Below are 72,089 nucleotides of genomic sequence, written 5' to 3' on the forward strand. Positions count from 1 at the left end.
TGTGAGTAAGGGATCTTTTGTGGATTGAACTTCTCCTTTTCTCCATATCACACCTTCCTATTCAAGGGGAAGTCCTTGAAAATATGTCCCACCTTATGGCATCGTTTGCAATGGAACGGGACCCCTTCGTAATCCAGGGTTTGTTGTTGAGAGAAAAATCTCCATTGTAATGTGATATACTCCTGGAGGCCTCCCCTTATGTCTAGATGTACCAAAACCCTAGCATAAGCCATCATTCCAGTAGCTAAATACGATATGTCGTGCTCAAGATATGTGCTAAAGGTGTTTCCGATGCATTGAAATATGTCCTCTGACCAGAATTGGAGGGGAAATCTTGGAAGTCGAACCCAAATTGGCCTGACTCCTATTTGTTATTTTTTTGGATCAAACAGAGGGTTCCAACGGCATAGGAGGATAGGAGCATGTTCAAAGTGCCAGAAGGAGGACATGAACCAATTCGTGTGCTCGGCTCTGGCAAAACAGAGAGTGAACCAACCCCTAACAAAAGTTTGTACAAATGGAAGGTCGGCTAGGTGTTGCCACTTGGGGCTGTCATGTAGCTACGCGATGGAGGTGCCGCTGTTGATGTTGCTTGAGGATTCCCTTGTACTAGGGTCGAGGGATTACTAGGAGTAGTGTTAAGTGAGTTGGAAAATGGGGGGGTGGGAGGGTAATGCGAAGATTCAGCTGTGGGATTAGGGCAAATGTAGTTAGACGCAAAGTTTAATGTGGAGTGAGACTAGGGAGGGGAGGATGGTACCGGCCATATCGAAGGAGGATCAGAGAAGGTCATGGTGTAGCTGGAGGGTCCCGAGATTGAGGGCAGGCCAGCAATGGTGGCTATTATATCACAACAGAAGGGGAGTAGGTCTTCCGAGGCAGAGCGTGGAGTTGTCCAGATGTTAACGTCCTCCAACGGGTCCTCCGAGTAATCCACTATGTCCAACTCCATGACTGTTCCGAGGAGATCTCTGCCAGCTGCCTCCAAGACTATCGTAACCATTGCCACGATGCAATGTCAAGTGGTAGGCAGGTATGTAGTAAAAACACAACAAAGATGGGGTTACAAGGCCATTACAGTGAGCCAACGTGTGTTATGGGAATCGCCACGGTGAAGGTGTCCAGACATAACCACATGACGATAGGTAATCTGCAGGTGAGGAGCAGTTGACTGCAGAAACCCTAACCCTTTTCAGACTGTCGCTACTCCATCTCTCCTCCCCGCCGAAAATATTGTGATACTATTCGAAAATATGGATTTCCTCTTGAATTTCTCATATATATATATTGTTTTTGTTTTTTTTGTTTATTTTTTGTTTTGTTTTTGTTTTTTGTTTTTTGTTTTGTTTTTTTTTTTGTTTTTTTTTTTTGTTTTTAAGTTAAATAAATAAACAAAATGATTTTTTTATTATTAAAAATGCATTTTAAGTTTCGAACAAATTTGGTCAGAAATATACCCAAAAAAATTTCAAAACAGAAAACAATTAAACTATAGAACTCCAATTAATAAATAAATTAGGAACTTTAAATTGACATAATGAATATGGTTGCTCATGGTGAACCTATATTAAATCAAATAAGAATTTTTATTTGGAACAATCCCAGTTAAAAGTTCATGTAATACAGTTAATAAAGGAAAAATAAGACCAAGGTCATGGGACACGCATTCCAAGATGAATGTTATATCTTCAGGGGAAATTAACAAAGGCAATGGAAAAGGCTTTGAAAAGTAAAAAAGACATTATTGGTATTTTATTTATGAAAATAAAGGAAAATAGGAGAAAAGGGAGGTGAAAGGTCATAGGTTGCATGTGAGGAGGAAATTGAAGGAAAATTAAGGAAAATGAAAAAATTAGAGGCATCAATAATAAAAAGACATCAGAGCATCAATTTGGATATTTTTTCCAATTTTGTTTGGAATTGGTCTCAGAGAGGAGAAGTAAAGAAAACAAGTAAAGGAAGGTCAAGGAAAGTAAAGGAAGGAAAAGAAAAACAAATGAAAGCAAGAATAAAGCAAGGAAGAGTTGGATCAAGAAACTTTAGTGGGGATATTTTTAGGTAACAAATTGCATGTATGATTGCCTAGTAGCTTTTGGCATGCATGGTATGTGCATGTGTGTATTTGGTTCGTTTGATGTGATTGACATAGGTTTTGCTGGGTTTCGATAGTGGTTTAAGCCTTTCCTTTCCATTTCCAGATAACCATGGTGTGATGGGATTCATTCTTGGTTGAGCTTTGGATTGCTGGAAGGTTTTGGATCTAGGTGAGGTGGTCTCAGGAAAATCCCAAGGGTTGTGGGTGGAGATGGTTTTCTTCGGGAATCCCTCAATAGGAGGGTGGAGACAGGAAAATTCCTCAATAGATGCTGAAGGAATTATGAGGAATCCAAGTTTGGTTTGGTCTTGTGATCTTGGGACCCATTTAGGTGAGATCATGGTATGGTGAGGGTGGAGGTTCTAGATTCCCTTGGTTTTTTATGGATTGTTTTATCCCATGAGATCCCACATTCATGCTTGGAATATGACATGGGGGTGATTGGTTGAAATAAGGATTTGGTTCATCCCAATCTATGGTCGGGTGGTATGTAGAAGTCCCTGACTTGGTTAGCTTTTGCATATGGATAATAAGAGCTAAGTTTCTCTTGTCTTTTATGAGTAAATGTACTTTTCATTATGTGGCTTTAATGTTTGTTCTATCATTGTTATCTATCTGATTATATGCTTGTTATAAGCATGGTTATATAACAAATTTATGTATGACTCTTATCACATTTTAATTAATGAATGCATGAACTAATTGGTGTTATGTTAGCTATTGTGAGAAGGCATTAGTCCTTCTTTTTAAATCTCAGATAAGTTTAATATCCCTATGTTCAGATATGCATTCATGACCTGTAGGTTGCAAGTTTATCATGTGTTTGACGGAATTCCTGTCCTAGTTGGGAGAGGTATGGTCAAGTCCTTGTTAAATTTTTTTGTTTAGAAGCTCTATTCTATGTTATTCATCACTTCTAGATGTTGCATTGAGTTCTGGGTAGAGGCCTGAGTCCTAGCCCTGAAAAAGTGGCTCAAAATTTAAGGTCGCTGGCATAAGATTGACTAGAAAAGTCCATAGTCGCTAGGAAACAGGCCTATGGGAGAAATTGGAGGTTTATAGTCACTTGGAGGCCTTTTCAACAGAGCGATTGAGAGCCCAAGTCAATGAAAAAGAGAGTTAGCTTAGGAGTTGGACACCTGGAGGGGTTGGATAGCTCTTGGAGGTCCTGTAACACCTTAGGGAGTCAGTAAGGTATTAAGTTGTCGAATCCATTTCATTAAGGTCATATAAGAGGTTGAGTCTTATCATAGTGACTCTCAACTCATGTTTACCCCGAGAAAATCGGTGAAAGTGGGTAAATGTGGGAGGAGGCAGTTACAAGGTGGCATCTGTAATGAAAACTTGAAGGTGATGGGAAAATTTGCAAATAAAATTTTATTACTTTTAGGTGATGGATTATTTTGAAAAAGTACATAAAATAATGGTTTTAAAACTTAGTTAACAACATAAAAAAAGAGACAAATATACCATATCAGAAACACAAGAAATCAAAATGATAAAGGATTTCACCCTTCACCTGGACTACATCTCTTGGTCCAACTTCCAATGTTGGGCCTATTTCATTAAGTGCTAAAATTTTGTGATTACATGGATTTAAAATGCTCAGAATGTAAAAATTATGTCTCCAATGGCTCCAAAACAGTAAAAAACACCATGATGGGTTCTTGTTGGGCTCAATTTGGCCAAAAACTGAAGAAGTTATGCTCTAAAGAAGTTTTTCTGCTAATTGCTCTACAAACTGCACTTTCCTACTAATTGTCCTACAAATTGCGCTTTCTCTAGAGCCACCAAGCACCATTTTCACCCAACGTCGGTGAGTTCTTGCCAATTCGAGTGTATTTTGTCGGAAATTTTAAATGCCCAAAGACCCTTAGGAGGAAAATTCTGGCCACACGGGGCCATGTGCTGAGCAGCTGTGGCTAACTGCCTGACTCCATCATAGCCCCCTCCATCCGTCGACATGTGGTTACATGACGTCATATAACCCGGGGTGGGTCCCCAAATTTTAGCACTCGTCTACCGAGCTCCATCTTGCTTGCGCCCACAGTCTTATGTGACCCCATATGCCCTAGGGACAGGCTTAGCCTTAGTGCACATGTCTGTCATGCCAACCTTAACACCTTCTGCCGTGGTCATGTGGTTGACATACGACCCTGGGGCTGACCCTCTCACCTTAGCACCTGTCACCTAATGATCTACTCTAACTTCCTCTGGTCGTATGGTATATCCCATGACCTCGGGCTGGGTCTAAGCCTGAGCCCATAGCCCTTTTACTGTGGTTTCATGGGTGTAGGGTGGGTAGGGACCAGGGATTAGCCCTGGTCCTATCCCCCAACACTTCAACACTGAAAATTTAATTATATTTTCACTGCGATGTATGTTAAGTTCCACCCGTAGTGCGGTTGGTAAAGCACCACAATTTTTGTTTAGGGGTCTCGTGTTTGATTCCTATGGAGCTTAGTTCGGCCATGAACCAAAATTTTACACCATCCCTAGGGTGCCATGTGGTAGCCCATGACTGGGCCATGTGGCACCCATTCATTGGTCCACTTAACAATTGCAACCACCAATCAAAAATTGCCAACTCAGACCAATCAGGTGAGGCCACTTACCAACCTGCCATTGGCCTACAAGGTACATTCATCTTGCCCAGTCACCCTATCCAGTTAGCGTATGGACTGCCTAGTCAACCATCTTGCATCCAACCTGTGAAATTTTTCCCTGTTTGGGAAAACAATGAAACGTGATATCAGGAGCATACGATATCGGTTTTGAGCGATTCAAGTTGCATTGGATTAAGGTTGGAAATCTCTATTCTTTGGAACCAATTTAAAGAACTTTTGAAAACTTTGAATTTTGAGCACTTTACTGATCCCCTAGATCACTGATCCCAATTAGAAGATTTTGAACCTCTAAAAGGCTAATTTTAGTCAACAAACAGATGAGGGTATAATTACCTCACCCTTCCAATATCAATCCATTTATCTTTGCTCAGATTTTTATCTTTGAGCCCCATACGAAGGTACTTCCCGTTCCTTCTTCTTGAAGTTCTTTTTTTTTTTCTGTCAAGGATAGGATCTTGCTGCAATTCTTCAATATATTTAGGAGATAAAAATTCTGTTAAAAGAATCTGAACATTATTTCCTTGATCTTAAATCAAAGGAGGCTCACCCAATTTCAAGTTCTCTTCATCTTAAAGATTTTCTTTGCCAATGCAAAGCCTTACTTCATCTCCAACCTTAAAATTGTGGTCAACATGATGTTTAACATGTCCAGCCTTATAATTGGCTTGAATCTTCACCAAATGTGAACACCATCACCATGCACCATCCTTATTCAAAGAAAAAACATTAGGATACACACAAGAAGATGTATTATAACTAATGTTCCATTTTTCAAGTATCTCTTGCATCTACTTCTTGATCCCTAAATTCTCTAACACTGACATCTTGTTCATACCAATGTTCAAAAGTGATGCATCATGATGTAGTTGAGATTCATGTTGTTTTCCTCTTTTAAAAGGTAACATGTCAAACTCCTAAAACATCTTATCACGTGTTAACAAACTTAACTAAATCCAATTTTAATCTTGCATCACATTCTTGGAAGGCTTCATATTCCTCAACATATTTGTGTTTAATCATTAACAATGCAAATTTATGACTAGCATTTACAAACCTCTTCATTTGTCTAGCATTCACAAGAGACAAACTCAACTTCCTGTGATGTGCTCTAATAATATACTCAATGCCATTTTTAAACAAATGATATTTGTCCTCATGGAAATGAAAGATGGCTTTCCTATCCTATAAATATGGGCTTCCCAAAAAATCCCGCATATGTCAAGTGGTACTACATCAAGTTCTACCTCATCAATAAAGTTTACAGTGATGGAAAATTTAAGTATGCATTTTCTTGTCACTTTCAATTTGGCATTTTCACATACCTAACCCAAAGGATAAGGTTTAGCATGAGGAATGGTTTCCAAATTTAGTTTCTTGACAATGTCTTTTGAAATAAGGTTTGCTTGTGGTCCATTATCAAACAAAGTATTTAATTTGTTATGTTTTGTGACAACTATATTATTGAAAATCTCTATTCTTTCTTTTTCATTTTGAGTTTCAAGGGGTTTTCTAGAAGAACTAGTACTTGCAATAGAATCCTCATCTTTCAATCCCATGGCTATGATTTTTGTTTCATCTCTGGAATAAGATCTTAGATATTGTTGTGTAGTTACGAAAATCTTTTATTTCTCCTTGTTATTGAAATTTTTGGGTCTCATCTCAGGATGAAGTTTCCAATAGTTCTTCATCATGCATTTCTTTTGAACAATGTTTACATGTGAATTTTTCTCCCTCCTTGACTAAAGAATTCCTTTTATCCTTGCCTTTGAACTTCCCTTTTCCTTTGTTTCCTAAATTAAATGAATTCTCACTAGTTTCTTCAAAAACATTATTCCCTATGCTTCTAAATGAGTTGTCTGTATACAAACTTCATATAGTTTTGTAGGGTTAAACATGAGAATTGCGTGTCTCAAATAACTATGTAATCCTCCAATGTATTTCAGTAGAGTGTCTTGAGAGGATAAATCTATATCCAAAATGAAATCTATTTTCCTAAATTCTTGAGTATAGCTTTTCACATTGACCCTTAGCGTGCCTAAAGTTTTTCCAACCCATTACAACTTTTTTCATGTACGCTAATGGATAAAATTGTCTTCTTATTGCGATAAAAACCCCATGATGGGCTCTTGTTGGGCTCAATTTGGCCAAAAGATGAAGAATTTGTGCTCTAGAGAAGTTTTTCTACTAGTTTCTCTAGAAACTATACTCTCCTGCTAATTGTCCTACGAAGTGCACTCTTTTTGGAACTGCGAAGCACCATTTTCACCCGGCAACAATGAGATTCCCACTGGTTTAGGTGAATTTTTTTGGACGTTTTAAATGCCCAATTATTGGTTTAAAGGGGCTTGACCCTAGTTAAGAGTGTACTGTGTGCCAACAAAACCCTCAACCATTTGCCCTTTCAGTAACGACCTGCAAGCAGATCGCAGTCTCACCCGAAGTAGTTATGGGAGGTTGTAGAACCAAGTTTCTATAGCTAGAGGGATATCCACACTGTGGTGCCCATGTATTCACTTATGTATTATATCTAGATACAACTTTGCATAGATGAATAGCTTCGCGTTGATGATTAACTTCACAGATTGGTACTTAATGCATAAACATAGTAGAGAACAATATAACATATATTCTTTTGTGTAATTCAATAAAAAACATGCATAATGATATCAATAACAACATATAATGAACACACAAAGATACACAATACTTTGCCAAAACTTCTTCTTTATTAATAAGGATCTTCAATACATGTACTTCTCTGACCTATGCACTAAGCTGCAGACTCTTCAAGGCCTCTGCGCACTCAGCTGTAGAGCCTTTCCCAAAACACAGACTCAGAAAATATGATGAATTATGAATTCTATCTGTGCTTATCTTGTTATGTTAGAAAAAGTATTACATCTTCTTGATATAGGATTCCTTACTACAAGACCATGGTCCACATACCATGGATCCGACAAAACAATGGACTAATACCCGATACTTGTTACAAAATAAGGGACTTTTGACCCACCCCAAATTCCTTAAACACTGCACGATGAATATAACTTCGCCAGCTCCACATGCTCCACTTCTCAAAATGTGAAGTCTTTGACCAAAACTTGGACCAAGTTGGGCTATGCCCAACAGGCCCCCAACGCTCACCCGTGACTCATCCTGAGTCACTCAACTGTGGTTCCCTTGATTTTTACTGCAATTCCGTTGTAGACTGCATTATACTACTAGACTATCTCTGCCATTTGTTTCTCCTCCTGGCACACCTCCTACAACAATGCCTCTGTGGTTGGGCCAAGAACATTCTATAGTATTTCTGCCTCCCTTTCCTTCAATTCTTTGTGCCTTTCATCCACAGTTTGAGAAAGTTTGAGGTTATCATCCTGCCATGGTTGAGTCCTTGTTTGTAAAATTTTCTCCTTCCTCTGAAGATCATTTATCTACTTTTGGAGGGTTTTTCCTTCAGTAATGCTGGCGAGCTTCTGCAATACTGGTATGGACTTTACAACTACCAAGATCTTGTCATGTTGCTTCTTCTTCATGTGTAATTCCTTATTAATCTTTTGGATATTTGGATCCTCCTACAGTGAGGTCCAAATCTGCATCATGTCATCCAGTAATTTCCCATAGTCCGCTACTGTGTTGGAGATGCCTTTCAATGCTGCCTTTAAGTCTTTCTGCCTCTTCTCCCTCACTTCTAATGGCATGGTTGGTTGTAACCTTATTTGTAGCTCTGATATCTTCACTTCATACTCAAATTTTATGTTTTCCAATGTATTCTTTGATTCCTTTATCGTGAGGGGGAGATTCATGACCTTCTCTGCTGGTGGTTCCTCCTCACCAAACTTCACATCTGAGACTGTGCTTTAAGTCTCTTTGATGGCTTTTTCCAACTTCTATTGTTGCTAACATGCATCTTCTCTTTGCTTAGCCACTTGCTCTAGCTCCTTCTTCAACGCAACTTTCTCCTTTTCCACCTGCATCGTCAACACTGAGGTTCACTATTCTTTCTCATGTAGCTCGGTTGTTAAAATTTGATGGAATTCATGCAACACCTGAATGGGAAACACGAAAATATTTATGTTGATGGTTTTCCATGCTTTAGCTCTTTATTTTTCCTTATTTTTTCTCACAAATTCCTCTACGGGGTCTTTTCCCTGATGAGGCAATGTTGTGATTCTTCTAATTAACATCTCATTGATCGGGATCTTCGTACCTAGCCAGATGCATCCATCATGTACCAGTATGAGGACATATCACACACATATCATACTGGATTTGCTTCGGTTGAAGTGTGGCACATTCATCATATTCAAGAAGCCCACTCTCTGTAATCCTGCAACCCACTGGTACGACTCTAGCCTCGTGACTCCACTCTTTGGGTACTGAACCTGCTTCAGATATCTACTTGGTTCAAATTTCAGGTATTTGCTTTGATTGTTAAAGTCCTAGTCTTCCATCTTTAACTGGGGGATCTTGCCCAATACTTCACCATCAAATGACACTTCCTCCAACAAAAATGGAGTGTACATGGCCAACTTCCCCTCCTTTGCTTCCTTAACCAACTTGGCATATGATTTTCTTGGTGGCATGTAACATGGAAGCACATCGGGAATCTCTTCATCCTCTGTCTCCATGCGGTGAAATTTAGCCTCCTATTCACTATCATTGATCTGTTGAGGCGCCTTCGTTTGCATCATATTCTTTCCTTTCTACGCAGGCTTCTTCCCCTTATCTTATTTGTTCTTTGAGTGGACTTCCTTATGTGTTTTGTTCCTTAGAGATGTTCTGAGTTCCACCCTAGAGACCTCAGCTGGTCTCTTCTACTGCTTCTTCTGTGGTTGTGGTTTTGTGGGTACCTACTTTCTTAGCGTCCTTTGGTGCCTTAGGGACATGGGTGATGCTTGTGCCTCCATAATACCTGCTAATCCTCTTTCTACAAATATTTTAACAAGTTCCTCAAAAATCTCCTTAGACATAGCTCTCTTCTCTTCACACTTAGATGAAATTTCTCAAATTCTCCAGACAACAAAGTGTCAAATGTGGCATGGGATATGGTTTTTATAACAAATTTGAATTCCCAGCCCCATGATTGGTTTAATATTTTCTCATTTAATGCAGGTATGGGGCTAGATATGGCCAACTGTTATTCATAAATGCTCCTCTCCCTCACCTCTTAATGAAAATTTCCTTTTAATGGTAGTTTTTTTCTTCCAACGGTCATATTTTCGGCCAACTCCAATGAACCTTCCTTCATAGCACTGTCACCTTTTCTTTGTCATAGTTCCTTTAGACTTCGTCATACTCCTGAGTATCGTGTAGTAATCTTCCTTCGACGAAGTCCCTTTTTGTAGAGTAGTTTATAGTCCCACGCCCACTTTCAACTGCAAGTGGCACTAAGACTTTCTTCCCTTCATTTTTCAGTGTGAAGCTCTAGGGACAAAGTCATCCCTTTATATCTTCAACCTGCTACCATTCACTCGTCCCGGAATTAGCTGACCATTCAACTTTACGAGTTGAATTGCACTACCATCAGAGATGTGCTTGATGATATATGGTCCCGACCAATGTGTTTAAAATTTTCCTGGGAACTTCATGAATTTGCTGTCATATAATAATACATGATCTCCTTCTTGGAATGTCTTCGTCTTGATATTCCTATCATGCCAGGATTTTTCCCTTGCTTTATGCACTTGTTGATGGAACCCTGCTATGAACCTATTTTCTTCTAGAGTTGGTACCTATGCTATTCTTTCCTTTATAATGTCAGGGTCTGCCATATCTGTGAAAACTACAATTCTCAAACTTGGCACAATGTATTCCATAGGCATAACTGCCTCTTATCCATATACCAACCTAAACGGTGTCTTCCCTATCAATTTCTTGCATGTTGTTCTATATGCCCATAACACTGCTGGAATCCTTAAATCCTAATCATCTTTGTTCACATTGCATACCTTGGTCAATGCATTCTCTATAATATTATTGAAATATTCCACTGTTCCATTTTCCTGAGGATGATAAGGAGTGCTCTTCTGGTGGTAAACCTGAAATTCCTTAGTTAGTGCTTCAATGGTCTTGTTCAAGAAATGTGTGCCTTGGTCACTCATCAAGATCTTCGGATAGCCAAACCTAGACAGTATATATTCAAAGATGAAATTTGCAGTAGTTTCTGCACTATAATCCTTCACTAGTTGTGCCTCGACCCATCTTGTCAAATAATCAATGGCAGTGATGATATACCTCGCACCAATATTCTTTCTTGATGGTCTAATAGGTCCAACAAAGTCAATATCCCATTTGTCAAAAGCCTGCAAAGTTACTTGTGGTACTGGAAACTTTCTCATCTCTTCTAGATGGCTTTCCTGTTCTTTAACATATATCACATGCTTGGAATAATTATTTTTCATGCTTATGTACTGTGGGCCACCATAGCCCAACTCTCAAGATTTTCTGCACAATGGATTTTCTTGCATAGTGCCCACCTGTGACTCCTCCATGAGCTTCTATTAGAATATTCTGTCATTCATGTTTAGGGATGCATCTGCACATTACTTCATCCGGTCCCATTTTATATGAGTGTCCAACAATCCACGAGAAATCAGCCGCTCGAATCACCAAATCATTCTTTTGCTTAATGGTGTACTCCACGTGTGCCATTCTTGTGGCCAAAAACTGAATAATATTCGCGAAGTGATCATCTACGACTCTAATTGTGAATAATTGTGCAACGGGCATGTTATCTTCGATATTTGTGTTTTCTTCTCCTATATCTATGCTTGATAGATGATCAGGCTAAACGTTTAATTTCCTTGGCTTCAATATAACCTCGAAGTCATACTCTTGGAATAATAACAACCATTGACAAATATTTCTTCCTAAAATAGGTTTGTTCACCAAATATTTCAACATGGAGTGATCAGTGAACATTTTGAAATGCGCTCCCAAAAAGTAGTGCCTGAACTTCTGTAATGCATATACCATAGCTAATCCCTCTCTTTTTATCGTGCTATAGTTCTTTTCCGTGTTGGACAATTTCCTACTTGCAAATGCTATGGGATGATCAATTTCTCCTGCTCCTGGTTGCACTAGTACTACACCCAATGCTATGCAAGATGCATCAACATGTACATGGAACTCCTTCTTCCAGTATGGGAAAACTAGAATAGGCACAGTTACCATATTCTCTTTCAAGACATCCAAGCTCTTCTCGCACTCTTCAATCCATTGAAAAATCACATATTTCTTTAGCAATTTCTCCATCGACGCAGTTATCTATACATACCCTTTTATAAACTTTCTATAGTATCCATTGTGTCGCAGTGTCGTGCACAAATGTCTCACTATTTTTGGTGGTAGCTGGTTCACAATAACTGTGATCTTCGTAGGATCCACCATTAATCCCTGTTTACAAACTACATGTCCCAATAGTATACCAAATGGTGCGCAAAATATGCACTTCTTCAAGTTCAATGAGATCTGGTATTTCCTACACGTATCAAGCATCAACCTTAAGCTCTCCACATTCTTTTTTAATAGCCTAAAGACTGTCCAATTGTCAAAGTATACTTCCAAAAACTTGTGTATATATTCTTTAAACCCCACAACTACAACTCTGGAAAATATAACAAGTGCATTCTTTAATCCAAAAGGCATCACCGTGTACTGATAAGAGCTCCACTCTATCGCAAAGGTTGTTTTATGTGTATCCTCTGGTGCAATTTTGATCTAATGGTATCCTGAAAAGCCATTTGTGAAAGAATAGGCCTCCTACCCTCCTACATTGTCCAATACTTCATCTGTAAATGGTGTAGGGAAGGGGTCATGTAGGCATGCATCATTCAATTTCCTTAAGTCAACACAAATTCTAATTTCAGCTTTTGCCTTCTTTTCCTGAACCACCATGGGACTTACCCATTCAGACTCTTCGATAGGTTTGATTGTCCAAGATGCTAATATTTTGAATAATTATTCTTTCACCTTCTCCTTGTATTTTGGATTTAGTCTATAAGGTCTCTACTTGATAGGCTTCACATCAGGCTTTAGAGGAATCCTCATAACTCCCAAATCTCCTACTATGCCCTTCATATCTAAAAAATTAGTGGGAACAACTCCTAATATTCATGCAAGAGATCTGTTGTCTTGCTGATTGTGTTTTTATCCCTGTAATCTCCTATTGTTGTGTACTTTGGTTTAGCCTTTGACCCTATATTCACCTTCTTCGTCTTCAATGGCTTCATTATATTAGGCATCTCTATCTCAGGTCCATTTACTTCGCGATGACCTTCTGATTCTTTGATGGAAATATTGCGAGGATCTTCATCTTATTTCATAGTGAGATTGTAGCATTCCATTACATTACATATCTGCACAACCCAATTAGGTTGCTAGATAACTAGAACTTCATTCTCAAAAATATTCTTCTTAACTATATTAAGAGCTGCATCTATATGTGGACAATCATCTTCAAATTTGAATGTCATTATAAATCCATCAACCATTTCTTCCCAGCTAACAGTACCATGTCAAATCTCGGTTTCCAAATACTAATTTTGAGGAATTATCTCCAAGGTATGGATGAAACCATGCACCCATTCTTCTCACATAATTTATCCCCAAGCTGCCATACAGAGCTATATGTGGTCTCTAGGGTAATTCTGGCCATCATACCTATCTACGAGCTTTGCTTCTACTTGACCAGACCTTACCCACATCAATCTTATACATTGTTGCTAGTCTCCTATATTATTCTTATGGGTACCCCACCATCTAGAAGGAGTACCCTCAATGCTTGATCTAGAGTTAACAACCTCTGACATTTTAGCATTCATGTTTCATAATCTCTAAAGAAGTATTTATATTACCCAAACCATCATACAAAAGTAAATCACATACCTCAGCTATCATACAATGCACTACTTTATTGATCCTTTAACATCGCCTTGTAGACTGTTGGGCGCGGGATCCCCCAAGGGAAGTTTTGGGGCTAAAATCCCAGATGTTGGCTAAAAAGTGTAAATCCAATGTAAAGACTCTGCATGTTGTGGGTACAAAGTGCGAAGTTTTAAATGAGTCATAGGGTTGTCTGCCCTTAATTTTGTAATGTAATGTCAGCTTTAGAGATCTACCCATGGTCCGCGGACCATGGGATTGTATAAATAGAGTGAGGCTCTAAGTAGTTGAGAATCACATAAATAAAACAGAAGAATGATCATGGAATAGAAGGATAGTAGAAGAGATAAGTGTAGAGTCTAGTCTTTGGGTGATAGAGTAGGAGAAGGCTCTACAAATGAGTGCGCACAAGCCTAGTAGTCCACAGTTGAGTGCATGGACCCCTGTAGCTGAGTGCGCAGGGCAGGTTGAGTCTGTAACCGTTGAAACATTAATAAAGAGAAGTTTTATACCATTCCTGTGTATTCAGTTACTATTTTCTGCATTTAATGTATTGGGTATAAATTACATTTTTGCTATTTATATGAAGTGCGGACATATATGATTGTGTTGATTAATTAAATGTGAGATAAAGTATTTGTTTACACGAAGTTAGCTAACATATGTAAGAAGATAAGTAAGATACACAGTGTAATTTTGGGAAATAGAGAAAATTGCTGCCATAGCAGCATGAAAGCCTCTCATCTCCTGGTTAGGGCTGTGAACAGGTGATTATAATAAATCACGAAGGTCTCGCAGGTCAAAAAAGTGCGCAGAGTAACTTGCATGAAGGTAGGCACAGTTGGACTAAATCGACCACTTGGACATCTCTAGGGTGCAAAAACTTGGTTCCAGCATCCCCTCATACTGCTTCGGGTGAGACTTCAGTCTGTGCACTCCGAGTTGATGTCGAAAGGGCCAGTAGTGTATGGATTTGTTTGGCTAAATAACTCCGAACTTGGGTCAGGCCCCATCAAGCCAAAAAATGGTTCCGTTGTCAAGACTGGAAACTGCATAGAGATGTATGATGTCGTATCATTGGAATCCAACTAAGAAGGAAATTGAAGGTTGTTTGGACAAGAGGATTCACGAGTTTGCGGTACAGGAGAATAGGAATCCACAACTGACAAAAGAAGAGTGGTTAGACTACTACCTGTACACAAAAATCCACGAGATCTTTTTTCGCATCTTTCACTACTAAGTTGTATGAGTGGATCACGAAGCTAGCAAATAACCAAGGAAGGTGGAAGATTGATGGTCCTATTGTGTGGACCCCAGAGTTGGTGCGCATACTAGAAGCATTGAAGGATCAGATCATGCACGTTGTTGTTCACTGGCTCGATTAGATTATAGGAGGGTTCATTACTGTGTTTGCGGTAGTACTTCACCCAGCCATATTGAGGTAGAGCGACACTTTCTCAAGGGACTACGAGGTAAGTACGCAAAGTCCCTGAATACTTGGATTAAAATGATATTGTGTGAAAAGAGGGTTATGCAATTACCTTGATGTCTGGGGCTACGGGAAGTGGAAAAATTTACAGGAACAAAGGAAATAAGGGACTAGAAACTAGCCCCTTGATTTCACCTCCACGAGGGGACGAGGAAGAACTCGCGAAGGTCTCACCATGAAGTGTGATCCATTTGATAAGGCAAAGAATTCCATGAATACCACCCCCACCCACACCACCACCAGCTTCACCGCCTTCACCTCCATCTTCACCCGTACCACCTTTGCCAGCACCATGAGTCAATATGGAAAGCACGATAAAGTTGCCTATGTTCAAGGGATTGGGAAATGAGGATCCAGACCAATTTTGGTTTGTGGTAAGATCCATATGGGAAGTGCAGGGAGTTACAGAAGATAATATAAAGAAATCGAAACTAGTTAGCGCCCTACAGGACTGCGTGCTGACTTGGTATATTAAGCACTCCAATGATAATCCAAATGTGGGAATTGCGGATATCCAAGTAGTGCTAAACAGAGAGTTTAGTAGACCGAAGTCTGAAGCACAGTCGATCATTGGGTTCAAAGAAATCATGATGCTACCAGGAAAAACTCCTTGGGAGTTAGATAAGAGGTTGAAGTGTACGATTCATGAAGCTAATATGAATTTGACAGATGGACAACATCGCGAATGGTTTGTAGCATCATTAACACCACATTTAAGGAGCGTACTATCACAACAAAAGTTAACGACTCAAGAAGAGGCCTTAGAGATCGCGATGAGGCTACATGAGACTTTGATGTAGGATCCTAACTTGGGAGTTCAACAGATTCATGCGCAGTTGAAAAACTTATGCCTTGAGATACAAAGTTTGAAACAAGACAAGACAACTCGCTCAGAAGTACGCGAAGAGGTGTGGTGCGTAAAGTGCAAGGGTTAGGGTAATGATAAGGACCATTTCTTGGTGTTTGAAAATTACCTCGTGGGAGGAGGACCGATGTCGTTAAGGATAGAAGCACAAGTAGGACTTAGCGCGATGCCTGCTTTGTGGTGCACGATTTGTCAAAAAGGAGGGGAATACGCTATGGACAACTGCCATTTGTTATAAAATTATACACAAAATTCGCAGCAATTGTTCTGTAACTTTTGTAGGTCAGTGGGACACGATGAGAACAATTGTAGAAGCTATGAGTTAATGATGGATAGAACTCCCACCTACAGAGTTCAGGCCAAAATTCTACCCCTAGACTAGAATGCAGGAGTGGCGCGAATAGGATTTCATGGGCGCGGATGAGGCTGAGGTGGAGGAGGACCTGGAAGAGGTCGTAGACAGTTGATATGCTACAATTGTGGAGGACCAGGACATTATGCCTGTGATTGTACGAACCCAACGCATTCATCATGTCTATATTATACTTTGTTTGATCATGAGATGGAAGATTGTCCTACACTAATAGCTAGGATACACGACAAAGGAGCACTACCGCCTCCCCCAACTCAGAATCTGCAAATGATGAGGTCTGAGCCATGCAAGGAAGATCCAAATGTGAACATTTTGCTCCGAATCAAAATGGGAGATGATAAAGGAAAATAGCCCAAATATAGTACTTAGGTTCACAAAGCTCTGACGAAAGAAGCAGAGTTTGATTTGGAGCGCGCTCGAGAAACCTTTATGGAAGCTAAGAAGAGCTTCACTGATGCCTAAAATTTAGGAAGAAAAGATAGACTGGAGTTGGAAATGGACCCATCTATGCTTAAAACATTCGTAGAAACATGTATGAAGTTACTATGCGACAGTAAAGTGATAAAAGGATTACAGGAACTCATTAACATATGCGCTAGGATTGTGCCAGGAGAACAACGTGTAGCCCAGAAGATTGGAAAGCATAAGACGAGGATGGGAAGAGAAATGAGGTTAACCGAACAGATTGGAGAATATGAGATGGACCAAGTAATTCTGGATTTAGGATCAGACGCAAATGTTCTGCTAAAGCAGAAATGGGAGTGCATGGGGAGGCTTACGCTATAGTGGTCCCCTATTCAGCTGCGAATGGAGAACTAGCAGAAAATAATATGCATGGGGCGATTGTAGGGAATCACTATGGATATTGAGGGAGTGACCACGCTAGCAGACTTTGAAGTAATAGAGACTGTTTATGACAATAGTCCCTATCCCGTGCTCTTAGGAATTGATTGGGCCATTGACATGAATGTGGTGATTAATTTGAAGAAGCACAAGACGATTTTTAAAAAGAAGTCACTACCCGTAGTTGTACCTCTGGACTCTGCTGAAGGATCACGCTATACAGAGCTAGTGCACAACTATGAAAGTGATGATGATTTGGACTGCATCTATAAGATAACAACGTGAAACTAGGACTGGATGAATCCCACTGCAGATGGATGACTTGCATGGGAGTGCAAGAGCTCCTGTACTTCGGATTCGGATGAGGAAATAGATTGATGGTAGAATAGGTTACATGACGTTACTACACTGAATTATAATATGATGACAAGGTCGCTACGCTATGTATCGACAAAAGTAATGGACCTACCTACTTATGATGGGTTAAGTGAGGTAGATACCTTCTTGGACAAATTTGAAAGGGAGGTTCCGGAAAAGCAACACTTCTAGGCCTTGAATTGGGTACTGTGTGCTACACCCACGAGAATGTGGGGTACGTACAAAGGGAGCTTTGAGGACTAGCACGAATGCAGGAGAATGATGCACACACTGTTTGGGAAGCCTAGAGTGCAATTGACAGATAAATACAATGGGTAGGATAATCCACACGCACATCTAGCCAGGTGGATGCCGACATATGGAAAACAACCTACGCGGATGCGCATGAACTCCGCATTGAGACATATGGTCAATAAGCTTGTGTTGGGGGGATAGATGTGCAGTTGGCTCTTAAGGTTGGATAGATAGTATGTGGGAAGAAAAATCCTGTAGAAGGTTATCCACGTGAAAGCATTTGACAAGGTGTGCAATGCATTGAACAAGGTATGCAATGCGCAGCAAAGTGGTTGGGACCTGTGTGTACTCGGATAGATGCCTTTTTATTTGGTTGATAGAGTAGAGGCCGCAATACCTATGAAGTCTATCATGTCTAGTCCACACATAGTCGCACTCGCAGGGGTAAGAGACCGTGGAGCCTTGGAAGAAAGGTTTGCACCCTTGGAAGAGCTCAAAGACAAATGCTTGGGATTCGATGAGGAGATCCAGCAGGGTGATATTAGGCTTCAAGAACTTATGAATGACAGAGTTCAGTTGAGGGAGAAAAGCACCATGGCGGAAGTGAAAGTCAAGAAGCTTGAGGAAGGAATAAAGAAGGACTTTCTTGATAGAAAGGCCGTAGTGATAAAGCATGACGAGCTCGATTACATTGACAGACTTGGGGGCCATCATCGAGAGTTTCTCAGTTTTCTGCATGGAATGGGACCATATTTTATTAAGGAAATCACAGATGGTGGTGCGGTGTAGTTGGTAAAGTTAACTATAGAACTCTTCCCAGGAAAAGTAAATGGTAGTCGATTGAAACCTTACACAGGTGGCCCACCCATCTGACTAGCCATGGGAAGCACAGTCTCAACGTTCTAGGTAGCTGAAAGGAGGCACGGGACTATAAACTACTCTGCCTGAGAGATGCACAATGTTAGGACTGCGTGCAATAGTGAGGTGTCATAGGGTCCATGACAGTGCAAGGGTAGCTGCACTACCACGTGGGTTGGCTGGAATGTGACCGTTATAGTTACTATTCATGATGTGATGCTCGTTTTGAGACCAAATGGAGCGGGCAATATGCATTTAAGGCAAACTTTATGGGCTAGATTTGGGAAAATCTGCCGCGAAGGGAGCATTAATGGACAGGATTTGGGGGGAATGGTCGAATTCAAATTCAAAAGGTGCTATAAATTTCAAAGGGCTTCCCAGCAAATAACACTTGGCCATTTGAGAATTGAGCTATTGTGCGCCTAGAGATTCATGAAACCTGATTTGTTCGATCTTTTGAAGTCGAAGGCATTGTTTGAGCATATAACTAAGCTGTTAAGATATTTGTGGAACAATAATATGGCAGCATCTGAAGAAGCCATGGATATCAGAGAGATGACTACTGAAGAGGCCGCACAGGCCATGACGATAGGAGATGCCCTAGAAAGCGTCAAGATAGATGTAGAAATCCCTAAATCGTTGTGCACACTGAGACCCAAGAAAGATAAGAAACCTATGGTACCAGTGTGCGTGTCCCCTAGAAACCCGCTGAGAACTAAAATTACCATGGACGAAAAGGAGAAGGCGAATTTGGAAGCCGATGAGGAGGAGGAAGACCTTGAGGAAATCCTGGTGGAAGAGGAGGAGGATGAAGAAATGGAGGAAGAAACCCAGGGTGTGGACCCTCTGACCAGGTTTCTCGCGTATGTTCTGCTGTGGAAGGCGAAAGCAAGGGTGCCCAAGGACCTAGATGAGAGAAAGAGCTCTCTGTAGGCTCTGTTGCTACCCGATGATATCGTTTTTGACTGAGCGCATTTGGGATGGGTGTCTATTCTAAAATTTGAAGACTGGGATCTCACGGACCTGGAGAAATTCCCATATTTGGAAAGCAAGTGCTAATGTGGTCGAAGAAAAATACAGCAATGAGAGTCATAGAGTTTGAGCCGCACAAGTGGTTGCGAGGAGTAGAGAGAGCAGGGTTGTTAAACCTGCTTTGGGTGCCGCATTACCATCGTGCCCCAGTGACTATCTTTGTCATTAGGCAGGTGCTCTGCCTGGTGCATGATGGGCGTTTGTGGCTAGAGGAGCCCATCCCCATCATGGGCCACGTAATTCACAGAATTACTTGGCTCTCTTGTAAAGGGGAGGATCCAATGAACATATCCGAGGGTAAAAGCAATGATTTGGCTATCGAGTAGGCCACGAAGAAAAGGTTCAAGCTAGAGAATAAAAAGAGAGGGTATGTGATCTCTAGTATCAATAACGTTGTGGTCAAAGTTTCGACATAGATATTGGCCGGGAAAGTCATGCGGAAGTGATGCGTGGATGAGGTGCCCGCGCCGGTGGTTACACTTGCCGCATAGTGCACAGAGGGGATCCCATTTACCTGGGCAGACTACTTGTGCCGAGAATTCTTGGAAAATTGTCGTGATGCACAGGAACAAGGGAATAATTTCCATTATGCATGGCTTCTATTGTCCATAGTGCTAGTGGTTTGGGAATTTCCTGAGGACAGCTAGTTCCCAACGATTGCGAAGGATCTTTTGGAGGCAGCGAAGTACGCTTTGCTCTGGGAAAATAAAGACGCAGAGAGGATCAGAGACAACAAGATATTCTGGGTGTTCAGGGAGATGAACATTAGAATGGGGATTAACCACAAGCCATGGTTATCTCCCACTGTTTATAACAGTCTGCAGAGCATCGCGGAGTTCAAGGCGAGCTTCCATCATGTATATATCAGGGTGCACAAGGACCCCATGAAAAAATGGAATGAACTACCTTCCCTGGCCATGGACGATGTCATATTCACCATGCTTGAGTTGTGGCCATCAGAGTGGCACACTCTAGCCAGCTCTGTGGTGGAATAAGAGAAGTCCACTGCACGAAGGAAAAAGGAGGAGGCAAAACTACGGATGGCACAGTTGGCAGAGAAGAGAAGGAATGGAGCGGCAACAGCCCAGGCGCAGGAGGCACGCGATGCCATGAAGGCAGCAGAAGAGAAATAGAGGGCAATTGAGAAGGACCATGAAGGAGAAAAGTCACTTTCTCCTAGAGAGGAGACAGATCTAGAGGAAGGTGGCATAGACCCAGAGACAACATCCACACAACTCAAGCAACATTGCTCGAGAGAGCAGATGGGGCCATGGAAGAAGTCGAAAGCCTCCGAGACTTCTTTTGACCTGATCACCCTCACTGAGGGGGATCTCCATGACATAGGGGAGATGGTGTGGGACGTCATTATAGAGGCCCTCCAACAGTTCGCAAAGGAAAATCAAATGGTGTTGGGGGCCCTCCGGACACAGATACAAGAGTTGTAGGTGCGCACTACTCAGGCTGGTACTTTAGCGACCAACCTCGCAGTAGGCACAACCGCAGCTGAGGAAATACTGCATGACCAACACTATAGTGCTGCCAGAGGGGGCACTGGTTATAGAAAATGAGGCCGATAAGCCTATTGTCAGTGCGCTGAAGGGAGTTGGGATAAACATGGTTGCGCTCCCTCGGGAGACGCTCTATGTGTTACAGGATGGAGTGACTACAGATCTGTGAGTGAGGGAGGGCCGCGTGCTCTAGGTGATGAGAAATCAATGGATTAATATTGAATAATTGAGCCTGGAACGCGACGAGGTTATGACACAGAACAGACAGCTAGTGCAGGTGGTTGAGGAAGCCTGTCAGATGGTCCGTGAGTTGGCCATCCCATGGCAGTAGGGGTTTGTGAGGAGAAAGAAGAAATGGATAAGGTTCAAATAGAGTTGAACCTTCAAATAACTAAGTTGCAATTGAAGGTGCAGCCTTCAACTATGCCTGAGGTGAAGGAACAATGTGCTAGTGCCATTACAACAGGAATAGCGGAGATCAAAAGTGCAGTGGAGGACTACACCAAACTATTTGAAGAGTCATTCGAGGTCCTCACCACTCTACAGGAGGACCCAAACATACAGTGCTTAGAAACAAAGGCATGCAAGCTATAGAAAATAGTACGATGAAGTAAAATGGACTGCTCAGATGATGGCCGTTACACAAAGGCTCATGCGGATGTAGCAGGCAAAAGCGCTCAAGAAGCAGGTAGACATTGTGTGACATAAGGAAGTTGTCTTGAAGGCGCATGTAAAACCATGGATCGATGAGGCATTTGAAATTACAGTGTCAATTGAAGACAAACTCCCACAGATGTAGGGAATGTAGGAACAAGTGCAGGGCAGTAGTTCAACTACAACAGTGTCTAAATAATGTGTCTAGGAGGTGTTATTATCCTATACCAATAGGTGTCATATTTCATGATTGATTGGTAAAATCCCAAATATGTTCATCCTTTCCATGCTGCAAAGGTTTTCCATATTTTGAGAAGATCAAAAACTTAAAAAATAAAAAGAGGGTATACCCTAAAAGAAAGATCAAAGGGTAAAAAGAATGAAATGGTCAAAAAAGAAAGAAATGAACCCCAAGGAAAAGGACCATGAAAGTGTGCTAGTCCAAAATTCCACTACTAGTCTATTTTTGCAAAGAATCTCATTGTGTGCAGTTGGTTGACTCTTGCCACAGTTGATGGATGGCCAAACAGCTTAATCTTGGCTAGTTCCTATTTGAATTTCTTGTTTTAGAGATAGAGAATAAAATTTGTCCAAACAGTTCAATCTTGGCAGATAAGTAGATAGGTAGAGAAGCAAAGGAGCTCAACAGTTAAATCTGAGCCCTTGGAAGAAATAAGGGCAGACTTAGATAGGATTCCCATGAAAAGAAAAGAAAATTTGTAAGGGTTTGCTAGTCCAAGTGCACTCATGTAAGAAGAAGAAAAATGTTAGGTATAATAGGCTGGGTAAGCAGTTTTGGTGTTGCAGAAGCAGGCTTATGATTAATTTTGTCTCTCAAAGATGTTCATCTTATTGATATCATAAGTACAATGGAAACTGTTTGGTTACAAATCAAGTGATGCATGACTAACTTCCCTTCACACTTCTTCCTAAAACACTCACTAACCTCCCCCCAAGGAGATTGAGATCTACTCAAATACTCCCAAATCACTCCACCTCATTTCCTAAAAAAATCCTGAGTAAAATAACATTCTTGCTTTAGGAAAAGAATTCAAATTTCTGGTGTAAAAATCCTTTTGTTCCCTCAACCTAAGTTATCAAAATTTATAACTTAGCGTTTTTTTTATAAACCCATATTAACTACTAACACTATTATATAAATCCCTTACAAATTCCCTTTCCCCCGTATTAATATATCTTTACAATAAAACCCTCAATGTGTAATAATCCCGCCCCCGGTCGATTATGGCCATATTTCTGTTTAAACAGGGATTATAGGTTCATAAGGAACCATATAATAACCCTCCCCACGTGCAAATATTCAAAGATTAATTAACATCTGGTTAATTAACTGTTTAAACACCCCGACAGCCAATCAAACTGCCCCCGATATATTTAAATCATTGTTTATATTATACGGGCCTCGCACTGTAACCCTCCGCCAGCTCCATTGACTGCCCACCATTGGATCCGGACTCGCTGATCGAACGACTCACGATCATATCGTGAGACCCTCCACCGCCGATGTTTACCGCCCGGGGAGCCGGCGGTATTGCCGCCATACATGGGACACGCGGTGCCCTCCCACTATGCTCGTGACCCCTCCACCCGAAACTGCCTTGGCTCATAAGCGGTGCGGGGTGATACCGCTTACCGCCCTCCCGCCAACCTCGCCTGCTGATGTCATGACCACGTCACCTCCACATTAGCATTCTTACTCTCGCGTCACGACAAAACGTCACATCCCGATGATGTCATCCGACCAAAAAGCGCCAAAAAGCCCCGCGAAGCCAATTTTTGTTAAAAAACTCGTGAAAGTGTCATTTTCACCCATTTTTATTCATTGTTTTCACAAGACTGTTGCATGCAAACTACGTCCAAGAAACTGCAGAAGCTCTAGTCCGCCACCCCAAGCAACAAAGTCCAGCATCCTGCTCCGCACCTCGTCGGTCAACCTACAAATTACACTGGTTTGCCTCCAGAATATAGGTATTTACCTCGTCCCACCTCCCGAACCTGTATTTTTGGTTTTCCTCTACAAATTATACCTATAGGAGCCAAATTCAAGCTGAAGCAGTCCATAATTGCCATACCAACCCATCCAGAAACTGCTCTTTTGCCCGTTTTTCCCACAGAAACTTGACCTCCAGTTAAAAACACAGAGAACTGAACATGGAAGCCCCTGTGGCCCTCAGTGTAATGCCCCTCAATGCACCTCATATGGACCAGAATCATCTACCCTTGGCTGATAGAGATTTCCAAATAAAAGACCTGTCTAGTTGCCAAAATCATCTACATACTTTCTTCCTAATCAGAAATAGTCATCTGAACAACTCTGATATCTATGGAATATGGGAATCCAATCTCCCCAGGTATTACCTTCCCTCAGTCATGTGTTCCAAGATATTATTCACCGCTGTTGTGCAAATTATGACCCTGTCAGTAATGCAGTTATGACTCCATCATAGACTATTCTCTTTTACATAACTACTGAATCTATTAATGAAATGCTACACTTCCATCCAGTTTAGCCTCTTGCTCCTCTTTCCATGGGATTTTTGCTTGAGCAAGGCTCTCAATTGTCCACTGTAGAAATAACCTGGATTACTAAGTTATTCATGAAACCATAGTGCCAGCCCCAAGGCCCACCTCCTTATTTATATGTCTGGTTCAATGAGACTAGAAGAATTATTCTTGACATGATATCATTGATCTTGGGATTTAGGTCCAGTGAATATGTGGATGAGATGGTCCTAGTTCTGTTATCCACCTTTACTCCAGGACAACCCCCTGCTATTAAGTATGACTATGCCTCTTTCATTGCTGACAAAATCCATGCTCAATTTATGAATTTGGAAAGAGAAGGAGTGTTTAAATACACAACTTTCATATACCATTTGCTGTTGTATTATCACCCAGACAGTTTTATATTTCCCATCATGAAATTGGATTCCAAAAGAGAGAGGAGGTTTGTGATCTTTTGGACCTCGGTCTTCCACAAAATTGGTGAATCCCCTTATACCTACTGTGAATTCATTGACTTGTTTATACATCCAGCCTCCACTCTATTGATAGGAGCTCCTCCTCCTAGGCTCTCTAGTGACATAAAGAAGATTTTACAGCTCTCCAAAAACTACAGGATAGGTGACTGGTACTTCTACCAGGATCACACTGAAATCAGGATATATGGCTATGAATTGTGCCCTTATAAGCTGCCCAAACATATGCCCATGACACTATTTGCATTGGAATATTTTAGGCAACTTATCAATGCAGATTTAACTCACTTTTGCAATGTAAAGAAAAAGGCTCAGTTGAGAATAAGAAACCAGTTAGGCCCTTTTATCATTAACAAGAGGGAAGCATGGGAAGATGCTGATAAGATATTAGGGGAAGACCTTAAATTGAAGAAAAGCTTCTGGTGGGTACCATATGACCCAAATATCTTTATAAGTGACTGAAAAGTAACAAACCAGTTGTCAACTTACACACATCATAGGATCCCTAAAGTAGAACAATATGCTAATCAGGATGAGTGGGTAGAGGGTACATTAGTAGAAGAACTTACTCGGCAAGAAAAGATGGAACAAGCTATGAAAGGTTTAGAAAAGACCATTGACCTGGACTCTTTTGGACAGGTATCTTTCAAGCTGCCTCAACAAACCGGAGTGGGTACATCTTCTGCTGGAACTTCACAACAACCTGTACAAGAAACCAACACACCAGTTTTAGGCTCTTCTAAGGGCAAGGAGGTAGTAGGCATAGAACGACAAGCCATAACTGATCAGCATCGTCCAGTACAGACCAAAGAAGCAGAGATTCATGCACTACATACTCCTCTAAATGAGGAAAAAGGCAAGAAAAGGGACAGAGAAGAAGCCACACCCATCAGTGGACCTGCAGAACGGCCAGGTGAAAAAAGGCAAAGACTGAATCCTCTATCTGAAGAGGAAATCATTGAAGAAACAATAGAAAGCCTAAGAGTTGAGAGGGCAACCAACCCGTAGACCTCCCCAGTGATAGACACATCAACCAGCTCACATAGGCAGGAGCTAGAAAGGCAGCATGGTGTGGAAGTTTCATCCAGTAGGCCACCAAGTAAGCAAACCTCTGATATCAAAAGAACATTCACAGAGATAAAGGCTAGAAATGATCCACTGAGGCTGCAAATTTATAACCAATATCTTAAGATTGCCCCCACAAAACAACAAATATTAATGTCAGCATATGACATTAAAGAAGGGAAAATGATCATGAGCTATTTCAAGCCCAAAGTGCAGCAACTGTAATCGTCAGTTGATTATATCAGGACAAATCTCGAGGTCTTCACCAAGGACATTCATCCAATAGACCAGATTGAGCTGCACAAACAGACTAGAGAGATGGTGTATTCCACACTAGCTGATAAAACAATGTTGGCTCATAAATTGCAAAACTCATTGGAGAACACCTATGCTCAGTTAGACTTAGAGAAAGATTCCACTCTAGCAAAGGACAACAGGATAAAATACTTGGAGGATATCATCATTGAATTGGGACATGATCCCAAAGATGCCAAAGGCATAAAAGCACTAATGAGGAAAAAGGAAGAGGACATTGCTGCCCTCAGAAAACAGCTCAAAATGCCCCCTTCTATGCATCCACAAACAACAGATGTTGTACAACAAAAATATGAAGAGGACATGATTGTTGAAAATGAAACAAGATGATGGAGCTTAGTGAAAAGAAGTCACCTTCACTAAGTGGGCCTGCAGGCTATTTTTGGCGCAAAGTCTATTTTTAGACATATGGATCATGGTCTATGAGTTGCAGGATGCTATTTATGGATGATTGGTCATGTTGGTAAAAATAGATGGACCTCTAATTTTTAGACATATGGACAGAGTCTATTTTTAGGCTGTTAGTCTAAAAATAGAACAGTCGAATATTATTAGCTCTTAATAATATTTGGACTATAAACATTATCTTATCTTCTTGCAGCACTTCAGTTCGAGCTACGGATGTGGCACTTGCAACTACCAGAAGGAACTACACTTTTCCTATGGTTTAGTTGAGCTATTGCATGATGGGCTTCAGTTAGAACTCAAGTGATTGAGTTTGGTGGAGTTGATTGAGGAGTTGATGGAGTTGTGTTCAGTTTGACTTAGTTGAACTAGTTCTATTTAGTCTAACTGTCAAATAAACTAGTGATGAGTGATGTGAATTAATTATTAATTAATTCACTAATTATTAACTCATAAATCAACTAAAGAATACACCAGTTAACTCAGTGCATGGACAGTTCAGTGGAGACAAGTGTTAGAGGTGGGTGAAAGGGTGAGACTACTATCAGTTGTGACTATAGCTGTGCATGAGATTTGCACAATCATTGATTGAGATTGCCAATGAGGATTGCGGAGTACAAGCCAAGGGAATTCAAACTTGGATATGATCCATTCTCAACTTGGATTACACAGTAGAGGCATGAAAACAATGGAGGAGATTTGAACCCGTGACTTGTTCAGATCTGAGCTAGTTTGTGTGTAGTAGGTGGAGATAGTACTGAGTACTTGTGAGGAGTATTGTACTATGTATTGTTACATGTTCTCTATCATTATAATATACATATAGTTGGGGGTTTTCAGCTGTATGCTTTCCCCAGTACATACTGTGTTGATATGTGTGATTGATGTTTTCAATGTGCGCATGAGATTGTTTCTTAATTCCGCAAATTGATGATCAATGGTAGAGGAGGTTATGAATTATGCATGCATTCCACAAATAGTGTATAATCAGGATAATCTCTGTGAATAAGTGTTATATTATTCAAAATTTCGACATGGTATCGGAGCCGAGTTGATCATCAGATCTATTATTCAGAAAGTGATTACATTTTATTTCTTCAGGCAGAGTCTGTAATCGGGCCAGGTAGCCTCTGGATTCATCATTATTTTGGAAGGTGAGATATCCGGTAAATGCCCATACAGTCAATCTTTATACGAGAAATACTTTGTTCTCACTAATTTTAGATCAGAAGTGGTTGAGTTTTGAGATGGTGGAATTCGAATTTGTAGCAGTGTTTTCTTGGTGTCAAAGTTGAAATGTCTTTCAACGGATTGTGATTAGAGTATGCCCTTGAAGGCAACTCGAATTATATTACATGGAAAGACAGGATGGAGGCAGTGTTAGATGACAATGGGTTGAAGGAGTTCATAGAGGCTGAGGTCCCAAAGCCTATTGATGCTGTTCAAGTTGAGGCTTGGAAAAGAAGACAGTAAAGTGTCGAAGGATTCTGTTGGAGGGCGTGAAGGATCACATTCTATCCATCTTGCATGGAAAGGCTTCTCCATACTTGATGTGGAAAGCATTGACAGATTTATTCCAAAGCAAGAGCGATCATAGGAAGTTGGTACTCAAGGATAAACTTAGAAACTTTCAGTGTGAGAAAGGAGACGATATGCCCAAGTATCTCATGAAGTTCACCCAATGCCGGGATGAGCTGGGAAGTGTGGGGGTGACTGTTGATGATGAGGACTTGGTGAGCTTGGCTCTCCTTGGTCTTCCAAAGAGTTGGCATTCCTATCAGGACTCTGTCAATGGTCGGGAGAAATTGCCAGGATGGGAGAGACTTTGGTCTGATCTTGTGACAAAGGAGATCAGGCAGAATACTAGGGACGGATCTTCATCAAAGGAATTTGATGAAGAAAATTGTGTTTTGGCTGCCAAAGCAAAGAAAGGGAAGAAAAAGAAAGCTTCTCATTCCGGTGCGAAAGGCAAGAAGCAGGACATGTCCAAGGTGAAGTGCTTTCACTGTCACTAGCACAGACATTATGCCACAAATTGTTCGCAGAAGAAGAAAAATAAGCAAGCTGCTGGATCTGTAGCGGGAGAAGCATTAGCCTCGCAGTTTGAGTTGGATTTTTCACTGATCGCATGCTTGGTATCAAGTGTGATGGGATCGGTATGGTTTTTGGACAGTGGTGCATCTTTTCACATGACGGGAGATCGAGATTTGTTTTCTGATCTAGATGAGAAAGATCTTGGAGTGCACATCGAGATGGGCGATGATGGTAGATACAATGCGACCGTTATTGGTACCATTTCCTTTGAGAGGGAGTCTGGTAAACCCTTCGTATTGAAGGAAGTGATGAACGTTCCAGGATTGAAGAAGAATCTTATCTCTGTGGCGATGTTAGAAGACAAGGGATATGATGTTGTCTTCAGCGAGGGAAAGTCTTTCCTGCGCAGTAAGACAACTGGAGAAACCCGGAAGATAGGGGTTCGAGTCAAGAACCTTTATCAATTGCATGTAGATGACTACACAACAATGGCATGCAAGGTAAAAGGATTGGTGAGTCGGGATGATGGTGAGCCGTGGCACCAGAGATTGGGCCACCTTCACCATGGAGCCTTGAAGATACTACAACAGATTTCTACTGGGCTTCCTAAATGAACTCTTGCACAGTCAAATCAGTGCAAGGGGTGTACTTTGGGAAAATTTGTGAAAGCCACCTTTCACAAGAAGGATAGTTGTGCCACGACAATCCTTGAGAGAATTCACACAGATGTGTGTGGACCTTTCTCAGTAGCTTCGACAGCAAAGCACAAGTACTATGTGATCTTTGTTGATGATTTCTCTCGAAGGTGTTGGATCTTCTTCATGTAGAAGAAGAGCGAGACATACTCAAAGTTCTGTGAGTTCAAAGCAATGGTCAAGAAGGAATCGGGGAAGAAGGTGAAGGCTCTTAGGAGTGACAATGGTGGTGAATTCATCTCTAGCGAGTTCAAGGACTTCTGTAGCACAGAAGGGATTCAAAGAGAGCTCATAGCTACCCATAACCCACAGAAGAACGGGGTTGTTGAGCAGAAGAACAGAACGATCGTGGGTGCTGCATAGGCGATGTTGCATGATCAGGGCCTACTCCTTCACCTGTGGGGAGAGGCATGCCATACTGCAGTATATGTGCAGAACCGTTGTCCTCATAAGATACTTGGCATGAGTACACCTGAGGAGGCTTATTCTGGTAAGAGGCCTGATATTTCCCATTTGAGGATTTTTGGTTCTCCTGTTTACATGCATGTGACGAAGGATGCCAGGAAGAAGCTGGAGCTGACCACAGAGGTTGGGATATTCGTGGGGTACACTAATACGCCTCACAAATATCGTGTGTATTTGCCAGACAGTCAAAAGACTATTGTGTGACGGGATATCAAATTTTAGGAGGAGAAAGCCATGAAGTGTTTGCTTGAGAGGGAGCCACACTTGCATGCAAATGAGGAGCTATTAGTTCCTAAGGATGAGCTTCAGGATGTGGATCAGCCACAAGATGAAGTTCATGGAGTGGAAGAAACCACTCATGCAGCGCCAACCATCAGAGGCCGAAAGCGCACTATAGAAGCTGAGCGACTATCTCAAGATGTAGAGAAGGTTGTAGGACCAACTATAGCACAACGTAGACAGAGAAAATCACCTGATCGGTACACTGGATACATGGCTCTAGTGAGAAAATGTGTCGTGACTGAGACATCCTCTTTTGAGGAAGCTGTGGAGGATCTCGCATGGGCAGATGCCATGGTGGAAGAGTATGATTCGATTGTCAGAAACAGTGCATGGGAGATTGTCCCATGACCAGAGGGGAAATCAGTGGCTGGTTCAAGATGGATCTACAAAGTGAAGCAGCGCAGTGATGGACTATTTGTTTCTCAGGGTAAGTATGCCCGAGAGATACTAGAGAAGTTCAACATGCATGGCTACAAGCCTGTTGATGCTCCTCTTCCTCGAGGTTGGAGGAAGGAGGATGCTACTTCAGCGGAGGTAGTGGATGCCACTGTTTATCAATAGTTGGTGGGGTTGCTTATGTATCTGGTTAATACACGACCCGATATATTCTATGTTGTTAACCAGCTTTCACAAGCTATGGTTAAGCCAACCAAGCTCTTCTCGAAGGCAGACAAGCATGTATTGCGTTATCTCAGAGGCACATCAGAATATGGATTGTGGTACAGACAGGAGGATGAGGTGAAGCTATGTGGCTTCATGGATGCAGATTGGGCAGGGAGCCCAATAGACAGAAAGAGAACATCTGGAGGGATCTTCAGTATCGGGTTGACATCAGTTTCTTGGTACAACAGGAAGCAGAGATCCGTGGCACTCAGTTCAGCAGAGGCCGAGTATATGGCAGCAAGTTTGGTTGCATGCGAGGCTATATGGATGAGGAAGATCTTGGTCGGGATGTTCGGGTCACAATTGGAGCCTACTGTGATTTATTGTGATAACCAGAGTTGCATTAAACTCTCGGCTATTCTAGTATTTCATGATAGATCCAAGCACATCGACATCAGGTACCATCATATCAGAGATTGTGTGCAGTGGAGAATCATGTTACTTTCATACATTCCCATGGAGGATCAGGATGCTGATATCTTGATGAAGGCACTCACCAGGAGAAAATTCAAATACCACAGAGGCAGGATAGGGGTTGCAGATAATCCATATCTTGTTGAGAGGGAGTGTTGAAAATGCAACAAGATGATGGAGCTTAGTGAAAAGAAGTCTCCTTCACTAAGTGGGCCCGCAGGCTATTTTTGGCACAAAGTCTATTTTTAGACATATGGATCATGGTCTATGAGTTGCAGGATGCTATTTATGGATGATTGGTCATGTTGGTAAAAATAGATGGACCTCTATTTTTAGACATATGGGCAGAGTCTATTTTTAGTCTGTCAGTCTAAAAATAGAACAGTCGAATATTATTAGCTCTAAATAATATTTGGACTATAAACATTATCTTATCCTCTTGCAGCACTTCAGTTCGAGCTACGGATGTGGCACATGCAACTACCAAAAGGAAATACGCTTTTCCTATGGGTTAGTTGAGCTTGCATGATGGACTTCAGTTAGAACTCAAGTGATTGAGTTTGGTGGAGTTGATTGAGGAGTTGATGGAGTTGTGTTCAATTTGACTTAGTTGAACTAGTTCTATTTAGTCTAACTGCCAAATACACTAGTGATGAGTGATGTGAATTAATTATTAATTAATTCACTAATTATTAACTCATAAATCAACTAAATAATACATCAGTTAACTCAGTGCATGGACAGTTTAGTGGAGACAAGTGTTAGAGGTGGGTGAAAGGGTGAGACTACTATCAGTTGTGACTATAACTGTGCATGAGATTTGCACAATCATTGATTGAGATTGCCAATGAGGATTGTGCAGTACAAGCCAAGGGAATTCGAACTTGGATCTAATCCATTCTCAACTTGGATTGCGCAGTAGAGGCATGAAAACAATGGAGGAGATTTGATTGACTTGTTCAGATCTGAGCTAGTTTGTGTGTCGCAGGTGGAGATAGTACTGAGTACTTGTGAGGAGTATTGTACTATGTATTGTTACATGTTCTCTATCATTATAATATACAGATAGTTGGGGGTTTTCAGCTGTATGCTTTCCCCAGTACATACTGTGTTGATATATGCGATTGATGTTTTCAATGTGCGCATGACATTGTTTCTTAATTCTGCAAATTGATGATCAATGGTAGAGGAGGTTATGTATTATGCATGCATTCTGCAAATAGTATATAATCATGATAATCTCTGTGAATAAGTTTTATATTATTCAAAATTTCTACAATGATGGACCTGCTCATGAGGCTGAATGAGAGATTGAGTGAGACAAAGCAGGCATTGGAGAAAGCACTATAAGAAAAGCAGGGAGAGTCGACCTCCCAGCCACCTGAAGTAGCTCCAATAGTCACAGATGCCCCTCCAATAGTTATAACAGCAGTGCCTCCCACTGTCTCGGCACCTACAACAAAAATCACCACAGGTACCTCAGCAGCAACAGCACCAGGCAGCAGCACAACTATGACCACTGAGCAATTAATAAAAGCCATGGAGGAGTTGAAACTCCAAGTATCGAAATTGAAGAAAGTAAAAGAAAAATTGGAAAAGATTGAGCAAAGCTATGATAAATCTAAGATGAATGTGGCAGAGAAAACAAGGGAGGTCAAAGCATTGGAGAACAAGGTAAGAGCCTTAGAAAAGGATCTCTCTCTGCATAAGCCTTTGGCAGAAATCAGAGGAATTTTGTGGACCAACATCACTCAATCCCTTAGTGATGTATGGAGATCTATTCAAACCATTTATGAATAGATTGATTTGATAAGAGTGGCCCAAGTGGAAATTCAGAAAACAAGAGCCTTATTGGGACAGATGCATGAGCAAGCTAACATGCTAATACATTTTTTGAATACTAAGACCAGTGAAGAACTGGATATCAGAGATAGAACAGGTACCATTTTGGACATCAAGAGAGTTCTAACTATGAGAACTCTAATGCAAAACTTGGACAGAAGATGCCAGGACATGCAGGTAGAGGTTGATTCTTTCACAGAAAAATTTATAGTCCTGCATCAAAAAGGTTTTCCAAGTCCATTGGGAGATAATGATCGTCTGATGAAGCACACGGACTATGTACATAAATTAAATACATATGATATCAATCAAGCTAATGCATCTTCAAGTACTTCAGGAGAAAAAGCACTTCCATTTGGCCAGTCCCTTTATGTCAGCCTGGAAAATCTATTCTATATAGAGCATGAGATGAAGCATCTATTCACCATCCCTCCTAACTTATTCAGGTACACAGAGACTAATGAGACTTTAAGGAAGCTACAGAGACATAAAATACCAGGACCAGAATGGTGGCAGAGCATGCTAGAGATCCTATAAACTTATCTTTGGTCAAATTAAAATTGTGCACCATCTGCTATAATATGAAGGACAAAAATGAATCACGGTCCTGCGGGTCAAAGCGCATTAGATCAAAGTTAAGAAAGTCCGACCAAAGTAGAAAAATCAGCACAGAGGATCAGTAGAAGACAACTGGGAACCAACTTGTAGCACCTACCTCCAATACTTCTCATAAAGACGGATCAATCAGCACAACACGAATTTATTGCATCTATTCATTATCTCCCTATTTTCGAGACTGTATGTCTCTATCTATGTAAAAGAAACATTAATTGTCAGCAGATATTTATTTCTATAAGATATTTTGTATGATATCTTGACGTTTTTGTATAAATACCCTCCCAGACGAAGTATTTGGGGTTGGTTGGTGGTGGATGTTCATAGTTTTGACTGTAATACTGAACAATTTTGGAAATAAGAAAGTTGTTGGAACCATATTTGTTAAGCTCACTGGATGAAGAATTGATGCTAAGGACCATGTTGCAGAATTCTTGAATCATTTTATGGATCAATAAGTCTCTTCTAACTTGTGTTTTACAGTTTCTGTGTTTACTATATCATCTATGTTTCATGATCTAAATAATAGAGAAAAAGAATAACTCAGAATTTGCTTGTTTGCACTCTGTGTTCAGTCTTTATTATTATTAATGTTTTCTTCAGAATTAGCATAAATAGTGAATTCTTAATTGCTCCTGTTTCCCCTGGTTCTTTCATCTTGAATATTAGCTAAGGAATTCTTAATTTCTCCTTAGCAGTAATCATCCATTTTCCCTCTGTCAACATGATGAAGGATTCTTAATTTCCCTTCACCCATTGACTCCATTCCATCTGATTCCAGCCTATAAATTGTTCCATATTTGAGTACCTTTCTCTGTGATAAATCCTCTGATAAGAAACCTAACCCAGGAAGCCATCCTTTTTGACTCCATCATGCCCAATGGACTGAAATGTTTCAGTTTTACCTCACTGTTCTATTGAGTCCCTATCCTTCCAACCAAACTCAAAGCAAACCCTTTCAATGCATAACTAGCCTAATATACCTCAAACATAGCTAAATCATAAAGAGAGAGCCCTCTCTGGATGAAGATTGGCTAGAATATGTATCTAAAATATTGGTCTGTGGTTACCTCGGCCGTATTCCCTTTCTTACAACTTTTGGGAACAACCGGAGTGATAACAGGAGGTACCACAGGCAACTACTCAGTGCACTATCGATCTTGTAGTAGTCTATGTTGAGTTGAGAGGTCTCTGCGTGAAGATCTCTGCACCGACAAAGTGAATCAAGGTCGAGTCACGATGTTTGTGATGGGGGCTTGTTGGGCGTGGGATCCCCCAAGGGAAGTTTTGGGGCTAAAAGCCTAGATGTTGGCTAAAAAGTGTAAATCTGATGTAAAGACTCCACATGTTGTGGGTGCGGAGTACAAAGTTGTAAATAAGTCATAGGGTTGTCCACCCTTAATTTTGTAATGTAATGTCGGCTTTAGAGATCTACCCATGGTCCACGGACCATGGGATTATATAAATAGAGTGAGGCTCTATGTAGTTGAGAATCACATAAATAAAATAGAAGAAGAATGTTCATGGAATAGAAGGATAGAGGAAGAGCTAAGTGTAGAGTTGAGTCTTTGGGTTGTACAGTAGGAGAAGGCTTTGCAGCTGAGTGCGCAGAGGCCTAGTAGTCCGCAGCTGAGTGCGCGGACCCCTGTAGCTGAGTGCATAGGGCAGGTTGAGTCTATAACCGTTGAAGCATTAATAAAGAGAAGTTTTATACCATTCCTATGTATTCATTTACTATTTTCTGCATTGAATGTATTAGTTATAAATTACATTTCTACTATTTATATGATGCGCAAACATATATGATTGTGTTGATTAAGTAAATGTGAGATAAAGTATCTATTTACGTAAAGTTAACTAACATTTGTAAGAAGATAAGTAAGATACACAGAGTAATTTGGGGAAAATAGCACAGATCGTTGCCATAGCAGCGTGAAAGCCTCTCAGCTCCTGGTTAGGGCTGTGAGCAGGTGATTATAATAGATCGTGAAGGTCTCGCAGGTCAGAATAGTGTGTGAAGTAACTTATGTGAAGGTAGGAACAATTGGACTAAATTGACCCCTCAGACATATCCAGGGTGCGGAAACTTGGTTCCAACATCCCCCCATACTGCTTCGGGTGAGACTTCAGTCTGCACACCATGGGCTGATGCCAAAAGATCTAGTAGTGTAGGGATTTTTTTGGCTAATTAACTCTGAACCTAGGTCAGGCCCCATCAAGCCAACATAGGCACTTCATGTAACCTTCTTTTCCATTTCTCTAATTCCTCTTTTGAATTTGAAGTGAAGGAACTATCTTTCTCCCAAGTCATTTTTCCATCTACAATAGGGTTAATCCATTCTTCTTCTTTTTTTGTTATTTGATAAATGTTATTGATGTCATCCGCGCTGTACTCTTCTTTGATAGGTTCAGTATTAGGGAAAATTTTAAGAACCCCCCCTAAATTTATAAATATAATAAATGGGCGAATCTCCATGGTATATAGGAAAAATGGAAGGCGATTTTATCAATAATATAATATGTATATATAATTTTTTGGCGAATCTCTCACCAGGCATGGCGAATATTTTACTCAATTATAAAATCTTGTAAGATCTTGGCGAGTCTTTCACTAAATAATAAAACTTTGTAAAGTCCTAGTGAATCTTAGCATAGGATACATGCTAGTTTAATTCCCCCATTTAAATAGGCTACATTCCAGGTGAATACCATGGGTCAATACCATGTGCCATTTTGGTGAATACCATGGGTCAATACCATGTGCCATTTTTTTTTTATTAATTCTAATATTAGGGTTAATAATGGTTTTTTGCATGGTATTAATAACAATCTAGTCCATGGTATTTGTCCCATAGTATTTTGGCCATAAGTTTCACCTAAATATAACCCATTTTTTGAGTGTTGGTAAATATAAGGTGACTTATGGAGTAAATATAAAAAAAAGTTTTATTTGCTTACCATACCTCTCAGTTATTTATATTTTTATTAATTTACCATACCTCTTTTACAAATATGGTATTTGGCCCATAGGATTCACTTAAATAAAACCTCTTTCTTGAGCCTTCATAAATAGAGCGCGGGTTATGGACTAAATATAAATATAAAAAGAGGTTTTATTTATTTATGATACGTCTAGTTTATTTATATTTATATTTATTTACCATACCTTTTGAGTAAGTATAAAAAGACGTTTTATTTACTTACCATACCTCCACTTTACTTATATTTTTATTTGTTTACACCCTTACATGTATATAAGGTGACTTACGGAGTAAATATAAAAAATGTTTTATTTATTTACCATACCTCTCATTTATTTATATTTTTATTAATTTACCATACCTCTTTTATAAATATAGTATTTCGCCCATAGGATTCACTTAAATAGAACCTATTCTTGAAAATGGGCGAATGGATTCACTTAAATAAAACCTATTCTTGAAAATGGGCGAATGGAAGGTTGTAAGTCCTAATTTCAAGGGCTAAATTTACCTTTTTTACCCTCTCCCTTAAAATAAGGTGGGCTATTTGAGGTGATTTGTAAAAATGTACTATGATACAAAATATTCGCCCACTAAAAATTTAAAACCCCTTAATTTCCCCACAGGGCGAACATTCTCCCCTAAAATTATCCTTGTTCAGTATATCTTTCTCCCTCTAATGGATATAATGGAACAATAACTCTCATATTATCGCTTTCAAATATAATTTTCCTTTTCTTCAAGTTAATTATATCCATGTTAGCAAATTCCCAATCCAATCCAAGTAATGCGGGGCAGGGATTACTGTCATCCACAATCTAATCAGTGGTACTGTGCACTCCATCAATGTGTACTGTGATACCTGACAATCTTCCTAGAGGGAAAATATTCTATTGATTTGCCATTTTTAGCTGAATAGTTGACCATTGTAGCTTCAGATTACCCATCAATTCCCAAGTTTTCTTCAGCAAGATGTTGGCATCAAATCCTAGATCCAAGATAACCCGATCCATGAAGTATTCCCCGATCTGTAGTGTAAGCATCCTTTCCTTTCTAGTCCACTTCTTGTGTGTATGTAGATTAATCACTATGTGCATCTCACTCTTCAATACCTCTTTAGGAGCACAAGAGTCTATCATTTCCTGCAATCCCTCTACGACCTTCTGATTTCTTAACAACTTCATGCAAGTTTGTAGAAAAGACTTCAAAATACTCAAATCCACATCTTGGGTCACAACCGGTACTATTTCATGGTTATCCTTCTGAGTTGGTTGCACGATAGAGGTTGAGGTCCCATCATCCATAAAGATTCACCTCACCTCCATGAATACTTACTTTTCCTTCAGGATATCAAATGTAGGAGCTTTTTCAATAGTTTTTCTTACCCATGTAAATTCAACTTCCTTTTTCCCATTGTCTTTATCATTTCTAATTGCAGCTCCACTTATTTTTACAATGCTGATGCACAATTGATCCTCCCTTAGCTCAATGGTCATCAATTGAATATTTTTTGCAGGCTACTAGTTTCTTTTCTCCTGCAGCTTCACAATAAGGACGGGGCACTCTTTTATCACCTGATCAAAAGACTTACAGTAGTTGCAGGTTGTCATAGGGTTCTGACAATCTCTTAAAAAGTGTCATGCCTATCCACAGTTCTAACAGATAATCTGGCCATGTCCTCAACCAACTCCTCATCCTTATCCTTGAAATCCTCCTCGACCAGCGTGTTGACCTGGCTCCTCCTGTGTATGTCCTTTAGCTTGCAGTATATAAGTATCAGCAATGTGCTCCATCATCAAGTCATAACTTCAACAATTTTTCTCATCATGGCCTACTGATATGCAAAAGTTACAAAATAGTTGCTTCGGGGTCTGCACATACTTCTGTAATAGGTAGAAATCTTCAGAACGATGTTGACCTCTCATTCTACAAATATTGCATCACATACCTGGGTTTACTGGATTAAGTTCTCCACTTGCCAAATAGTCTCTGAACACAGGGCATTGATCCTTATAATGACCCTCTGCTTTGCATTTCATACACCATTCTTATGATATGGTCTCTTTACCTTTCTTGAGATCCTGCAATTCCAAAGTCAAATTAGCTATCTGACTCTCTATCTGTTGTACTCGTGCATGAGTATCCCCAATCGGCGAAGCTTCCAACTTCATCGTAATCTCCAATGCTTCATCTTGAGTCGTGATATTCTACTATGTCAAAGGTAACCTAATATGTGGTAGTAGTGTGGCTATGAACCATTCATTATGTTGTTCTGGGGGTATATTAAAGCTTACTTGACCCATCAACACCTTGAACTGTTGATCCACCACCCACATAGATTAAGTCACTGTCTGTTTGATTTCTTTTAGCTCTGTGATGCACTGCAATTCTGATTTAGGATTATTGAATTCTAATACTAGCAAAGCAATCAGGTTAGTCACAAAGTATTTCATATACCAAGTTAGTTCCCTTTCTTTCAATGACATAAGAGCCATCCCTTCTTTACATCATCACTAGTGATCTGTCTTGTTGTCCATATTGCAACAACTATAATCCAGAACTCCTCAGGATCCTTTGATCCAATTCCTTTAAAGATAGGTAGCTTAATGTCATCGACCATTTTCCTTCCTGGGGCTAGGTGGAGAGGGAGGGGGTGGGGGTGTAGGGGAATTATGGGGATGGGGATGGGGTGTAAGGGGGGTGGATGGATGGGGAATCCCAAAGACGCCCTGATTCTTCTCAACTCCTAACTTCAACGCACCTTCAGGATGGGAGGGGGAATGTCATAGGGTTGTAGGGTTACTTCTTTCTTCTTCGCTCTCAGATCCTCCTAACAAGGGGCTATAGTTAGTCTCAATAAAATTCTTCGGATCTGTTCTATATCATTTTCCACTTCGCGTAGACCCTAGTTCAAGCTTATTTCCTCTTTGTCCAAACATTAATATGATTGCATTCATAGAATCCCCTTTTCACACGATAACATCTTAATCCAAAGATTAAAATATCTTAATAACTTACCTTGTTGTCCTTTGAAAAATATTCATTCAGCTTCACTATAGGATACGATCACATCTTTCCTGAACTCAGTGATAAATCCTCCCAAAATGCTATCGATACAGAAATCAATAACCTTTGAGATACTATTGCTGATGTTTGTGAGTTGGCGTACCAATTTAGGATTCCACTCCTTAGGTTCTTCGTTCTTGAAACAAGTCTTATGCTCAATCAACTTGGATACCCACTTGTACAATTCATTGTGGAATGAACCAAAGAAGATTTCGTATTGCTCTTCAGAGATATAATTCTACAACCAGTCTTCAATTGATAATTGAGGGTTTCTGTTCTCTCTTTTTTTTTTCTGAAAATTATCTCTCTTTTTGTTTAACCCACTCCTGGATTTCTTTCTTCGATGGATGCCAAAACATATCCCTTAAGCAGATCCTAGTCCCGACAACATAATCATTTGTTAAATAATGAATCCTACAGGTGAAGATAGTTTTAGGTAGAGGAGGAATGATCCATATTTAAACAGGAACACAACAAATTACAGAGATAACCATATACACAAAGATGCAACGGAAATAATACTTCATTTCATTAATGGAAAATACTGAAATATGCTTACAACCAGAAATGGAAATAAACTAGCTAGGGCGATGGTAGCTTATCTCTAAGAAGAGATGTGGTGGCTACATGCCTCTGAACTCCCTTACAATGAGGCTCGAAGGCCTATTTATTGTTGAGAAACAATGGAAAACCCTTAACATTCCAAAACCTAACCCTAGGAGATGAAACGCCAAACTGTGGGTCCTGTTCGGGTAAATTGGTACATCAACTTCCCGGGGTCGTAACTTTGGCATACGATCTCCATTTGACGCGTACAATAGCTCGTTAGAAAGATCTATCCGAGCACTACCACTTTGGGAAGGGCAACATTGGTCCATGGACCAATGTTGCCCCGAGATTTCCCAAAAACGTAGTTTAGGGCCTCAAAACGGCTCCAGAAGTTCAGGACCCGAAAAACTGCTAAAAATAGTAAGTTGTGCTACAATTAAGGAAACTAAAACTGCTAAGAGAAACAATGGTGGGGGTCCAGGTGGACTTGGCAGGTGGCCACCAATATCCACCTGGATCATTCCTCCCCCCTTAGGAAGCAATGGTCCCCATTGCGTTGAGTTCCTCCATGAGATGAGGAAACTTTTGCTGAACTTGTTCCCTGGTGAGCCACTTGCCCTACTGAAGGAGTTGGCCTGCTTTGAAAAATTGATACAGTTGGATATTCTGTTGGTGAGTGTTCTTGATCTGTGTGTCCATGATCTGATCAGTTGCAGCTTGTTCCATGCAATCTGGATTTAATTCTGTGGGTTTGAGCTGTTCTGCAATGTCAGATGTGTCTAGCAATGGTGGAAAGTATGGTCGAAGGCGGTCCACATTGAACACTTGGTGCAGACCAAGGAATGGGGGAATGCTGAGCTCAAATGCATTGTCTCCCATAGCCTTGGTAATGGTGTAAGGACCATATCGGAGTGGTCTCAATTTCTGATAGGCTCCAGTAAGGCGTTCCTTTTGCAAATGCAACCGGACTTTGTCACCCACCTGAAACTTGTGTGGCACCCGATGTTGATCATGTCGCTGCTTGTACTTGGCATTTGATTTCTCCAGAATGTCATGGACCTGCTCGCGAATATGTTGGATGCGCTCAATGAAGCTAGTGGCCTTATCTGTTTCGGACTGGACATGAGCTGAATTTATGTGAGTAGCTGCAAGTGGCATGGCCACATCAATGGGGCATAGTGGCAGGAAACCCAAACCCACCTGAAAAGGGCTATGGCCAGTGGAGCTGTGAAGAGCTCAGTTGTAGCTGTGCTGAACATAGGGGAGGCTCTCATCCCATGTGCGTGGATGCTTTGAGTTATACATGCGCATAATGTGCACAATCATCCTATTGACAACCTTTGTCTGGCCATCAGTTTGAGGATGGAAGGCTGTGGACTTCGTGAGTTTGGTCTCCAACATTGACCAGAGACTGGACCAAAATGTGCTGAGAAACCGACTGTCCCGAATTGAGATGATAGACTGTGGGATCCCAAAGTGCACCCACACTCATTCAAAGAAGAGTTTAGCAGTGGCTTCTGCTGTGATATTCTTCTTGCAGGCCGCCATAATGGCCATCTTCGAGAACCTGTTGACGACCACAAAAACACAGTCATTTCCATGCTTAGTGGAAGGAAGGCCTGACATGTAATCCATGGAGATGGATTCCCAAGGTCGACTAGGGGTAGGCAACAGGGTATAGAGGCCGCGCTTCTTAATGGTCGGTTTGGCAATGGCACAGGCAGTACATGATCTGATGTACTTCCCAACATCCTGTCGAAGATTCGGCCAATAGAAATAATTTTGCAGTACTGCCAATGTTTTCTTGACGCCGAAATGCCCAGCAGCCCGACTGTAGTGTGCTTCCCAAATCATCTTGGCACGCTCGCTTGAAGGAACACAAAGGTGACCCAGGTGGCATAACAGGGCATCTTGGAGGTGAAAATCTGGAACATGCCGACCCTCCAAGAGTGTCTGGTATGTGTGGCCGAATTTTGGGTCGCTTTTGTAGAGAAGTGGCCAATCAGAAGTCTCGTGCCCACAAGAGTTGAGTACGGTGGTTAACACCATGATTGGTGGTCGACTGAGGCAATCTGCAACATTATTGGTGCTGCCCTTCTTATACTTGATATTCAAGTGGAACTATTGCAGGTATGTAGACCACTTCTGATGGTGATCATTCTGCAATTTCCCTTGGGTCTGTATGAATTGCAAGGGTCGGTGGTCTATGTGGATGACCGTTTCCTTCCCCAAAATGTAATGCTTCCATTGTCGGCAGGCCTGTACAATGGAATACATCTCTTTATCATAAGTGGGGTACTTCCGGACTGTGTCTGAAAGTGTTTCACTATGATATGCCACTGGATGTCCATGTTGAGTAAGGATTGCCCCAATAACATAGTCAGAGGCATCTGTCTTGACCTCAAATGGTTGTTGTAAATCTGGTAATGCGAGCACTGGTGTCATGCAAAGGCGATCCTTCAACTCCATGAATGCCTTCTGTTGAGATTCAGACTAAAAGAATTTTGCTTTCGCCCCTCCCTTGGTGACTTGACTCAAGGGCCAAGTAATATGAGAAAACCCCAACACGAACCTGCGGTGGAAGTTGGCAAGACCTAGAAAGCTGCAGAGCTTTGTTAGAGTGGTTGGAGATGGCCAATCCCGAATTACTTGGATCTTGGCTGGATCGACATGCACCCCCTGTTCATCAATGATGTATCCCAGATACTGAACCTGGGTCATGCCAAAAGTGCATTTCTCCAAATTGGCACATAGCTTGTGCTGCCACAGTGTTTGGAGAACCTGTCGGATGTGGTGGAGGTGCTCTTCCCAACTCTGGCTGAAGATCAGAATGTCATCCAAGTATACTACTACAAAGGAGTTGGTGAATGGCTGCAAGATGTCATCCATTAGCCTCATGAAGGTTGCAGGAGCATTCGTCAATCTGAAAGGCATAACCAACCATTCGAAAAGGCCCTCCTTGGATTTGAAGGCAGTCTTCCACACATCAGAGGGTTCGATTGGTACCTGGTGATATCCTAACTTTAGATTGATCTTGCTGAAATATTTCACCCCCTTTAGTTGGTCCAGGAGGTCATCAATCCGCGGGATTGGGTACCTATTACAGACAGTGATATTGTTCAGCGCCCGATAGTCAATACAGAGTCTCCACGTCCCATCCTTCTTCTGTACCAACACGATCGGGCTCCCACAAGGCGATGAACTCGGATGGATGTGACCTTTCTACAGGAGCTCCTGAATCTGCCTCTTGATTTCATTATTCCCCAGAACGGAGCGCCGATAAATTGGTCCATTGGGTAGTGGCGCACCTGGGGTCAGATCAATGGAGTGCTTGACCTGACAGTGCAGAGGAACCCCTGCAGGGGAGGTGAAGATGTCCTCGTACTCCTCCACAACCTTGTCCATCTATAGTTGTCGTGCAGAGGGACCCTGTCTGGAGGCCGCCGCCACCGGTTTATTCTTTCCTTGAGGGCGTATCATCAGGAAAACAAATTTCCTGGTTTTTGAAATGATCTTACTGCATTGTTTTGTAGTAATCAAAGAGATGGCGGTAGGTGGTGCTACCTCTAGTATCCTGTACAACTTATTTCCCAATGTAATAATAACAGCACAGGGCCTTGATTCATACACAACATGTTGCTTCCACAAGTATGGCTGTCCTAATAATACATCACAAACTTCAAGGGGAGCAATGTCACACAATACCTCATCCGTGAAGGGCTTGATGTTGTATGGAAGGCAAAATTGCTGGCTCACGCGAAGATCTCGTCCTTGGTGAAGCCACCCAATGGTGTATGGTTGTGGATGTGTTGTGGTCGGTAAGCCCAACCGCTTCACGACCTCTGCCGAAATGAGGTTCTTTTGACTCCTGCTATCAACAATGAACTGTATCGGGGAGCTCTTTACCCACATCTGGGAGTGGAAGAGACGCTCCTCCTCCTCTGGATCTTCGGGTTCATTTTTCTGGATCTTGGCGGTAGCAACAGTGGCGTTGGGATCCGCATCAATGATCTGCTTCCCTTTGTCATTCCCCTTAACGGGTTCTGACTTAGAGTCGGAACATGCATCTGATTCTGAAACCTTTAGCTCAGCCACCAGTGACTGCTTGGCCTGACACTCACTTGTGTTGTAAGTGGAGCTCTTATGGAATTCACACCATTTTCCAGTGTCCTTTTTCGGCTTCGCGGCACTGTTCTTTGCTTGCAGCTTCGGCGGGTTGTCTTGGGCTGTCCCGCCTTGGCTTTGTCCTTTTTTCTGTGGTTTAGGGGCACCTTTCCCCTGCTTTGGATTCGTAGATCCAAAGTCTCACTTATTTTGTTTAAACTTCTGCTCGACCTTGACGGAATATCGGTATGTTGCGCCGAGCGAGGAGATGTTCAAGAATTGTATTTCTTCCTGGATGTACTTGTGCAGGCAGCCATGGTATTTGAGTATCAAATGTTGCTCCGAATCCTTGATACCCAACTTTGTGCGAAGGGTATGGAAAAGATTGGTGAACTCCGGCATGTCTTGGTCCCTTCCCTGTCGCAGCATGGTCCACTTTATGTATTCATCCTCATAGCTTCCGACAGGGTAGTACTGCTCCTTGATGGCATCCTGGAATGAATTCCAGGTGGGTGCGGCTGAAAATAGTGAGCCAGTACTTTCATCCTTCTGCTTGCAGTAGGTTTCCCACCAGTCCTTGACGTGGGGGGCTGCTTTGAGAAGAGCGAAAACAATCTTTTCCCGACTCGAAAATTCATGAACAAAAAAATAACCCTCTAGCAGATTTAACCATTTATCTACAGCATCTGCGTCTATTTGACCCTCGAATATGGGGATTTCAAAATTAACTTGTACCTTAAAGGGCGTGGCGTTTCCAGAGTAGCTGTTAGAAGCCGATGCGTCGCTTTTGGGTAGCCGTTGAAGGATCTGGGCAAAGCTGTCCATCATCGCGTTCTGTTGTCGCTCGAGGGCTTCTTCAAGCAAGATTTTGATGGGATCTCCTACCCCCTCGTCTTTCTTCTCATCTGCCATGGGAGGCCGTCGGGATTTGCGAGGCTGGTCTTGCAAAGGTTCGACCAGTTCAAGCCCTAACTCCTTATATCCCGACCTTGTTGGGGACATGCAAAGAAAAACAGAGAAAAAGAAGACCGCTCTGATACCACTGACCCAGATTTAAACAAGAATGCAAAAAATTACAAAGATAACCATATACACAAAGATGCAGCGGAAATAATACTTCATTTCATTAATGGAAAATACTGAAATATGCTTACAACTAGAAATGGAAATAAACCAGCTAGGGCGATGGTAGCTTATCTCTGAGAAGAGATGTGGTGGCTACATGCCCCTGAACTCCCTTACAATGAGGCTCGAAGGCCTATTTATTGTTGAGAAACAATGGAAAACCCTTAACATTCCAAAACCTAACCCTAGGAGATGAGACGCCAAACTATGGGCCCCGTTTGGGTAAATTGGTACATCAACTTCCCAGGGTCGTAACTTTGGCATACGATCTCCATTTGACGCGTACAATAGCTCGTTAGAAAGATCTATCCGAGCACTACCACTTTGGGAAGGGCAACATCGGTCCATGGACCCATGTTGCCCCCAGATTTCCCAAAAACGTCGTTTAGGGCCTCAAAACGGCTCCAGAAGTTCAGGACCCGAAAAACTACTAAAAATAGTAAGTTGTGCTACAATTAAGGAAACTGAAACTGCTGAGAGAAGCAATGGTGGGGGTCCAGGTGGACTTGGCAGGTGGCCACCAATATCCACCTGGATCAAGGAATGACTTGTTATAGAGTTTTATGACATGGTTCATAAAACTCTATAATAGGTCATTCCTCCTCTATCTAAAACATAACCATTTGTTGGTTTAAGGGGGATTGACTGAGGTTCAAAGTGTACTGTGCACCAACAAAATCCTCAACCACTAGCCCTTTCGGCAACGACCTGCAAGAAAATCGCAGCCTCACCTGAAGTGATTATGGGAGATTGCAGAACCAGGTTTCTGCAGCCAGAGGGATATCGGCGTTGTGGCTCCAGTGTATTCACTTATGTATTATATATAGATACAACTTCACATACATGAATAGCTTCACACTGATGATTAAATTCACATATTGGTACTTAATGCATAAACATAATAGAGAACAATATAACATATATTATTTCAGGTAATTCATTAAAAAATATGCATAACAATATCAATAACAATAGATAATGAACACAGAAAGATACACAATACTTCGCCAAAACTTTCTTCTTTATTAGTAAGGATCTTCAATACATGCACTTCTCTGACTTGTGCACCCATCTATAGGTGGTCTATGCACTCAGCTGCATACTCTTCAAGGCCTCTGCGCACTTAGCTATAGACTCTTCAAGGCCTCCATGCACTTAGCTGTGAAGCCTTCCCCAAAACACAGACTCAAAAAATTTGATCAATTATGAATTCTATCTATGCTTATCTTATTGTCTTTGACAAAGTATTACATCTTCTTGATATAGGCTTCCTTACTACAAGACCACGGTCCACATGCCATGGATCCAAAAAAACAATGGACTAATACCTGATACCTGTTACAATATAAGGGAATTTTGACTCACCCCAAAGCCCCTAAACACTGTGCAATGAATAGAACTTCGCTAGCTCCACGTGATCCACTCCTCAAAATGCAGAGTTTTTGACCAAAACTTGGACCAAGTTGGGCTGAACCCAACACCATTGACCCTTGGGGAAATTTTTTTGGCCACATGGGGCCATTCGCCCAGGGGATAAGGCTAACCACCTGCCCCACCCATCGGCATACCCCCCCGGTCTCTTGGCATGTGGTTACATAGCGTCATATAACCCGGGGTTGGTCCCCAAATTTCCGCACCCATCTGTCGAGCTCCTTCTTTCTTCGCCCATGATCCTATGTGACCCCATTTACCATGGGGCCAGGCTTAACCTTAGTGTTTGTGTCTATCGCGCCAACCTTAGCACCTTCCACCATGATCACATGGTCAACATACGACCTTGGGGCTGGCCCCCTCACCTTAGCACCCGTTGTCCAATGCTCTGCTCTAACTACCTCCGGTCGTATGGTATATCTCGTGACCTAGGTCCATGTCTAAGAATGAGCCCCCAACCCTCCTCCTATGGTCTCATGGGTGTGGGGTGATCGAGGGCCATGGATTAGCCTCGATCCCGTCCCCTAACACTTCAACACCGAAAATTAGCTATAGTTTCGTTACAATTGGTAAAGCACTGTAATTCTTGTTCAAAGGTTGCATGTTTGATTCTTGTGGAGGCCAGTTCGACCATGAACCAAAATTTTACACCACCCTCAGGGTGCGATGTGGCAGCCCATGACTGGTCAACGTGACACCCATTCATTGGTCCACTTAATAATTGCAACCACCAATCAAAACTTTCCAACACAGACCAATCAGGTGAGGCCACTTGGTAGCCTGCCATTGGCCTACGAGGTACAATAAAGTTTCCTACTCACCCTATCTAGTCAGCTTACAGAATTCCCAATTAGCAGTCCTGCATCCAACTTGAAAAAATTTTGCCTGTTTGGGAAAATGATCAGAACGTGATATCAGGAGCATAGGATATCAGTTTTGAGCGATTCAAGTTGCGTTGGAATTAGGTCAGTGATATCTACGCTTTGGCACCAATTTTGAGAATTTTTGAACACTTTGAATTTTGGGCACATTACTGATCCTCGGGATCAAGATACTTGGACTATATAGGTGGAATGTTATTGTTATGAATGCATGTTGGTAGTGTGCATACATGATAGTGGCTATGGTTGTCAGGTATATAGACGGTGTCATAGTTTATGTTATGATGTATGATGCTGATGTGTTGGCTGAGATAGAGCAAGAGATGTAGGTCATCAAAGCAAGGTTGCAACATTGGATCTCGGGATAAGATAAGATCATCATACTGTTTTTACGTTGGGTATGCAGGTATGTCGGTTAATGATTGTTATATGCCTTGTCGTTATATGCATGTTTGTAATCTATTATTGTTATGGTTATATATACATGATAGATGCTACTTAATTAGTGTGGTCATATGGACGTGATGGATAATCATGAATGGCAATAACTTGTTGTTGTATGCATTGCGGTTATACACATGATGATTATGGCTATTGCATTTAAGATCTTGATATTGTATGTAGCGTGCTAATCTAGATCAGCCTATGCATATGGTTATGGTTATGGTATTTGCGTATGAGTTGACATACTTGTGATATTGTATCGTACTAATCTGGACTGACTTGTACATATGTGATAGCCTCCCTTGAGATATATTGAGGTATGAGTTTGATTATGTCATTTATTTGGTTTATAAAACATGGTACGATTACATGTTGTTTGAATATTTGATTAATTGCATGATATGAGTATGTGTCTATAAGATTGCATGAAGCAATTCTTTTGTTTTAAGATGGTTGTACTGACACAATATGTGTTGAGACAACTAATATGCACTTGAGTATCAATGGTTGATATTTGTAGTATTATGTCTAGTGACTGTGAGTTGATTATTGATTATGACATGGTTGTTAGTCTTGATAAGGGCTAACTTCAAATTAATAGGCATGATGACTTGATCTTAGGAACTGACATTTGTGAACAGTTGCATGGAAACATGCTTGGTATTAGCATGACAAGGTAATAATTGATTTTTTATGTAACTAACAACTGGGTGATATTACTAGACATAGTAAGACTCAATTGCAGCAAGGTAAAGTTAAAAAGAAAGAATTGGATGAGAATTCCTCTGGCTATATTGTTTGGAAACCGCAAGTCCAAACGAATGAGTGCTTTGCATGAATGCAAGAAGTCTTCTTAACCTTGATTTTGTCTAACATTATGTGGATATATGCTAGATTCATGAACATGTATTTGAATATTATAATAGTTGGTTTCTAGTTATAGATGGACCCATTAAGGGAATTGGAGTCCATTGAGAGATGGCATGGATGTGCTACAAGGAAATGTGCTTGGAACGACATGGTAAGGCAACTGGTATATTGTTATATTTATTTATTTATAGACTAACATTTATGTGTTTATGGTAGTATGATGCAGGGGATTGCATGGCAAAATAGACTACCACTAAATATTTAAGAAGGATCAGGTTGAGCTTTCCCTTAGAAGCATTGGTAACCCATGGTGATTGAGTCATGGATTTTGTTGGGAGTATTTTGCTTTCAGTATTTTGTGATTTGTTTGCGCATGATTTGTAGTTTCACTTATGTATGATGCATGGCCATGCCACTTTGTTGTGGTGTTGTATTACTATTGGGGTTTTAGGGTTTTCTTCTTGGTTGCTTTTGGTTATTTCCTTTTATGTTTTGAGGGCTTTGGGAATTGGTTGGGAAGGAGGAAGTTAATGGAGCTCGGGGAGAGTTGTGTGGTACCCAATAGATAATGTAATACCCATATGAAACTCGGTGCATGTATAAGGGTAGTTGAAGGTAAGGATAAGACAATCAGTTGGATTGGTTGGGTCCATTGATGTAAATGGACAATGACAAGATAGTCATGAGAAAGGTATGCCTTGGTTATGTTGGGAACTATTGTTCCCAATGTTGTGCATGTTGTGCATGGATAAAGGGAGTTCTCTTAAACTTGACCTTATGATATCTGGTAATTATGTTGTGATCATGATTATGTTGATGCCTATATATGTATACATGTATGTATGTATGTCATTGTTTGACAAGTTGTCAGGGATCATTCTTGTGGGGGAATGATTGCTTATGCAGGTGAATGGCATGAGAAGTTTCCTGGTATAAAGTGGGAAGAGTAGCCATGAAAGATCTATGAGGTTAGTAACATGTGGATATGATTTGATATTATGTGTTTGTACTATGATTATGTTTATGTTAAGAATAGTTAATGCCAAGGGATACATCGACAGAATGACAACAGTGTGGCCTGTGGCATGCTAGGATAAGAATAAATGGTGGAGAGACCCTTGAAGCAAGGTTGCCAAGCAGAGACAATGTAATCTCTAGATGTGTGGTACTATTGTTGTGTATATGTTGTACATGTTGTGCATGTGATGTTGTGTACATGAAATGTTGTGTATATATGGTGCTATGCACATGTTGTTTATGCAGTGCTGTGTACATATGGTGTTGTGTGCATGTTTTATGTGCGACATTTTGTACATATGGTGTTGTGCGCATGTTGGATATGTGGTTCTATGTACATGTGGTATTGTGTGCATGATTGTACATGTTGTGATGTGTGCATATGGTGATCTGTACATGTTATACACGGGGTGTTGTGTGCAGGTGGTGCTATATAGATGTCATGCATGTGGTGCTATGTACACGCCGTGCATGTGGTGCTGTGTACATGTGGTGATGTGTACACATTGTCTAGGTAGTGTTGTGTACACGTTGTGCAGGTGGCATTGTGTACATGTGGTATTGTGTACACATTGTACATGTTGTGTTGTGTATATTTGGTATGGTGCTACGGGTATTGTGCAGTCATTGTATCGCGACAGGTGTATTCATGGTATTGTATGGTGTGTACGTATATGTATTGTGTTGTACACTGGGTGTAGGTGTATGTGTCATGTTGTACACCGAGTGTAGGTGTATGTATCGTGTCATACATTGGGTGTACGTGTATGTGTTGTGTTGCACACTGGGTGTAGGTGTATGTGTGGTGTTGTACACTGGGTGTGGGCATACGTGTGGTGTTGTACAACGAGTGTGGGTGTATGCATGGTGTTGTACACCAGGTGTGGGTGTATGTGTGGTGTTGTACATCAGGTATAGGTATATGTGTTGTGGTACACTGTGTATGTGTATGTGTTGTACAGTGTGATGGGACAAACATGTATGGGACTCTCTGGGCCCTTGTTGTTGCTATTGAGGGTGGAGGTGGTTTAGTCTCTAGATTCCCTTGTTGTTACTATTGAGGGTTGAGGGCGTTTAATATCGAGATACCCTTGTTGCCAATATTGAGGGAGGAGGCGGTTTAGTCTCCGGTTTCCCTTGTTGCTTAAAGAGAAGGCACTGGGTGCTTGCCAAGTTTGGAAACCGATTCTGTGTGTGCACAAAAGGGATAAAGAATGAAGGTAGAAGCAAAGAACCATTTGAAAGATAATTGTTTTAGTTTAGTTTAATTATGCATGTGATCTATGTTTTTTGTTTATGATGGTTACATGTGATTTATGATTATGATTTATGAAAAATGTGTTTTAATCTAACTTGCTGTGACATGTTTATACATAATGATGTGATCAAAGAGATAATTTGACTTATTATGATAGGAAGTAAACAAAATTGTAGGTGTACCTTACGGATGGGCCATCAATGAGGTGTGATTTGAATTTATTTAAATTCATTTTGATTCTAATATAAGTTATGTGCTTGGTACATGAAATCATGGAAATGCTCGGTTGGGTGGTTGAAATTGATTGCAAGAATTAGTAACAACAAAGGGAATTGGAATAGGCAATAGTATGTTGGTAAAGCATTCAGGAACAAGGCCATTGTGGGACACTAGTACCCAATAGATTCCATTGATTTCCATAAGCATGCTATGATGGGTATGATGGTTTTGAGGTAGATATATGACTTGGTTTTTGGAGCTTCCGATGTGAGGAAACTTTTCCAAGGGATGGATCGCTCGGGATAGGGGATGTTGGAGAACTTGGAAGGTGAGTGACTAAAAAAAAGGGGGTGACCAAATTAACTAGGGGACTATGTAGCAGAGAAGGGAAGGCTGGGGTATGGATTTGTTTTGGTCATTAGAATTACTAGATGGAATCAAATGCACATTAGGAGCGTGCCCTGGAGAAATGAGTTAGTAACTGTTCATTGACAGAACAAGTAGCGCAAGAATCATAACACTGGACATTGGATACAGGTTTGAATTTTGCAATGGATTCTAGACTTCCTGGGAAGGAAGTGAATCCTGGTATTACTTTGAGGGTGTGTTGTGCTGTACAACAACCCCCCATTTCATAAAATTTTTCTTTAAAATCATAATATGAAATGGGTCCCTTTTAAACTTAGATGTGTGAATAAATTGGTATTAACCCATCTATAGGAAAATCCTCATCAAAAGGAAAAAGAGAAATGATATATTCTAAAATAAACCTTTTGAACAATAATAAAATAGGTCTTTTAAATAATTATAAAGCTCTTTATTATTACGATAAAGCGATCGCAAGATCGCATATTGCAATAATAAGAAAAAACATATATAAAAGACCCATCGACTCACTCCGATCTGAAAAAGGAAATCACTATCGGATATCAGGGAAAGGCAAAACACATAGTATAGACAAACGCCTCCCCCATTTCCCTGATGTGATAAAAGGTATCGCCATCGGCAGTTGGCCTTAACAACCCAACACATGAATTGTGACACTTTCAAATCTTCCGATGCGATAAGGCCTATCGCCATCGACGATCGGCGATTTCGCAATGGCATAAGTAATATGACCCAAGCCCATCCCCGATTGCGATGCATTAAATCAAGGTGCGTGTTTCGAAACATATTTAAAAGGCTTGCATGCATTATATCACCTTTTGGTGATCGAAGGATATTTTGGACTATTATTAAAACCTTCCCATTCACGTTACCAATCATCGATTGCGATTTAATTCTGATTATCCGCCAAAAAATCTAAGCCATGCTTGAATGGATCATTCATCATATAAATGATATGATGGCTATTTAAAAGCTCCTTTACCATGATTGACATGTTAAATGGCCAATTAATGAAGCAGTTATGCCAAGATTTTCCACTTAGATTGTATCTGCGATAGTTTCACTATAATCTTTGATTATTCGCTAATTGATATAATTCTTTCATATTGGCTCATACTACCTATTTCTCTGTACCATGTTGGTCTCATCCCTTGTGCAGAACTCCACCGCAATAACAAATTTAAAATAAATGGGAAATAAATCCAAGAGATCCACGGCAGTAGCGGCTCCTACAACAATAGTGTAGCCAACCAGTGATCTAGGACCAAGTAAAAAAGGTTTAATTTCAGACACTACATGTCTCAGCCTTGGAAATACAAGTTGGCAAAGTATCTACAATTTAATTGAAGCAGAGGATCTTGAGGAAGTTTCGGAAGAAGCTACTGCAGACTCGACTAATAAATCAGAAGCTTCCCTGAAAGATTTAGCTGACTCATATTTACACAGGATAGCAGCACCTGAGAAAATTCTTCCATACACTGATGTAGTCAGATGGGTGGTTGAAGAAATTCCAGTTTCAAATAGAACATTTTTCACAGTTGACGGAAGAATTTTTGGTTCATTTCAGCCTGATAACTTAAGGAAGATGTATCATTTGCCTGAACCTGAAAAGAAATACAACAAAGCCTTTCTGGAAAAATTCGCAGTAGAGAACGAGACTGAGTCGGCCCCAATTAAGCAATGGAGACAGAATCCCGCAAAGCAAAAACATGAATCATTGGGTAAGTAATCTGTGGATTCATTGTCATCTCCTTACTGTTATGCTAGGGCAATGATGTGTAGGGTGTGGGGAATGCATGATTCAGCAAAGTTTACTATTGAAATGGTTCCTTTAATGGAAGCGATGGTTAATAGTTATGTGATGGATTGGGAAAACATATTGTCCAATAAATTAGCCACTGCAATTCTTGACTTCAGAACAAATGCACGTAAAACCACCAGAACCATTCCCCCTTTTTATTATAGTGCTTATATTATGGATACTCTTTGCTTTAATTTCGAATACCCAGTACTCGGGTGGAGATGGACTGCACAAGATCCTAAGCCAATCCACATTTATCATCAGATGTTATGGAAGGCACACTATAAAGACCACTTGTACCAAATCTATAATGGTTTCATGTTACCTATCTATTATGCCATTTTTGATAAGCCTGCCCCAAGGATTTCCGAGGAAGCAGCGATTGACTTGACTGTTGTAGGGAATTGGTTTGGGGAAGAAAAGTTCACATATATAAGGGTTTATGGTAGCCTAGCAAGACCCCATGTCCTTCCTTTGTATATACCTGATAAGTTGTTGGCTCAAGAGTTGGCCTACCATATAACCACAGCAGGAACATCCAAAACTCTTAGGAATTCTAAAAAGTAGTCATGGCCTACATTTCCTTTGAGGTGCAATGTTTACAATCTACATTATTACAAACATGCGGAGAAAGAGACAGAAAAAATAAACATGCTCAATCTTGCAACCATCCCCAACAGGCAATACGACCCAAGGAAAGTTGCCTATAACGTGCTTGAACAAGCCAAACTTACAAAGTTTGACCATGAAAACGATCAATTTGATGACCTGTTTTCTTCATCAGAATCATTATTTCATGTAAAAACATTGGCCAAAATGAAATATAAAGACGAAGGACTGGTAGAATTCAATAGGCTCAGAGAACAGAGGTTGCAAACTCTACCTCTGGACTTATTAGCTACTACCCCAACAACCCAATCAAGCGAGCCTGAACAACGAATTATTGACAAACCTCCTGCTACAGAGACAATTCCCGAAAAGGAAAAAGAGCTAGAGCAGGAGATAGAGCAAGAGAAAGAAAAGAAACAGGATAGTGAATATATTGATATAGATACTCAGATTGATCCCAAACTCATCAAAGAGTGGCAACAATTTGACTCTATTATAAGCAATCTTGAGATTTCACAAGGGTTCAACACACCTTAAGTAACAGTTGGTTAAGAAACAACAAAAACTACGGTTCCAATTGAAGGGACCAGTGGCCTATCCATCAGCAAAGATGAAGAAATAATTCCTAAAGATCCATCCGATCAGATTGTTTTCCAGATAGAAGACATACCACCATTAGACATCTTTTACAGTCCCAAACACAGAGCTGTGGTGAAAAGACAAAGAAAAAGGAGGAGACTTGATCAATCTTCCCTTTTACCAGAACAAACAGAAATGGCTAATGTGGTGTGGAAGGAGGAATTTAACCCTTCCAATGACCTTACAAAACTTTCTCAGTATGCTGGAGCCTATTTGGTAGCCACCATGGATAAAGCCTCGGAAGTAAGCAATCTACTTAAGGAAAGAGATCAAACAATTGTTTCATTACAATCAAAGGTATCCGAAGCACAACGAAAAATAGAACAGTTAGAATAGCAACTATCAACACAACAGCAGTTAAATAATCAATTGAATGAGCAATTGCTCAAGGAGAAGAAAAGGATAGACTTAAGTGTAGTACAGAAACAAAAGGAATTATCCGAAGCATTGGCCATATTGAAGACAATGAATGAACAAATGAGTAAGACTAAAGATGAGCAAATCGCTCAACTGACACACCAAGTAGACAAGTTCAAGAGTCTTCCTCAACCATCAGAGTTCAGGTCCGAAGCCCGCCAAATCAATAAAGCATTGATTACATAGCTAAAACTACTATGTCATAACATTTCTCTGGTTGAGCCCCTTTGTGAGATTAGTGCATCAATAGTTTACAAATCAGTCAATGCCAGACAGGATTTAGAATCGGCCGATGAAACTTTAACCAACTTTCTTGCTTGGCAAGACACCAGTGAAGGACAAGCCACAAATCTACCTTAAATTCTAGAGTCACACAAAGAAATCCTTTTTATAGAATGGCAGTCACAACTGATGAAAGCATAGAGAGAAACCTCAAGATGCAGATTATCAACCAGTAATTTAATTGAGTTAATCAATGACACTCTTTATCTGTCTAACATGATTTCACAGTGCACTCCAGGTAAATTGACGTCAGCCAAAGCATTGGAACAAACATGCAATCAAGAATTGGAGAAGAATGGAAGATTAATCGCCAACATCCAAAGTTTAACTTGGGATACCTTTTGGTTTTTCTTAATTAAACCATACAGTCAGAGGGCCACACTCAAATTTTTAACCGATGCCATCAGTTGCATGATTCCCGAAATCCATGATGCCACATACTCAACACAACTACATTCTCGTCTGAGTCGCCCTCCAGAATTGCAACAAATGCTTTCTATCTGCCAGCTCAAGCCAAAGGGAGATCATCCGAAACAATGAATCATGCCGCCGACTACAAACAAGCCAATTTTGAGGAGATACTCATAATTTAGTTATACCAATTAATAGCATTTTTATTTTGTAATTAGTTAGCCTAATTAATATTTATAGGCCCTTTCATGCATTTATAAAGGGCCTTAGTTTTTGTATAAACTCAAATCAGTAAGTCACACTATCGTGCTTCTGATATATTTTTTATGAAGACTGGGCCAGTATTCTGAATTTTAACGAAGAAAGCTTTGATGGGATGTGCACTATTGCCTTGTTGTTGAAGTGTTTCTAAGTTAGAAGAAGGAATTTAAATGTGATTGATATCGAGAGTGATCCAAATAACATATGGTACTATTATCTATGCTCTTGTCTCATTCTTGCATGTGAATAAGGATTTATTTAATCTTGCTATCATCGGATATATGTATGTGTTTTAACAACAATCCTTATGCTTATCACTATTGAATGTCTAAGGAATGTTATTCTTTCAATCATATATGTGTCAATGATATATAAAGAATAGTGTAATAATGTTTTAATGATTACTTTGTTCAACTACTTGAACAAAGTAATTATCATATGAATAAATGTTTTTGTTTACTAATAGAGTCATCTATATGCTTGTTTGTAGATAAAGATCATCAAAAGTTACACTAAAGCAGAAATTTCCTAGGATAGAATATTTGTTCGTAATTTTACTTTCAGATCAAATCATTCATCAATTATCATTAGATATTAGAGAATCAACCACTTATCCATCCTATTTACCAATCATTGGGAAACTGGTCCCATTATTTCCAGTCAGAGCCACCACACCAAACAGAAAAGGAGCTGCCTTTAAGGTCCGGACCGGGTGGTTTTCCCCGATGTTGTTGTAGTGATTTTCGAGGCATCAACAGGGTGGAGGTGTGATCCTTTAGATTCCCTTGTCGCTGATGTGAGCACTGTATCCTTTTATTTGTTGGTTAAAAAAAATGTTCATATGTATATATATGCATTTTATTGTGAATATTATATCGAGTTGGATTTATAAAGCTCCATAGACAGTATAGTTATTTGCTAGTTGAAGCAAATGTGCATAGGTATATGTGGTTGTTATTGTAAATACCATAATGATTTGTGTCATAAATCTCTAGTAAGTGGCATGGTTGTCAGGTGTCGTGTTTTTCATGATGGTTTTTCTTTTGAGCAGGTTGTTCATTCTAATTACTGCAGCAAGCTGAGTTATAAAGCTCAATGGGTAGCATATATTTCTTTTCAATGGTCTTATTGGTTATAGGTGTCATAGAACACTGAGGATGGTGTTCCCCTAAGGGCGAGGGGTCTGTAACAACCCCGAGTTAAAAGTTCATGTAATAAAGTTAATAAAGGAAAAATAAGACCAAGGTCATGGGACACATATTCCAAGATGAATGTTGGGAAAAATATCCTAGTGGGCATCACTTGTTGTTTATTATGGCTAAGGGGAAATTGGCAAAGGCAATGGAAAAGGATTTGAAAAGGAAAAAAATGAGTTATTAGTATTTTATTTATGAAAATAAAGGAAAATAGGAGAAAAGGGAGGTGAAAGGTCACAAGTTGCATGTGAGGAGGAGATTGAAGGAAAATTAAGGAAAATGAAGAAATTAGAGGCATCAATTATAAAAAGACATTAGAGCATCAATTTGGAGAATTTTGTTTGTTTTGTTTGGAATTGGTCTTAGAGAGGAGAAGAACACCAAGAGGAGAAGGAAAGCAAGCAAGCAAAGGAAGGACAAGGAGAGTAAAGGAAGGACAAGAAAAACAAAGGAAAGGAAGAATAAATCAAGGAATGGTTGGATCAAGCAGCTTTAGTGGGAATACTTGCAGATAAAAAGCCGCATGAATGATTTTCTATCTGGTTTGGGATGCATGGTATGTGCATGTGTGTATTTGGTTATTTTTATGTCATTGGCATGGGTTTTGTCAGGTTTTGACAGTGGTGTTAGTTAGCCTTTCCTTTCCATTTTCGAATATCCATGATGTAATGGGATTCATTCTTGGTTGAGATTTGGATTTCCAAAAGGTTTTGGATCCGTGTGAGGTGGTATTAGGAAAATCCCAAGCTTTGGGGTGGAGATTGTTTTCTCTAGGATGCCCTCAACATGTGGGTGGAGACATGAAAATTCTTCAAGGGAGAGTGAAGGAATTCTGAGGCATCCAAGCTTTGGTTTTGTGATCTTGGGACCGTTTTAGGTGAGATCATGGTATGATGAGGGTTGAGGTGGTTTAACCTATGGATTCCCTTGGTTGTTTATGGATTGGCTTATCCCATAAGATCCTACATTCATGCTTGGAATATGGCACGGAGATGATTGGATGAATGAAGATTTAGTTCATCCCAATATATGGTCGGGTGGTATGTGGAAGTACCTGACTTGGTTGGATTTTTCATATGGTTAATAAGAGCTAAGTTTCTCTTGTATTTGATTAGTAAATGTAATTTTTATTATGTGGCTTTAATGGATGTTCTATCATTGTTATCTATGTGGTTATATGTTGGTTGTAAGCATGGTTATATAACAAATTTAAGTATGACTCTTATCACATTTTAATTTATGAATGCATGGTTAATGAATGCATGACCTAATCGGTGTTATGACAACTATTGTGAGAAGCCACTGGTCCTTCTTGTTAAACCTCAGATAAGTTTCATATCCCTATGTTTTGATATGCATTCATGACTTGTAGGTTGCATGTTTATCATGTGTTTGACGGAATGGATATCTTGGTTGGGAGGGGTTAGGTTAAGTCCTAGTTAAATTTTTTAGTTTAAAAGCTTTGTTTCTATGTTATTTTTCATTTCTAGAAGTTTCATTGACTTATGGGCAGAGGCTTGACTCCTAGCCCTGAAAAAGTGGTTTAGAATTCAGAGTTGCTAGCATAGAACATATTGGAAAATTCCATAATCGTTGGAAAGCATTCCTATGAGAGCGACTGGAGGCTTACAATCACCTGGAGGCCTTGTCAAGGGAGTGAATGAGAGCCTAGGTCAGTGAAAAAGAGAGTTATCTCAGGGGTTGGACACCTGGAGGGGTTGGGTGGCTCCTAGAGGTCTTGTAACACCTGAGGAAATTCAATATGGCCTTATGTTGTTGAATCCATTTCCTTAAGGTCATATAAGAGGCTGAGTCTTATCATAGTCACGCTTAGTTCATGTTTACCCATGGAAAACTGGTGAAAGTGGGTAAATGTTGGAGGAGGCAGTTAAAATATTTTATTTTTTATTTTAAATTTGAATAAATTTATATTTAAAAAAGTGTTGTTTAATAATAAAAAGAATAATTTGTTTTATCAAATTGATTGCACTTAAATAAAATATTTTAACTAAATTACAGGTCCAAAACATTTTTTTTAAATTAAATTCTATTAACCAAATATATATATATATATCTATAACAAAACATAAAGTTCTCTAACATTATATACATATATATAACTGATCCAGGTGGATATTGGTGGCCATCACCTATTCTAATGAGGTATTGTTCACTTCAAACAAATATTGTATGCCAAAGTTACGACCTCGAGAAGTTGATGTACCAATTTACCCAAATGGGGCCCACAATATTGGAGCTTCATCTCCTAGGGTTAGGTATTTGGTTATTTAGCGTTTTCCATTATTTTTGAATAATAAATAGGCTTTTGATCCTCATTTTAACACAGTTCAAAGGCATGTAGCCACCACATATATTCTCAAAGATAAGCTACCATTGCCCGAACTAGTTTATTTCCATTCTGTTTGTAACCATATTTCAGTTCTTTGATATTAATGAAATGAAGTGTTTTTTTATGTTGCATCTCTATATTGTGGTTATATCTATATTTTTTTTCATTCCTGTTTAAGTTTAGATCAACACTTCAAAATATTCAACCATAATTTTATTGAGCTTCCTCCAATATATGGATAAATGGACGTGCTCAACTCAATAGTTACCAAGAACTACAAGGCTTCACAACTTTGTTCATATGCTTGATTTGATTAGGATTAATCTCATTGACTTGATCAAGCCACTAACTCCACTTAACTTTTGATATTTTCAACTTTTATTATTTTCTAGAGGCCCCACTAACTTTTCTGGCCATATGACTGTTATAGACAATTTTGTGCCTTGCAGCATCAGGCATGAATTGTCAATAATCCAAGGGATCCAAAGTCCCTAAACATGATGTTCCTACCCCTAGAGGAACAAGGTCAGTAAGCCAACAGCTCTCAGATCAGTTCTCCACCTGAAAACACTCAAAAACAAGCAATCCTAAAATCAAAGCAGGTGCTCCACTAGACTTCTGCGCTGAAACTCAACTCCTCCATGGTGTACCTGCGTTGCAAAGCAAGTGGAACAAAGGCCACCTGCGCTGAGCGAGATGGGACAAGTGGCACACTGAGTCATTGCTCTGGAATCTTCCAAAAATGACACTTGGATCAGGGATTTCGCCTTGTGATGAGTCAGAGGCTCTGTTTCTCCAAGTGGAAGCAAGGTTCTCCAAGTGGACTCAAGAACTGAAGATCAACTGAAGAGAGAGAGGACACAAGGCAGCTACACATCAGTTGCAAGCTGACTCATCCTTTCTCAATTCATCTATATATTGAGCTCTCTCCTATGAGCTCAGGAGGCTGGAATTTTGTGCAAAGTAATTATATGCTGTTGGTTTCACTCTAGAGCTATTGGGTGATTGCTTGAAGGAGGTGAAGAGGAGAAATTCTTTCTGCTGGGAGGTGTTGCTGGATTGGAGCCTTCAATGGTTGTAACACTCTCAGAACCTTTACTTCTTCATTAATAAAAGCTATTGAGGTTCTTCTATATGCTCTTGTTTCAATGATATATTGTGATAATTGTATATTTGATTTACACTAATCCTTAAATCAGTTATGATTGCATGTTGCTTGTAGTTTCCTTCTTTGCTATTTTGCAGGATCTCATTGTAGCTGGGCCAGCAATAGAGAGAGGAGCTGGGAGCAAGCAGCCATAGAGAAGAGTTTGGATTCGACATTAAGCGCAAGGCAACGGTTAGTGCATTCTTTCATTCTCTTTTGCTTTCATAAAGAAGTAAACCTTCAGTAGTTTCCTTTACAGTTGTTGCTGAGGTACTATCACCCTTAGAGTGGGATAGGGTCATCCGAATCGGATACTTTTCCATACAACAAACTGGCGACTCCACTGGGGAATGTATCTATTTGATTGTTTGTAGTATTTTGCTATTCATTTCCTGAACAAAAGAGTACCAAATCGAAAAGCTTTTGACTATATCAAAAGCGAAGTAGAGGGCAGCTACTCTAGCTCATTTTCTGAGCAAGTTCATGATTTTAAGAACTGATCTACAAGGATCCTTGTAAGCTCTTAGTGATAGCTTTTCACCTTCCTAATCATCCCTTTGTGTGTACTTGACTGATTGCTTCTGATTTGAACAAAAACTGTGCATTTTTTAGAAAATTGTGACCCGGAAACTGTGAAAACGCAACTCTCGTTTTCCAAAGCAGGTAGTACACAGGCTACCTGCTTTGAAACGCAGGTCCCGAAGGGGCTACCTGCGCTGAGAGCCAGACTGGCTGTGCAGCACCTGCGTTGGCCCAATTTTTCCTAGTGCAGTTGGGGTTTCCTCCCTTTTTCTTGCCTGTTTTCACTATAGTTTTTGCAGCAAGTTGTCTTTCTTGTACCAGTTCTGAAACCAACCTTACTTGCCATCATTCTGCCTCTGTTATATAACGGAATTGTACTTGTTCTTTTGTATTTCTTACTTCATTTACAATTTCCCATAACGAAGAGTAAACTAGTCTTGCTTTGGCCTTTTTAGATCTGAACCTGTGTTAGGCATTTTGCTGGTCTAAAGAGTTAGCTTGTTTGTTGTCCATAGCTGATTGGTCTTTTTACTTTCGTCATTATGGTTTGATTTCATGTATTTCCAGTGATTAAACAAGTAAATCTTAAGGTGTCTTTTGATTTTGGACAAACTTGTTTGTTTTCGCTTTAAATCGAAATCAAAGTTATATAACAACTTTCTTTTTGTAACCCATCAACATTAAGAAAGGGAAAAGAAAATACATGCATTGTGCATTTTGGCATGACGATTTAGGAAATTTTTCATTAGTGTGTGCTCTATGATCTGTGAGAAAATATTTGCCTTTCTTCTCCCTCAGTAGTTAAGATTTTCAAAGTTGAAAGATTGAAAAGATTGCTTCTCATCTTAGACTGCATTCAGGAATTTGTCATATACATCTCGTGGTGATCCTTAAAGGAAAACTGCTAAACAAGATCAACATTAAAATAAATTCAATTTACATAACAACGCTTTGTAACATAACACAAACACATAGAGGTCTAGGTAGAGACGTGTTCTGGCGTCGTTAAACATAGTGACTGCCGATCTCTACGAAGGTGGGTGATTCCTCCTGAGAGTTGGTGACACTAATACGGACTTGTGCTCCCACGTACCGTCGCGTATATATTGGGAGACCCCTATAGGAACAAAGCCTTTATCCATAGGAAGCCGTGTCGGCCGCCCTACTGATCGCGATGCAGTGAACACAGCATTCACGAAGATCGACCACCCGTACCGTAAAACGTATTCTGTGGTTTCGCGAAAAGTTTGGCACACCCTCTGCCTAGAACTCCAGAGAAGTTTCTTTTGGCCTTTTTCGAACTCTATAACTGAAAAATTCCATCCGAGCATTTGTCACTTCGGGCTCGTTAATACATCGAAGGAGACTAGAGTCATCTTTAGCTTTTTCTCGACTCTTAAAACATGAAAAAGCAAAGTTGTGTCTAAAGCGTCGTTAATAAAATTTATTTTAAGCGGAACATAATCACCTATTATTCCCACGTTGATCTTTCAGTTGAAAAGTATGGAGCCCACCAACCAAGGAAGTCACCTTGGTGGAAATCCCAATCCCTTCTCCTCTTGGGGAGATGTTGGTGTGCCTCATATGGCCACATTGTCACTTCCAGGATTGACAATTGGCCTACCTGTATGGCTCTTTTCAACTAATGTAGTTCAGATCGCCACTAATCCTGAGCAGTCGAATCAACAGTCAGACCAGTCTAGAGCTACCCACCAGCCTTACACTTCTTACAATTCTTCCTCTGATCCTTCATCTTCGCAAGGTAGAGCCGACAAAAGCCAGCCTCCCATGGAGAAGAAGGAAAAGAAGAAGAAAGAAAAGAAGCAGAAGGGGCCTATGGCGAAGGCGATTGGGGGAAAGCAAAAGACATCTGACAAAAATCCACACACGGCACCGACCGGGCCTAAATCGCCATGTGTCATTTGCAAAGGGACCCACTTCCATCGTGATTGTCCTTGTATTCCCCGGATACTAAGGGACTGGTCCCCCAGGTTGCACAATCTGGTAGCATCAACCTCTGGTAGTCATGTTGATTGCAGTCCGTCAACTAGCGAGAGTGAAGGATGAAAAGGGAGACCAAGATCACCCTGTATGTTGTGTGAAGGCGATCACGCCATCCACCGATGTCCATTCTTAGATGAGGCGAAGAGAGTTTTGGAAGATCGTCCGGTATCACCGTTACGACTTCCTCCTGGATACCAAAAACTCGTGCCTAATCCCTCGATAGTTGAAAATCTAGCTGACCCGCTCAAGTGGTCAGCTGAAGTGTCAGTCATTGAGAATGAACCTGCTGAATCCAGACCAGACGAAAGTCTAAAGGTCGAAACGGCAGTTGACCCGGTTCTTCCTTCAGATGTTTCATCCTCAAATGACACCGTCGTTGAAGATTCATCTTCAAGTGACACCCTCACTGAAGAGGATAAGGATGACACCATCCATATTCTTTTCATCAACACAGACTCTGATGAGCATTAGGGCAATGTGCCCATTCCTTTATCGCAGGAAGGAACATCGTCAGGGTCGTATCCGGCCGTGTATTCGGTCCCACCACCAAGCAACCTAGTTGTATCCTTTGATTGGAATCAACTAGGCAGACCCCGGTTACCAGCCAATATCCCATTCAGAATCATCGTCCAAATCTACAGAATGGTGATGGCTGGAACTATCATTGATGAAGGGGCATCTGTGAGTATCCTTTCCTCTATTGCTTGGAAAGCACTGGGTTCCCCGGCGCTTTTACCTGAGATGAGAAATCTATCAGGTTTTGATAAAGGAACCAGTCACCCGTTAGGGATTCTCCCCAATGTTCCAGTTACATTGAAAGGGAAGACAGTTCATATGAACATCATGGTCGTCCAGGGACCCTTAGTTTATAACTTACTCCTTGGACGAGACTATATATATTGCATGGAGGCGATAGTGTCCTCACTCTTTAGAGTTATGTGTTTTCCGCACGAAGGAAGAATGGTCAAGCTCGTAGACCAACTTTCATTTCCAGGATTACGCATCGCAAATAGTCAAATACCATCCCTTAACGGTTTATTCACTCAAGGAATGCCTCCACCCCCGGTTCTACTTCCCGATGAATGCGAGTGATTCGGAAAGAAAGAACTGAGACCCAAGGGGCATGCACCCTGGCCTGCCTTGGGCAGAGGAAACCTTGGGTATAAAGTTAATTTCCACAGAAGAATGGACTAGTCCGTACCCCGTCCGAAAGAAGGAAGAGAGGGTTGTTCTAGGATAAAGTTCTTTTGTCAAAGTTATGTGAGTGAGATAAAGTTCTCGCTCCCTTTGTCTAAAAAAGTAGGCTCTCCTAAGGAGGAGATCCATTTGTGGCGGCAAGTAGCCACCATCTTTGAATGTCAAGCCTCACCCATTAAAACATATGTTTTGAAGGATAAGTAGGGGCAGTCTCCAAAGAAAGAGATGAAATTGCTGCAACAAGTAGTCACCATCCTTAGCAACCTAATGATAGACATCGCCGAAAAAAGAGTTTAGTTTGCGGCAACGAACATAACCATTTTCCGGATAATAAGTAAGAGGCAAACCTCCGCCCGTAACGCCAATGTTTATCTGTTGCGATCTTGCAAAAATCAAAAAGTGAACTGATGGGAAGACAAGTACCGTCGGCACCGAAAAATAACGAGAAGACAAGTATCGTTAAAAATATAGCAAGACGACAAGTAGAAAAAACAGAGGTGGGACAGAGGAGGGGCAGCCTTGAAATTATACTTTATACCTGGGGGCATGCGAACCTTTTGGAGTGCAAGCACGGGACGACTATTTATTTTTTAAATTTTTAGGTCCCCCCTTTAAACCTGTAGGTCTAACCCGTTAAACTCGTAGGATTAGCCGTTTCCAGCTTGCATAAAGAAAGGATGTGGAGCAAAAGTTAAAACTTGCCAAATTGGAGTAGCTAGTGAGGTATAGCTCCTTAAATAAGAATACCTCACCTGAGGCGTTCCTTGTATTAAGACTGGTATAATTGAGCAAGGTTTGGACGCATTCAAGCTCGTTAAAAAATGAACTGCCCCTTAAGGTTTAGGGGGCATATGCCTCGGCTGCATTATTATGCTGGGGGCATCACCGAGCAGTTTTAATACATAGTTCATGCTCGTTAAAAAATAAACATAAGTTGTGAGCAATCTTCCCCTACAGTTCAAGCTCACCCAGAAAAAATGAACCGGTAAATAACCTTGAGAAATGTAACCTTTGACAGCCATATTAAAAGCCCTTGGTCGTGTTTATATGCCATCACCTCCATCCGTTCATTTGGCCAATCGTTCGTCTCCATATGTTTGTTTACCCATTTTGAGGAACAGCTGCGAAGAGTGATTTCACTTAGCCATCCTTGTGACACTGCCGTGATTGGAAAATTCCAACCTGTACCTGGAATCTGCTGCTGTCCCTGTTTATCACTCGTTCCTCAAAAGACGAGTCTTCTTTGAGTTCTTTTCACTGACTCGTAAAATATGAAAAGTTTGCCGAGTTTTGGCCTTCCAGCTCGTTAAAGCGACCGGAAGAGCTATCCCTCCTCTAGATTTTAATCTTTTTGGACCTGAGGGATTATTGCACAAAAAGATCGAGCGCTTGTTTTGTTCGGCTCGTTAAAGCAATTGAAAATTCATCCCTTCTGTATTGTTTTATACTTTTTCGGACTTAAGGGATTAGATGACGAAAAAGGAATTTTGGAGTTGACTTTATGTACCTTTTCAGACTCTCTAAAAATGAAAAGGACCAAGTTATCCTTGTCGTTAGACTCGTTAAATTCATTAAATAGCGACAAACTTGTCTTTAGACGAGAACGATTTTCCCTATCGCTAGGCTCGTTAAAACATAGCGATGGGCTTGCCCGAAGGGCAGGTTATATAACAAGCATATGTTATCCTCCTCAAGCTTGATAAAAATAAAGAGGTACTGGTCAGCAATGACTAGGGAAAAATTGGGAGAACCTCACAGCTTTAATGGTAGCAAGTCGCTCTTGAACATGACACTTTGTCCTCCGTATCACATCGGGTTGGGTTGTTTCATTCACCGGTCTCATCACCATGGTCCTCGCCACACCATCCACATTTGGGGTAATGCTACCGATCCATCACATCAGTGTCGTTATATGTTCAAGAGATGTTGTTCTGCAGAGAGTCAACCGTGTCCCATCCACTGCCATACATTGTCCTTCATCCATTTCATGATCGCCACCCTGAATCATACATCACAGTTTGTTTTCACCTCATCACAATCACTAGCTCCGTTCCGTGTCACTGATGTGGGATTCATTAAGGCTCTCCTTTGACGGATCGCTCCTTGTCGACATCAGCTCATTATCCAAGGAGTTGATCTAGGAACATCCCCTTCAGTACTTTGAAGCTTGCATGCCTCAATGGCAAGTTTCTCACTTCCGGTGACAGGTATACATCAATGACCTTCGACCAGAAGATTTTGCATGGTGGTCGACGCCAAGTCCTTTATTCCCACAATGTGAATTGTACTGCCGTACCTTGAGGGTCATCATCCTTATCGGTGATTCCTCTCGCGCTTGTTAATGGTTTACATCATTGACCGGTAATCAAGCAATGTCTTTCCATGTTCGACTTCAAGAAATTCTCACATGGATCGACTTGTGCATCGAGTGAAGATCGGAAGAGATTGAAGACCCCAGATCTAGTTTCATCCATCCGGGCTGCGATATATATTCAGGATATAAAGACATTTGATATGTACATCATTGCAGCAGATGATCATCCTTCTCAAAGGATGATAATTTCAGCAGAGAATTATCAGTCTATCATCAGACGATCGTCTGTGCTATGTACCAAAATGAATTTATAAAGCTGAGCATGGGAATGCCCGCCTCAACTAGATCATGAAAAAGTATGAAAAATAATGTATTGTATTGTATCTTATTACAGGACACTTCTCAGCAGATTGAATGAACTTCGGATCCTCCTAATAAAGCATTTCACCCGATAAACGACCTCATACTTTAGGGGGCATATGTTATAGACAATTTTGTGCCTTGCAGCATCAGGCATGAATTGTCAATAATCCAAGGGATCCAAAGTCCCTAAACATGATGTTCCTACCCCTAGAGGAACAAGGTCAGCAAGCCAACAGCTCTCAGATCAGTTCTCCACCTGAAAACACTCAAAAACAAGCAATCCTGAAATCAAAGCAGGTGCTCCACTAGACTTCTGCGCTGAAACTCAACTCCTCCATGGTGTACCTGCATTGCAAAGCAAGTGGAACAAAGGCCACCTGCACTGAGCGAGATGGGACAAGTGGCACACTGAGTCATTGCTCTGGAATCTTCCAAAAATGACACTTGGATCAGGGATTTCGCCTTGTGATGAGTCAGAGGCTCTGTTTCTCCAAGTGGAAGCAAGGTTCTCCAAGTGGACTCAAGAATTGAAGATCAACTGAAGAGAGAGAGGACACAAGGCAGCTACACATCAGTTGCAAGCTGACTCATCCTTTCTCAATTCATCTATATATTGAGCTCTCTCCTATGAGCTCAGGAGGCTGGAATTTTGTGCAAAGTAATTATATGCTGTTGGTTTCACTCTAGAGCTATTGGGTGATTGCTTGAAGGAGGTGAAGAGGAGAAATTCTTTCTGCTGGGAGGTGTTGCTGGATTGGAGCCTTCAATGGTTGTAACACTCTCAGAACCTTTACTTCTTCATTAATAAAAGCTATTGAGGTTCTTCTATATGCTCTTGTTTCAATGATATATTGTGATAATTGTATATTTGATTTACACTAATCCTTAAATCAGTTATGATTGCATGTTGCTTGTAGTTTCCTTCTTTGCTATTTTGCAGGATCTCATTGTAGCTAGGCCAGCAATAGAGCGAGGAGCTGGGAGCAAGCAGCCATAGAGAAGAGTTTGGATTCGACATTAAGCGCAAGGCAACGGTTAGTGCATTCTTTCATTCTCTTTTGCTTTCATAAAGAAGTAAACCTTCAGTAGTTTCCTTTACAGTTGTTGCTGAGGTACTATCACCCTTAGAGTGGGATAGGGTCATCCAAATTGGATACTTTTCCCTACAACAATGACGAAAATTCCTGATCAAGAATGTCGCCATAATACTAAAATTAGATAAGTTACACAAGGAATGAGGTGAAAATATTGTGAAAAATCTTGGTCACACACAAAACACATGAAAAATTTGACTAGAGCTCCTTAGTTGCTTCGACAGGCTTGTCTACCAGCGACTGGAAGTTTTTAGTAGCTCCCATGACTCACCATCCATGCGACTGGGCAAGGGATGAAGGGAAAGCACAACAATGTCAACTAAAGACTCTGCCAAACTTCAAGGACACCTTCATCATATTATAAGCACACCTCCAAGCTTTTGTATCAAATCTGCAACTGATGATATAGGCCAAGAACATCTGCAATAACTCAATGACATGCAATCCTTAGTCTACCAAACTCTTGATCAAGACCAACACCTCCATCTCCTCAAGAAACAACCACAACCTATCCAAACACCCCCAACACCTATAACAACATCTCCAACACATGTAGCAGTAACATCAATTCATACAACTTCCTCCAGCACTTGTAGAGGCACCTACAACATAAGAAACAACATCTCAACACATGTAGCAATAACTCCAATGCATCCAACACATGTAGAAGTATATGCAACACATATAACAACAATCCAACTACCTACAACAACAAAATCTTAAACATATTACAAGTCATCATATAATGCCTTTCAACCATCTCTACTCAACCTCCAAATCACCTCCACCAAGTCGTGCCTTAACCAAGTTGACATCAATTCCAACCAATAAGACCATTAAGCCAAACACTCATCACATCATGAGGAGGACTATTCATCATCAAGTAGACATAAGACATATGATGAACAACATCTAAGACACTGTTGACATTAATGCCAACACTATAATGCCAACAAGCTCCTTGTTTGGCATTGATGTCAACCTCCATCCAACATCTGAGGCTGATCTCCAAATTTGTCCAATACAGAAGCTACAACTATGAAGCTAATCTCGATCCATCCAAATTCTCTCCCCCTTTGACATCAATGGAAAAGGGCCATATCAACACTGAATACAATGCCAATAATGTGTCAGATGAGAGAAGGACTCCCGCTGTCATACTCAACATGATGTCAAAGCATATTAAAAATTTATATCTAGTAAGGTAAGCATGTAAAACAATGAAACATTTTGTCAACACCTTTAGCCAATACCACGCACTCTCTGAAAACTGAACATGCTCCCCCTAAGCATGTAATGAAGCTGCAATCACACTCTCTCTGCTACTATAGAAACACATATGCCTACTATAACAAGCCTCCTTGCGAAGTGCAAGAGACTACTCCTCATAGACCATGACTCTAATTGATATCTAATGAGTACAATACATAAAATGCTTCATGAAGCAATTACATGGTTGTGACAAGTACATAGCACTGACATATGAATCCACTATAAGCACACCTATTACCAACCATGACTCTATGAACCCAAGTTTACATCATTCAACTAATGTAATGGGGCTACGCCAATGATATACAGAGTAATACATGACCTAGAATTCCCTTGACCCATACATAGCTAATGACAAGACATACTAGACACCATGGGTCTCTCCATAAGAAATAAACCAACAAGATGGAACAAGAAAAGTACATGGATTTTACATCTGAACAAAATTGTGCTCTCCTCTATGCATGCCCAAAATTTGAAATAACATAAGTACATGGCATCAATGAGCAATGATATATACTCCATATAGAAACAACAATGATAATACAATTCATGGCATCTGCGTCAAGTACAAGGCCCCCATGAGCAATGATAACCTCTCTAAATATGTAGCAACAAGAATAGAAGAACTAGAAATATCATGTGCTAGTGTATGGCCACTCAACACCTTGGCCATCACCATCCCAATAATGAAGATCCTGCAACAAAATCATGATAACCAATAAAAACCACCACCATGCTCCACATGTGCATCAACAACAAAATCAATTGATAGCAACAACATAGAAATATGTTGTAGAAGTAGCATATACATCCTCAATATCAATGTACTAAGCATCAATGAAGCTCAATAATAGGAAACATATAGTATCATCAACATAAATCCTGAGCAGAAAATCAACAAGCAATAGTAACAACACTTGTAGCATATGGACCAATACATGCAGTGCAATTGAGCAACAATAACAAATCACTAATCTATGCACTAGCAACATCAACAAATAATTTTGCAATATAGCACCATCATCAACATGATCTCATCTTCTCCTCCACATAGGCAATCAACATATCATGAATGAGGCATGAGCAATAAATGAGTGAGAAACAAATCATCATCATACATCAACAACAAAAACATAACATCCAACAATAAATTATCGTGAGCAACACATAATTTCATCCTCTCCATAAATACACAATATCTCATCCATTAGCATGCATAAAATAATCATGAAAAACAACAATCCTCCTCATGTCTCATCCATCCAAAATCACATGAGCAACAACATGATACATCTAGAATATAAAATATGAGCAATAAAGTACATACTCTAGATGAACTATCTCCAACACATCATCTGATCTCCATGGAAGCTATATATATAAAAATATGACATAAATCAAATTTAGCAATACAAGCACTATCAATGTACCAACTATGTCATGCAAGCAACCATCCTACAACAAATCAATGTAAAAAATATGCACAACATGCTCCTCCATAGTGAACACAATGCTAATATTCTCCTCCAAAATTTCATTTGTTGATCCTTCTTTTTCTTATGTGGTTGGCCTTGCATGTTCTTCTTCCTTTGATTGGATCTCTTGAAACACATGGGAAGCTTACAATCCTTGGCCTTATGGCCAATATTGTCACACACAAAACATCTTATGTGACCAAGGAAATAAGGAATAGGTTGATATCTTCTGCTGATATGATTTTTATTCCTTGCATGTGCCTTGCAGTCAATAGCCCTATGGCCAAAATCATTGCATGAGAAACAATAACCTTAAAAGGACTATTATACCTGATGAATGGAGGTACTCTTTGCATACATGCTTGAGGTTGCTTCTCCTTTGGCTGCTCCTTTTGATGAGAGGGATTGATATTTTCATTATTGCAAATTGCTGCTATATGTCCATGTATTCCACAATTATAACATATTCCAATTCTATTCTTCTTCCTTTTCCTTCTTTGCTTATTTTTCTGATTCTTGCATGGCTGGTGATTTTGTTGATGATTCTCCTTTTTCTTGCTACCACTAGCTGCTCCAACATTTTTATATTTGCTTATTGATGCTTGAGCACTAGATCTGAACTGCTCTAATTATTTTGTTGCAGAAATTACTTCAGCCTTCAATTTTTGGCATTCATCCTCCAACTCATTGTATTGCTTTCTCATTCCAATTTCAATCTTCATTCCTTCTTCCAACTAAGTTTTCAAATCTGAAATTTCTTCTTT

Source organism: Pinus tabuliformis, chromosome 4_2 (assembly GCF_031772625.1).
Source record: "Pinus tabuliformis cultivar Carrire ecotype Pingquan chromosome 4_2, CPIR1, whole genome shotgun sequence".
NCBI classification, from domain to species: domain Eukaryota; kingdom Viridiplantae; phylum Streptophyta; class Pinopsida; order Pinales; family Pinaceae; genus Pinus; species Pinus tabuliformis.